This window comes from Sinohyriopsis cumingii, chromosome 2 (genome assembly GCF_028554795.1).
Source record: "Sinohyriopsis cumingii isolate HCF-2022 chromosome 2, ASM2855479v2, whole genome shotgun sequence".
Taxonomy (NCBI): Eukaryota; Metazoa; Mollusca; class Bivalvia; order Unionida; family Unionidae; genus Sinohyriopsis; species Sinohyriopsis cumingii.
Genome location: NC_142962.1, coordinates 152633859 through 152705947, shown reverse-complemented (window position 1 = coordinate 152705947; position 72089 = coordinate 152633859). Strand labels below are relative to the sequence as shown.

The 72089-nt window shown below is 39.5% G+C and overlaps 2 protein-coding genes across 2 annotated transcripts; both read right to left on the bottom strand.

Annotated features, from left to right (window-relative positions):
• Positions 1–35662: 35662 nt before the first annotated feature.
• On the bottom strand, positions 35663–40484 carry LOC149806110 (cytochrome P450 2C3-like). Its single transcript, XM_089935147.1, has 5 exons — positions 40015–40484; positions 39569–39717; positions 39199–39538; positions 38389–38829; positions 35663–36228 (listed from the first exon to the last, which is right to left on the bottom strand). The coding sequence occupies exons 1-5, from the start codon at positions 40367–40369 to the stop codon at positions 36038–36040; spliced, it is 1476 nt and encodes a 491-aa protein (XP_089791273.1). The 5' UTR covers positions 40370–40484; the 3' UTR covers positions 35663–36037.
• Positions 40485–60256: 19772 nt separating this feature from the next.
• On the bottom strand, positions 60257–69492 carry LOC149806109 (cytochrome P450 2H2-like). The gene is made up of 4 exons (XM_089951000.1): positions 69079–69492; positions 63693–64211; positions 62599–63039; positions 60257–61011 (listed from the first exon to the last, which is right to left on the bottom strand). Exons 1-4 carry the CDS (start codon positions 69431–69433, stop codon positions 60797–60799), a joined length of 1530 nt encoding a protein of 509 aa, XP_089807126.1. The 5' UTR covers positions 69434–69492; the 3' UTR covers positions 60257–60796.
• Positions 69493–72089: the final 2597 nt, after the last annotated feature.

Here is a 72089-nt window from a genome sequence, read left to right as displayed (position 1 = left end):
ACACTATCAATAAATTTTGATAGGTTTTCAGTATATGAATTATAGCCTGATATAATAGGTCGTCCTGGATAATTTAAAGGTAAATTATGGTCAGGATTTTTATGAGTTTTGGGTAATATGTAGAATTGAGGTGTACGCATGTTAAGAGGGAAAGTATCAAACTCCTCAATTACGGAATTATTATTTTTAGCAATCTCATTAATGCATGTTGAAATATTTGATTTAATTTCTATTGACGGGTTTTTGTCAATATGTTTGTAGTATTTTTCATCATTTAATTGACGTTCAACGTCTTTAACATGATCATCTTGATTCATAATAATAATAGCGTTTGATTTATCAGCCTTTTTAATAATTATACTGTCGTCATTCATTAGATTATGTAAAGACTTAATTTCGTCCTTAGAAATATTACTATGATATTGCTTTTTATGATTATCAGTTAATATCTCTTTTGTGATCGCGTCAATATAAAAATCTAAATATGAATCACGTCCACTAGCTGGTGTAAAAGATGATTTAATTGTGTTAAAATAACCCATTTTTTTAGAATGAAAAGAAAACGATTTACTCTCTGAATTATTGCATGCTTTATCATAAAAAATTCTTTTAATTTTAAGCGTCTAGAGAAATCAAAAATTTCTTCAGCTAATTTAATTTTATTGTGACATTTTGGTTTAGGACAAAATTTTAGCCCTTTGCCTAACAATATATAGTCATTGTCAGTTAACATTCTACGTGAGAGGTTTAAGACTGTTTCTTTACCTCTCTTAATTTGTTTTCTTCGCTTTGTTTCTTTTTTCCACTCTCTTCTACTGTTGAACCTGTGGAACCTCCTATTATGTTGTCTTGTGATGTCGTCTCTATTAGACCTTGTAAAATCTTTACCAGGTTTGTCAATGTCTTTCTCATGGTTACTGTTTTAGATCCTGTCATATATAATTGTTATAAAATTGTTATAATGATGCATATCATTTATGACGTTACATAATAACGTAATTGTTGTTTTAAAATAAAAGACGTCATCCGTTACTTTCAAAACATTTCGTGCCTGAAGAAGCATACATTAAATGCGAAATTAGTTACACAGAATTTTCGGCGTTTGTGTTGTTTTTTTATCATAATTTATTTGAAACGACAGTTGCAGTTTGAATTATAAATATTAAAATCATATTATCAAATATTACTGACCAATAGAACTGCCTATTAATAATTTAACAATCGTAAGAACAAAATTTTTACACGCAACAATTTAACGGTGCAGCGACTGAGCATGATTAAACAAAATTGTTTTTTGTTCTTTCTCTATAAACATTTTCAATAAAAATAAAAATATTGTGATAACAGAATCTCAGATGGGTCGCAAAAGCTGGAAATTATTCGATGAATTTAATGAATTTATATTAAACCACTACTTTTGTGATCCCTTATATATGATTTTTTCAGATTTTCTGTTATTTCCTTACACGAGAAATTATTTTAAAGGCCTGCGAGTATATCAACGGTCTCTCTAGAATAGATAACTCTTCATGAAGCAAAACAATATTGATAGACACAAGTATAAGGCAAAATAACTATAGTGAAAACAAACCTAAAGCGTAACATATCCGGACAAAACAAAATAACCACATCAACGTTAAGTGAATATGTGTTCCGCCCACGTAGTTACATGGTTGTACATAATACTGGTACCATGCAAAGCAGTTTGAATTTTTAAACCTAAATAGGCACGTCCCTCGACGGCTTGAGTAAATAAAAACAATGTATGTGATATAATAGGATGTTACGATGCTAATAGAAAATTGTACATGCCTAATACTTTAAAGGAAACATCATGTCATAGAAAATGACTCTTAACATCAAGAAAATGAACTCGTAAGGTAAACTACAAAACAAAAATAAATAAATACAGGGATTGAGCTCTTCTTTAAAATGGTCTTCGTGAAGTACCACACACACACACACACATAACGCACCGGAAATGGTTTTTCAACACATTGGCGAGAAGACTGTCAAGGATTCCTTATTGTTCACGTAAGTTATTCTCCGTGGTATTAGTAATTCAACGAGTATATTTTTCTCATCCCTGAATTACTATTTCACAGTTACGTATCTAATAATGAACCAATACACTTCTATCTTCTACATGTAAACTGATCTTAACCCCTGCTCTATTCCAACTCTACAGTCTCCAGTCTTTGTGAACCTGCCTTCTCATTTCAGACCATGAACCCCCATCCCCCATTAGCCTCATAATTAGTTACAGTGTTTTGTCTCTTAAATTTATGAAATTGGGAATATTTTTACCAGTCTCAAAATCCATCACAAAGCTCCGGACAGCTAATGCGTTCAATTTTCTAGGCACATCAAATGAATCCGTGTATTCATTGTTTCCTGTGTCGTCTGGTCCTTCACTGTCAATACTTGAATCTATCCAGAAAATTGTTTACAAATTGTCTTCGTGTACTTTTCAATAATACACAAATAATCATTCAATATCAGTAGTGAATAGGGACACTCTATGGACTAGGGGACTTCCATGTTAAAAAGGGTATATCCACTCTTGGGACTATGTAAAATTTAACATAGGAGAAAAAATATCCACTCTGGGGACTATGTAATTTAACATGGGAGAAAAAAAATATCCATTCTAGGGACAAGGGGAATTGAACATCGGAATAGAGTTTGGGCCTGTCTAGGGACAAGGGGAATGGAACATGGGAATACTGTGTGGGGTTATCTAGGTACAAGGGGAAATGGAACAGGGTCGGGACCCTATTTTAATACGGTCCCGACCTGATGGGTCTATGGAAAGGGAACAGGCAAAAAATTGAAACGGGGAGGGGGTCTCTATTTTCTTTTAAAAATAAAAAAAATAAAAAAAATGGGCTAGGCAATTGAAAGTCAAGATTTTTCCGAGACCTATGAGTGGCCCTGAAAAGGGCCTTTGGGTTTATGTTAATATGCCCTTAACATAAAGGGCATCTGCGACATCTTCTTCGTCTTAGGCTTCGTCTAATGGTAGGTCCATAGACTAAAACTCTTTTGAGGCATCCTTGCCTCTCCACGTAAATCCTACGTATCCATAGGCTGGTGTCGGTCCTATGGACAACTGTCCACTTGGATCGGACATACATCGGTATGTCCGTCCTGAACATCATCGAAGACACAAGCGTAGAAGATTGAACGTCGGTCGACATGTTGAGGCGCCGAGAACAGGTGAATCAATGCAGTGAACTGCGCTTATTTATAGGGAGAGAAAGGATTGAAACGGATTGAGTTCATTGACCAATCCAAACACGCGTTACAAAATTCAGTCATGGGCCGTCCAATCGGAAGAAAGCAGTCTGTGACGTCACGTGGTCTATATAGATTCGCTAGCGCCTGTGTGTAGTCAATCCATGCGACAGTTTTTCAACATGACGGAAACTCAGAAAACGATCAATAGGGGTGCACCAGCAGTGGAGACCGCCCAAGGGAACCCGGACTTACTTTCAGAAGAGGTGAATTGGGATTTTGTGGATTTTCTTACCTCGCAAGAATTTGTTCCGGAACCTTCGTCTCCTTCATTACCGCACGTGGAGAATTTTAGAAAGAGACAGAAAGAAGAATTGGAGAAATTTATACAACAGCAAAAGGAAGCGGAACAAGCTTTTCTTCTACAGCAACAACAGCAAGAAGAAGAGGTAAGAAAAAAAAAACAAGAAGAAGAAGCAGCAGCAAGGAGACAAGGGTGTGAAAATCAAACGGTCACGGTACTGTTAGACATTTTAGCGGAGTTAAGAAGTCTGAAACAAATGTATCAGACTTCTTTATTACGACCGAAGAGAATACGACCTTCCCGAGCTAAACACGCCAACCCTGTGACTAAGCCTACCGTACCACCCTTAGTGATTTCAACCAAACCATCATCATCAACAGTACGCAGTCCAGAAGTAGGCCTTGGCCGTGGCAAAGGCTTAAGACAGTTAAAGTTGATTGCTTAAACTCACCCCTACACCAAAAAGGCCCTTTTCAGGGCCACCCACGTCTCTCGAAAAGAGATAGACTTTCAATTGCCAACATCCAAACTAAAAAAAAAAAACCAACCCATTTTACCCCTATAGTACGTGTTTATGAGTGTGTGAGTGTACGTTCCTATTTTAAAATCAAAAACCCAAAGACACTTACCTTATATAATTAATTTATTCTTTTATCAAGATTTACAATCCAATTCACAATTCACAACATAGCACTTTAAAAAGTTCATAGACTTCTTCTGTTTCTTTGTTTACTCTCTCTGTTGTTTCAATTTCTTCACCGTCACAGTCTTTTCCTCCTCTTCATCCTCACTTTCTTCCCTCCTTCTTTTCTTCTCCTGCTTCTTTTTCTTCACCTGTCTCCTTTCTTCCTCTTCTTCTTCCTCTCCAGAATCCCTCTCTTCTTGCTCCTCTTGTTTCTTAGGGCAATCTGGAGACCAATGTCCTTTTTCCTGACAATAATACAGGTATCTTGACTTTTGTCTTTTCTACCCCATTTTTTTCTTTTTTGACGGTCTGGACACTCTGAAGACCAATGCCCTTTCTTCTGACAGATATAGCAAGTATCTTCACTTTTATCTCGAAAGGAAGGAGAGTAGTCCGTCGGCTGGTCTGAAGAAAATTTTTTAATGACCCCTCGCAACGCTCTGATGAAACGTTCGATCTGGGTAGTCTCTTCCATCGTTGTGCTCGGTTTGAGAGTGAAATGAATAGTGAAAGGACAAGACACATACCCTTTATATACGCTGGTCTGCCATGACTATAAATTAGTCCATGGTGTTTAAATTTTAGTCATTTGACTTTTTGCTATCAAGATGAAACGATCCAATTCATTTGAGAAGAAAGAAGAAGAAAGTAAGAGGAAGAAACGTGATCTATCGCCTACCAGAGCTGAAGTCATGGCACAAATTCATGCCAGTGATTTTGAAGAGGACATGAGTGAACCAGAATCCGAACCCTCTAAACAAAGTTCACCACCCTTAGTTAACCCTGAAGAATACTATTCCATTCGAGAGACAGAAAAGCGCTCCTCTAGAAAATTTAGAACCACGGCTTACAAATACACGGTGAAGTTTAAAGATTTCAAGTCCGATGTACCCTTAGAGAAAGCAGAAGGGTTCATCACCGGGGTGTGGGATTCTTTGCTTACCACACTCAAGCGACAATGTCAACCCAAAGAAGACGATCGCTTGAGACTTTCCATACAACACGACGGTTTGAAATCCCCTGTTTGGATCGAGTTTAGCAGCCCTGCAGAATTGACCGCTTCCAAAGTCATGGACAAGATCCAACACGTACAACAATCCAATGACCAGTTTGACATCACCGATGGAAAAGCCACACTGGACATGACCCACGTCTCTCCTCCTCAAGGGACTGGACGCAAAAAGGTCTTATTAGTGGACGGCCTTCGTAACACCAAAACAAGCCTCGTCCGATTTAACAACCCTCAAGACCAGATGTGTTTAGCCAGGGCTATCGTGGTTGGACGAACTTATGCCAACAAGAACGACACGGTAGAATGGAAAAGAGACTGGGAGAACATTCGAAAATCGAACCGAGCCAAACAACGAAACGAAGCAGAACTTCTGTTACAGCAAACACGCCTGTCCAAAGCCTCACCCTGTGGCATTCCTGAGATGCAAAAATTGCAAGATTCCCTAGCTCCACGCTACACCTTGAAAGTGTACCCTCAAGAAGTGCGCGGACCTCTGTTGTTTCGAGGCCAAGACTTTAAGGACGGAAAATACATTCACCTTTATCATCACGATGACCATTTCGATACCATTACCAGTATCACCGGATTCCTGGGATACAAATATTACTGTGAGAAATGTGACCATGGTTATAATAATCGAGAGCAACACAAACATTGCGGATCGAAATGCTCAGGATGTTTGGCCTCTCAACCCTGTCTGAGCGAAGGGCAAGAACCAATGCATTGTCCTGCTTGTCTGTGCACGTTTGTCAGCCCTGCCTGTTACCAACAACATCTGAAGACGCAAGGTTCACAGCAGAAATGTGCTTGTCAGCTCCTGAGATTGTGCCCTACCTGTGGACAAGGCATATGTACCAATACTGTCAAGGCACATGTATGTCGAGGAAAGAAAAAATGTCACATTTGTCATCACATCGTGGACTTGGAACACCAATGTTACGTGCAAAAATACCAACCCCAACGAGAGAATGAGGACGGTCACGAGAAGAAAGACAATTTCATCTTTTTCGATTTGGAATGCATGCAAGAGACTGGCATTCACATTCCTAATTTCTGCGTGGCTCATCGAGCGTGCCAGAAGTGCATTCAAGAACCTATCTTCAGTCATTGCCCTCACTGCAGCAAGATTCCTGGAGGGCGTGAAAAAATCTTTCGGGGACCGAACACGCTAGCCGATTTCGCCCGATGGGTCTTAGACCCCATCGACAAGACGTGGAGCCAGGAGGACATCGAACGTTACGGAGATTGTCATCGTCATGCCACGGTGATGGCTCACAATTTCTCCGGATACGATGGACAGTTTCTTTTGAGATACTATACGGAACATGGCACCGAGCGTCCTAAAGTGACTTTGAACGGAGCCAAAATCATTTTCATGCAAGTGGGACAAATGCAGTTTAAAGATCCGATGAGTTACTTGGCCATGCCTTTCAGCCGAATGCCTAAAACGTTTGGAATGACAGAAATGGCTAAAGGGTACTTTCCACACTTTTTCAATACGGAAGCCAATCAACATGCCGTTCTACCCCATTTATCTGAGGCTCACTATTACGACCCCGACAACATGCGTACCGAGCAACGAGAAGCTTTCTACGCTTGGTACCAGGCTCACGGCTCGGACCCCTTCGACCTTCAGGAAGAAATGCTAAAGTATTGTCGTTCCGACGTGGACATTTTACGGCGTTCTGTGGAAAATTTCGAGAACTGTTCATGGAACAAGGAGGGGTCGATCCTTTGAAAGCAGCTTGCACCATTGCCAAAGCGTGTTCCTTAGTGTACAGGCAACGATTCATGCCTGTAAACACTGTGGCTGTCATCAGTCCTCAAACGACCAACTATGTCAAACGTCAGTACTCGGTCAAAGCCCTACGCTGGTTACATTACTTGTGCGACAAGGAAGACAAGTGGATTCAGCATGCCCGCAACGGAGAAGGTGAAAAGACCATCGGAACGCATTCGGTGGATGGCTGGGACTTAGAAAACCCCAAGATCGTGTACGAGTTTAACGGTTGCTTATTTCACCGATGCCCCGTTTGTTACCCTGACCGTGGCACTAAAAATCAGTTTTTACAACGAACCATGGAAGACTTGTACCAGACCACTTGTCAGCGACGCCTAAAGTTAGAACAGGAAGGATACCAAGTGGTGGAAATGTGGGAAGACGAATACGATCACCGTTTGAAAACCGATCCCGAATTTAAACGCCTCGTGGAAAGTTACCAGTTCATGGACTCCCTGAACCCGAGGGATAGTTTGTACGGAGGAAGGACCAATGCCACCTGTTTGCTGTACCAAGCCGACGAAGAGAAAGGAGAAGAAATCAAGTACTTGGACGTGTGTTCGCTGTATCCCTACGTGTGCAAATATTGTCGCTTTCCTGCATAGCGCCCACAATTGTTGACGGAACACATCGACCTGAAAAACATTCGACAATACGAAGGCTTGATCAAGTGCAAAGTTTTGACTCCCACCGACTTGTACCATCCCGTCTTACCTCACCATTGCCAAGGCAAACTGATGTTTCCTTTGTGCCGTACTTGTGCAGAAACGTGCAACCAAGATCAACCTTGTCAGCACACCCATGAAGAACTGGCCTTGACGGGAACCTGGGCAGCGCTGAATTGTTCAAAGCTCTGGACATGGGATATCAACTGTTAGAAGTGTACGAAATTTGTCACTTTCCCAAGACACAACAAAACCACAAGGGTGACCCCACTCAGAAAGGCATTTTCGCAGACTACGTGGATGCCTTTTTGAAACTAAAGCAAGAAGCCAGTGGCTATCCTTCCTGGTGTCACACTCCCGAAGACCAAAAGACATTCAAAGAGAAATACTGGGCACAAGAAGGCATCACTTTAGATCACATCGAGAAAAACGAAGGCAGGCGATCGTTTGCGAAAGTGATGTTAAATTGCTTGTGGGGTAAAATGGCACAACGCCCGTGTTTACCCAAGACAGAGTATTTGACAGAACCTTCCCGCTACTTCCAGATGATTCACGACAAAACCAAATTCATGAAAGACGTGGACGTCGTTCGCGAAGATTTGATCTTGGTCAATTACAAAGAAGATCTGGACTTTGTACAAGACGACCCATTGCGAAATGTCATCATTGCGGCTTACGTGACAGCTCATGCTCGCTTAAAATTGTACGAAGCTTTAGAACTGTTAGGGGAACGTGTCCTGTACTTTGACACGGACAGTTGCATTTACATCGATCACCCGAGTCAACAGCACCCTGACATCGAAGGAGACCGTTTAGGAGCCTGGACAGACGAGCATCCCGACGACAAGATTCTAAGTTTCGCCAGTGGCGGTCCTAAAAATTACGGCTACGAATACCAGGACAAACAAGAAGTGCACACAAAGTGTAAAGTGAAAGGATTGACACTGAATTATCGTACCAGTCAAGTGGTGAACTTTGGGGTATTGAAAGAAGCCTTGCAGTCTGGAAAAGATAAACACTTTAAAGTGACCACCTATCAACCCAACAAGATTGTACGTTTACCCACTCACCACATCGTCAGTCGACCCTTGGAAAAAGTCTATCAAATCGTGTACCAGAAGCGAGTCCGACTTCCCAATCATTTCACCTTACCGTATGGACACGTCGGTATTGGTCTGTATATGAAAAGGAACCCTAGGCAAGATCGATAGTTCATTGTGACTACCAAGACTAAGCGAACAAGATGAATACTTTCAGAGAAATACAAAACAAGTTCAGACAGGCACACTTCAAGTGTGGGGCTTCTGAAGTAGAATGCGATTGTGAGCCTTGCGATGGGAACGATGCTGTACGCTGTGACCTTAGCGATGCCGTAAAGCATCATGGGAACTTTGTTCTCACTACCCCTATCATGGAAAGTGATGCTGTGCGTGCCAAACCTGAGGGATGCGAAAGCGATGCCGCTCGTCCTCTTGGACACTTTACTGGGTTTCGTTTTAAAGGTGGATGTTCACCCTCACGTTTACCCCCCTACGGATGTCATCCAGCCCTGAGCAAACTCCTGTCCATGTCACCCAACCCTCATCGAAACGAACCTGTGAAAGACGAATATTCGTTTCCTGTGCATTTGTCGGAATACTGCGACTTTGAAAATCGTCTTCAATCGTTCAAAGGAAAATGGCCTAAGTATCTGGGAGGACCGACCCCCGAAGAATTAGCCGGAGCCGGATTTTTCTACTTGGGCGAAGGGGATAAAGTCAAGTGCTTCAGTTGCAGTGTGTCACTTCACCACTGTGAACCGCAAGATTCGGCCTACATAGAACATGCTCGATGGTCACCGAATTGTCATTACTTACCCTTAGTGGGACCGAGACATTGAAGTAACTTACCATGTCGTTGAAGAAGAAGAAACCAGATTGGTTAGGAGTCAAATGTTGGACATCAGCGAGACCAGTATTTAAACTCCATTTCAAAAGCGATATTGAATCATTACCTAAAGAACTGCAAGAGAAGATTTACAAGGAAGTTTGGCAGGGGCTTGCCAGAGTGAAATCTCAATGGGTGACTGTAGAACTTTTGTGCCGAGAAATTCACAAGAGGAAAGTGAAAAAAGTCAACCAGTGTGTTAGATTTCCCTGGGTCAAGTGTGCATTCATCGTATTATATTACTCTAGACCGTTTACATCAAAAGAGTTCAGTGAGATTCTTGGACGTTACCCTGAGTGGCAGTGGTCAGAAATTACTCACTATGTGGATTACGTTTGCTCCAGGAGAAGATTGTGAATTGTAAGGACTGACCTAGTCATGGATGCTTTGCGAGAGAACATTCGTGCTTTGCCTGTGGAGTTGAGAGAACGCATTTACCGAGAGCTGGTCAAAATACAAGTCAAACGTAAAGAACAGTTGCATCCGTTACGTCACCATATGTTTAACCACTGGTACCTGAATGGTATAAGAGAACTGATTAGTCAGAAATTGTTTCAATGGTCAGACCTTGTTCAGTACTTCCAAGCCACCGATGATCCACGTGTTGATAATTTTGGTTACTTCGAGATTCACCTAGTGCAACTCATTGAGGAAGACGAGTTAAAGGATTGCCAACATATTTTACGTGGAATCTACTTAGAGGAAGAGGAAACTTCCAATCGAAGTTTGAAGTTTAGGTTACAGTTCGGAGCATTTAGATTCCCCACTGGAGAACGAAGATCTCTGGGTAGAAAGTACGTGTATTGTTTCCGAAACAAAGAGACTATAAAAACAGGCTGCCATGCCACGACTTTTATCACATGTGACTGAATAGATTCCGTGGAAGGAACTCAATGACCATATTCAAACTGTGGATCATTACCATCAATTACACTGGACAACAAACTTTTACAAAAGTCATGTTACTGAAATAAAATTAGTCAATTCTTATCAATTTTTATGTGCTGAACACGAATATGACAGTCAAATTGCAAAATTGGCTCTAGTTTTTTTGTAATCTGCAAGAAATTAATGTTTACATAACGAAATGCATTCCAATAGTAAAAGGTCAACTGTAATAGCCTACCTATAAAAAATCAAGTCATTGACTACATCTTAGATTTCTTCGCCTGTCTCTTGTACAGCTGTTCGGGAGCATCTCTGAGGAGTGTCCAGCAGTAGTCAGCCAGCATTGTAGTGGACCATTTTCCCTGGTATCTTTGTTCCATTGTTGCGATATCTTGATGAAAACGTTCGCCGTGTTCATCACTAACAATACCACAGTTGCTAGGAAAGAAATCCAAATGGGAATGAAGGAAGTGAATCTTTAGAGACATATTGCAGCCAAGTTTCTTATACTTCATCAACATGTCTTCTACTAGTTCCTTATAGTTTTCTGCCCTAACATTTCCGAGGAAGTTTGTAGAAACTAGGCGAAAAGCATTCCATGCTTGTTTCGCGTCACCTTCCAGCAAGTTGTTGAACCGGTCATCTTTGAAAAGCTCTCGAATCTGAGGACCCACAAAAACTCCCTCTTTAATCTTTGCTTCGCTGAGTCGAGGGAATTTTTCATGCAGGTATCGGAATGCTGGCAAAGTCCGGTCAATGGCTTTCACGAAGTTCTTCATCAAACCTAGTTTGATGTGAAGGGGTGGTAGCAAGATTTTCTGAGCCTCAACCAGAGCTGGGTGTTGGATATTCTTCTCTCCAATGGCTACATTCTGCCTGTGAGTCCATTCCTTCCTCATGTAGTGCATTTCCCTTGCTCGGCTATCCCACTCGCATAAGAAACACATGTATTTTGTATATCCTTGCTGCAGTCCCATTAAAAGGGCAACTACCTTCAAATCACCACAGAGGTGCCAGCTGTACTTGTTATACTCAATGGAATTCAGTAGCTGCCTTAAGTTATCGTATGTCTCTTTCATGTGGACAGCATACGCTACTGGAATAGATGGAAGAATGTTTCCATTGTGCAAAAGCACAGCCTTGAGACTCAGTTTCGAAGAGTCCACAAATAGTCTCCATTCTTGTGGGTCATGAGTGATTTTTAAAGCATTCATGAGGCCCTCAATATCGGAACAGAATATCAGATTACTTTCCTTTCTGAAGAAAGGCTCCAATTGCTGGTGGCGCTTTCGATATGCAGTAATTGTGACATCTTCTTCTAGAAGATTCCATTGTTGGAGTCTTGATCCTAGCAATTCTGCCTTGTTCTTTGATAAGTCCAAATCACGAATCAGGTCATTTAGTTCTTCCTGTGTTATTCTGTGTGGGGTTGATGATGCACCACAGTGAAAATCTGGATCACTGCATGCTGATGGACCAGGAGAAGAACAGGTCGACTCACCTTTGTCTTCGTCAGATGAATCAAGAGAATATTCTGCTGGAGGTTCTGGAATAGGAAGTCCCTCACCATGTGGAACTGGTCTCAATGCAGACGGAATGTTTGGGTAGACTATTCTCGACTTCTTTCGCTTCGTTATTCCGCCGGAAAGAGGAGGAACCAAGCAGAAGTAACAGTCATTTAGGTGGTTGCTTGGCTCTCTCCACACCATTGGGACTGCAAACGGCATTGATGACCTTTTGCAATTCAACCACTGTGAAAGCTGTGTTGTACATGTAGCACAGCATATATGCGGAGCCCAAGGCTTGTCTTGGTCACCAACCTTGCATCCGAAGTAAAGATGATATGCCTTCTTCACTTGAGAATTGATACTTTTCTTCTGGTTGGCAAATGTCACTTCCCCACAAATATAGCAAAAATTGTCCGCGGTATTAACACACTTTCGAGGCATTACTGTTCTTTATTGTACGTAAATGGATAAAATAATAAGTTTTATGTAACAGTAGCTTGAACTGTCTCGCACAACGTCTAAAATATTTTAAATGCTGAACCTATCTGATTGGGCTTTATATAGTACACTGCTTACGTCAGCTTCAGCAGCCGCCTGGCATTAGTATAATAGGCCTACACATGTATAGTACACTGCTGACGTCAACTTACTTCAGCAGCCGCATGGCATTAGTATTGCATTGCATCAGAAAATGATGCAATCAACTGTGGATGATGTGAGCATGATGGTATTATGCAATGTTACATCATTATTCCGGATGTTGCTGCAGTCCTACTGGAGAAATTTACACAGTGAAACATAGAAAATGAGGTATATGAATATCTTCAAAACGAGAGCCAATACAAATTTTTCACGGTTATATTCGTGTTCGGCACACCAAAATACTACAGATTAGGGCCTTTTCAAGTCAGTAATGATTTCACTGTTGACCAGTGTTATTACAAGAATTGTATCCAATCAATTTGGGTCGACAAGTGGTGTGTGTCTTAGTGACTTGTTTTCTGGGATTTCCTTGTGGACTCTTTACGAACAGTACTTACCACCCAAATATCGTTAAATGGTCACGAAAGACTCCTTTTGGTCAAAGCCTTGCGTTTTCATCTGGATACTTCTCGACCTCAACGGGAAAAAAAGATTCGTCAACTTTTAGCTACCCAAGACGTGTATGACGATGTGTGTATAGCATGTGACTTATACCCCCATTGGACAGATGTCCGTGACTGGAAAAAAGAGGTTTTGAGGCTTGGACCCAAGAAGTGGCCCATTATGCACGAGAGTTGTTCAAGGAAAAAAGTTACTTTTCAACCTGTGTTAGTGACAGTGCCAGAAGAGGAAGAAGAAGAAGAAGAACCCGTCACCCAGGGCAGGACTGTCGTGGACATGCCTGTAAGACCCTTTCGGGAGGACACTTGTGTGACCTTACTCCCTATAGAACTGGTCAGAACATTACCCAAACCATGTTGTGCAGACACTTTTTCTATTCCACGTTGATAATTTCGATGTGCCTTTTATCGTTGTACTTAAGCCTTTGGCTTTTATGTATTTTTGTCTTCCGTATTCCTGTTAAAAACATTCAATAAACGTGTCCTGAAAAAGTATATAAACTCTTGTCTTGTTTGTTTTCGTGTCACAAGTGACATTCCTCACACTATGGCTACTTCTGCTCCCTCTTCCTCTACTGTCAAAATCTTAGATCGTGCCAGTTGGGAGGCTTTGTGTCTTCGCCATCCCTTTAACATGCTCATTGCTGGACCTAGCGGTTCAGGCAAAACCGAATTCCTCAAACGATTGATCGAACATAAACATCATTTGATCGATCGTCCACCTCAACGTGTCGTGTGGTGTTACAAAGAGTGGCAATCGGCGTACAGTCTCTTGCGAGAAAGTCAAGGCGAATCCATCGTGTTTGTGGAAGGCCGATGGCATCGTCTCTGACTCCCGTCAAACCCATTTTCTCATTTTCGACGACATGTTAGGAGAAGACGAAGAAGAAATTAAACTGTGGTTCACGCGCAAAGGGCATCATCGTAATGCCAGTGTCGTTTACATCACCCAAAATTTGTTTCAACAAAGTAAACCCCATCGTACCATCAGTCTTGTTTAAAAGCCCTCGAGATAAATCGCAAGTGCAAGTCTTAGCCAAATAGTTAGGAACGCGTTGGCAGACTCAGGCGTACGACGATGCCACCCAAACACCACACGCCTATTTACTCGTCGATTTGAAACCTACGACCCCCGATGATTTGCGATTTCGTACCCACTTGTTTTACCACTGGTGCCAAGACGGAGGGCATGTCCTGTACACGTCTCCGTCCTCGACTTAATTTCACTCCAAAAAAAATCTATAAAAATCTCAGACCCTTTTCATCTGTCTCACTCAGTTTGAATATGACGTCCCTTCAGTCACATCTTCCCTTCAAATTGATTCGTGCCTTGTATGGCATCAGTCGAGAAAAAAATCCACAAATAAGAGCTCGTGTCTTAGAAGCTAGTCTCAAAGAAGTCTTACGATGGTTCACGGTGACAGCACGTCAATTACTCCAAGGGATCGTTCAGATTCCTCATCAAACCAAACGCTTTTTTGATCAAAACAAAGTCGCTTTGACCCAACTGGCCGATCCCCGCATCGACACTCAAACCAAAAAACATATCATTTTGAAACCTGGAGGGAGCGGTACTCTAGGAGGGGTCATCATTCGCTCTCTCTTAAGATGGGATCCTAATGCTCCCAAAGTTCTTCCCAAGAAAAAAGAAGTCAAACAAAGCTCGAAGAAGAAAAAGAGCCACGGTGGCAAGACCAGGTCCCCAAGAAGAAACGTGTCTCCAAGAACTTCTCCAGTGGCGGGACCCTCCTCTTACCAGACACCACCCCGCAAAAAGAAAAGCCTCCAGAAAAAGAAACAGAGAATAAGTCCCCAGAAAAAGAAACGCCCACAGAAGAAAACTAGTCGCAAGAGAGGCACTTCAACCAGGACGCAACCTTACACTCGCAAATCACGACCTGTCACGACGGTGACCGCGTCTCCGGTAGCCTCAGGTTCAGTCACTTCTCCGTTGATGACACCAAGAACTGAAAAGTACTTGGAGACGTTGATCACACCAAGAACGTCTCCGTTGATGACCCCAAGATCTTCCCCAGTGGCAGGACCCTCCAATTTGGCGGCAGTGGCCGCTGCTCACAAAGTACCGTCTCCCAAAATCAAAGTCCAAGAGAGATCGGGCATGTTACAAAGTTTACTGGATTTGTCCAAGCAAGAACTGGCTCGATTTAGTCCGTTGCGTACCCCTGCACGACGTGTCATGCCTGTCCTCAAGTTGATACGACGTAAAGACAATCAGTGGCGACGCGTTCCAGTATAAAAAAGGTCTGTGACTAAGTAGGGGTATCAGTGTTTTTGGTGCTGAAGACTCAAAGCTGTCACCCTCCAGAAAACATCCCTCTTCTAAAACCCAAGGAAGGAGAAGGAAAGGACTGCCTCCTCGTTTAGTCAAACATGGGGACATGTTATCTGTCCTGTCCAAAGCTTCTCCACCCCTACGAAAAAAACTCATTCAATCAGCCTCCAAAGAGGTCATCGATACCGTGTGCGAATGTTGTTTGAACGTGTTGAAAGGCACGATCCCTTTGTCCAAACACCGGAAACAATGCTTAGGAAAACATCGTCACGTTCTTCGCCAAATGGTTCAAAAGAAAATTCCCATTCGTCAAAAAAAGAAGATGTTGGTCCAACGTGGAGGAATTTTACCCCTCTTGCTAGGCCCATTGCTGAAAGGAGTCTTGGGAATCATGTTGGGAGGACTGGTGGGAGCAAGATAAAAAGGCCCTCTGAAGTCCCAAGATCTCAGAATCTTCCCCTGACATCCCATGGAAGGACGAAAACTAGCTTTAGTGCCTTACAAACGATGGATGGAATACCATCGTTGGCTAGAACAACGCACCCCACATTTACCTCCCAATCCCAATTTGAGCGAAATGTCCCAGTTACAACACGAATTGCAGTCCTTGATGGATCGCCAAGATTTGTCCGAAACAGAAAAACTCTTGCAACGACTGCAACTCTTTCACCAGAACCTTTAGACGAAACAGCTCTACCCACTCTGAAAGATTTTAAGACCTTGACGAAAAGTACAGCACCATCACCAGTACCACTACCACCACTACCAGTGACCAAGACAGAAAAAGGAGAAGAAGAGGAAGGGTTTCAAACTCCACCAGAAAAAGTACGCAAGTTAACAGCACCACCTACCTCCAGAATTGGATGGATTAAAAAGATGATGACCACCCCTTCTTCATCAGAAGAGAAAAAGAAGGTGAAGACAGAAGTGAAACAAGAAAAAATATCCCCTGTTCAGACACCCTCCTCATCCTCCTCGACACCTATTGCCGGCCGCACACGAAAAGCATTGCAATCCAAGAAACTACCCCAAGAGAAAAAGAGTAGCATCTTCCAAGAGTGGGTGCCTTATTAACACACAAACCAACAAATGGAAAAAGTCTTAGCCAGCATTTACTACGATCCCTCCCATCCTGTAGGTTACGCAGGAGTTCAAAAATTGTATCGTGCTGCCAAAACTTGACTGAAAAGTCTCCGTTTACCTCAAGTGCAACGATTGTTACAAGAACAAGCTACCTACACTTTACACAAACCCATTCGACGCAAGTTTTCCAGAAGTCGCACCCAAGTGGAAGGCATCGATCATCAATGGCAAGCCGATTTAGCCGATTTCTCTCATTTGGCCAGCTACAATCGCGGCTACAAATATTTGTTTTGTGTCATCGACGTCTTTTCCAAATTTGCCTGGGTCGTGCCCTTGACTTCCAAATCGAGCAGCGAGTTAGTGCGAGCCCTGCAACGGGTGTTGAAACAAAACGGTCGTGACCCTCTTCGATGGCAAACGGACAAAGGCACCGAATTTCTGAACCAAGCTTTCCAAAAAGAATTAAAGAAACGTGACATTCATTTTTTTACCACCGAGAATCGTGAAACCAAAGCCAGCATCGTGGAACATTTTCAACGCAATTTGAAAGAACGCATGTGGAAATATTTTACGCATCACCACACTCTGAAGTACATCGACATCTTACCACACCTGGTACAAGCGTACAACCAATCTTACCATCGAAGCATTGGACGTGCCCCGCAAGAAGTGACTCCCGAAAACGAAGTGCTGGTGTTTGAGCGCCTGTTTGGTGCGTCTCCAACGAGGGCTGTCCACAAAAAAAGTGGAGTGTTGGACGTAGGAGATTGGGTACGCATTGGCAAAACCAAACGCACTTTCGACAAAGGTTACTTACCTAACTGGACCACCGAATTGTTTCATGTCACTGGACGAGTACATGGTCGTCATCCTGCCGTCTATAAATTGGAAGACATGAACGAAGAAGTGCTCAAAGGAACGTTTTATTTGCCCGAGTTACAACATGTCACCAAAAAAGAAGACGACGTGTACGACATCGAAAGCATTCTCGAACGCAGAACCCGTAAAGTGGGCAAACGACGTGTCAAAGAAGTCAAAGTACGTTGGAAAGGATATCCGCCCAGTTTTGATTCCTGGATCGACGCTTCACAAGTCATCGACTATAACAAGAAGTGACCATCATGCCCTTTCACACAGACGCAGATACGTCGACCACTTCTTCGCCCAGTTCTTCTCTGCAAGATTTACAGAAACAACCCTTGTGGGTGTGGTGTGGAGAACGTGTGCCTAAAACGCAAATCGTCTTTTTCTGCCAAATCTTCGTGGTGTATTGTGTCATCGGGGCAGCCATTGCCAATTTGAGTTTGCAACAAGGAGACAAACAATTGTGGACCATTTTATTGAGCAGTTGCATCGGTTACCTGCTTCCTAATCCCTCCCTGAAATTCACCTCGAACGGGAACCACGGGAACCTTGTGTCCAGTGCCAGTGCCAGTCACCACTCGAATAACAACAATAACCCCATTTTGGGCGGAGACACACCTCTGACGTCCAGTAACCCCTCGGAGAGCCACAGAACTCTGGAATTATGAGTCACCAAAACCAATTTTACTTAACCTTACCCAGTGACAGTTCCATGGAGGTGTTTCCCAACAACACGTTGTGCTGTTACACGGCCAAATTACCTCAGGCCATCCCATTAGATCACGAAGCCCATTGGGAAGTGGCTTTAATGGAAATCATTTACCCGACCCAAGTCCTCAATGTCCTTCCTAATCAAATTTTTTTACGGTGGAAGTTCATGACGAGCCAATGCAAAAATACTTGAACACCCATGTCAAATATGATCACAAAACCTATGATGACAAAACTCAAAAGTGGTCCTACCACTTGTTCATTCCCCCAGGCTATTATTTTAGTGGTCAACATTTGGTCAGCACCATTACCTCCAGATTTAATATCGTGTTTCTGAAAGCTTTGGAAAGTGTCAAAAAAAGTGTCACCATGGAGTACCACAAAGTAGCTCGTCGCTTCCTGATGAAATTTGACGGGGGTAAAATCGTGTCCATTTTATTTTGTCCTGAATTGTTTGACATGTTGGGCGGAGACATGGACATGAGAATGACCATGATCAAGAAAAACGAATTACCAATCATTTACGACAACGAGTCTATTAGCAAGTTATTTAGTTCCCCGGTAGAACTGAACCAAGGACTGAATTTGATGTTTGTGTACTCCGATGTGGTGGAGTACAACGTGGTGGGACACACCTCCGTACCGTTACTGCGTGTCATTCTTTTCAAAGTGGATTCTGCCACGACCGCTGACGAGGAAGGTGGAAACACTTATTACGTCCACCGCGAATTTGTACGTCCTCACTATTTGCCTGTCAGCAAGACGTATTTGGACACGGTCAACATTACTATAGAAGGAGATCTGGGACAAAATATTCCATTCACCAAAGGAAAAGTCACGGTGAAACTCCATTTTCGAAAACGGTTCTCTCACGACTCGTAAGTCATGTATCCATTGTACCGAGGGGTTGCTCGACAGCGAGGACACGGTTTAGGAGATATGTTAAAATCGGCCTTTCGTTCGGTGGCCCCGGTGTTGAAACCGATGGTGACACGCGGATTGCACGCCTTGAAAGATGCGGCACTGACACAAGGCAAAGAATTTCTCCAAAATGTCATCATCGACAAACAAAATCCTAAAGAAGCCTTCATGAGGGCAGGCAAAAATGTCTTGCTGCAAACGGGTAAAGACCTTTTGGGTCGACGAGAAACACCTATAAATGCCCTGCACGTTACCGAGTCAGGCATTCAGCAAGGACAAGGCAGAAAGAGACGACGAAGAAAACACCCTTTCACCAGACTTCACACTTCCAAAGCTAGAAAGACAAAGAAAAGAAGAACCGTTCGAGACTTAGACGTTTTCGATTATTAAAATATTGAGAAACAGAGAAAAAATGATGCACCGAGAGTCTTGCGCTTGTTCCAAGTCGGAACTGGATCTGTTTGCCATGCCACCCACCATGATGACGATGCAAGAATCCCAGTGGGTGGAATTTCATCCCGTCTCCTCTTTGACGGATTCTGCTCCCATCGAGTTTGACATCAAAGGTCAGCCCGAAGATTACATCGATCTGAATAGCAGTTACCTGTATTTGAAAGTCAAAGTGATCAAAACGGACAACACCAATCCTGGAGCCAATGATAGGGTAGCGCCCGTCAACAATTTGTTCAGCGAAGTGGACTTGTACTTGAATAACAAACTGGTCAGCAGCAGCATGGATACTTACCCGTATCGTGCCTACCTGGAAAATCTCTTGACGTACGGAAAAGAAGCCAAGAATACTCATCTGGATGCTTGCGTGGTATGGAAACCTGACACAGCGGGTGATATCACGTTTAACGATACAGCCCTCACAGCAGATGACGATCCTCACATTGTGGGGTTTAACACACGTAGAAATAAAATTCTGCAAGGACGTAGTTTAGAACTGATGGATCGTTTGCATTTGGACATGTGGTTACAAGAAAAGTATTTACTGAACGGAGTGGATATTCGCCTGAGACTGAATCTTAGCAGTACCGCTTTCCATTTGTTGGCCCATGCTAACGAATACAAAACCATTATTCAAGAAGCCAGGCTCTACGTGCGACGAGTGGAAGTGTTACCCAAAGTGGGAAACGACATCAGTCAAACGTTGAGCAGAACGACCGCCAAGTATCCCATAAGACGCGTGGAAGTAAAAACTTTCACCATTCCTGCTGGACAGCGATCCACGATCGAAGATCATCTGTTCCAAGGTCAGTTACCCAAGCGTTTGATCCTTGGTATCGTCAAGAATTCAGCCTTCAACGGAGTCCACAGCGAAAATCCTTTCCTGTTTCATCATTACAACGTAGCCAAGATCGGAGTCAGTCGCGATGGCAAGACACTGTGTACCCGACCGTTTGAGCCTAAGTTTGGTGACAGGAATTACTTGAGGTCGTCCTTGTCCCTGTACGAAGCCACCGGACAGTTAGGAACCAACACCAGTCAGGGCATATCGTACGAGGATTATACAGGAGGCTACGGTTTGTGGGCGTTTGATTTCACTCCAGACCAAGGCAGCGACGAGGGACATTTCCACCCAATAAAATCGGGCCAGATTCGTGTGGAACTTCAGTTTACTAATCCTCTACCTGACACAGTGAACGTCCTCCTGTATGCAGAATTTGACAATACCATATAAATCAACAGTTTAAGAGAAGTCATTCTAGATTATTAGAAGCCATGGAAGACTGTTATCCCTCTTTACCTAGTGGAGAAACTTTGGATATGAAATGTGAGGAGACCGTAGAAGAAGAATCCCAAGACCAAGACGAAGAAGTTATCATGATGAAGTCAAGATGGCCAGAACAAGAAGCCCATTTAGTCTCCTGTTTTGCCAAACACTTGGTCGAAAAAATTACGGAACTGATCAAGAAAGATTGCTATGGATGTCAAAACGATCATCCCAGTCAAATTCAACACGATAAATGCCTGATGTTGAGTCAAGAAGAAAAATTGGACGAGTATCTGGAGGAAGCTTGGAGTCTCATCTCGGACGAAGTCGTGTTCCACCAGTGGTATAAAGACTTGCGTGAACATTCTTGTCCACCATTAGCCACTCAAGAGATCCATCGTATCGAAGTTCTCCTGAATCAGAGTGGGGAGACGAAGCGAAGAAACGGTTATTTGTCAGACATTTTCAAGCAAAAAGTCAGGATCCAATTGATGACTTATTATTACCTGTAAAGAAAAAAAAAAACAAAAAGAAAACATGGATACCTGGGAACTTTATTACCTTTTGAACCACAGTTCGTACACTGCTTCTTGGAATCCTGTCGTCTGTGCTAAAGATGAACTCCCTCATCGCAAACCTCAAGACCATCAAGCTTATGTGATCAACACGGACGACAGTCATCTCCCAGGAACCCACTGGGCATCCGTCCACTTTCCTCAAGAAGGATGTGTGGAATATTTCGATTCGTATGGATTGTCTCCTTTGGAAGACGATATCATTGACTTTATGAGAAGAAATGCTCAGACCACCCGACTCAATAATGTGAAATTACAAGGCACAGATTCCTTGGTGTGTGGACAATATTGCGTGTATTTTCTGCATCATCGCAGCCTGGGCTATTCCTTAGAACATTTAGTAACTCATTTTGATCCTCGTTCTTCTTCCAGAAACGATGTAAAAGTAGATCGATGCTTGTGTGACCAGTGTGCTTATCTTTTGTCTCCAGCTAGGAAACGTAGTGTCCATCAATGGCCTAATGACTACCAACAGTGGAAATCACAATTTCATTCACAATGTTGTCAGCCCTGTCCAAAATAATGTGTGAGTTAAAAAAAAATGTTTGGTATTTGAAAAAATGTTTGATGTTATATTGTTGGATTATTGTTAAAAATGTTAGAGTTGTTTGTTAGTGTTAAGTGATTTTGAATAAAAAAATGTTGTGTTTTGAAAAAAAATGCCTTTGTGGTTTGCTTGGCTATAAGAATTTTGATTCATGCGCTTTGACTTCTCTCTATCTCTCTCATGACACTCATTGAACGTTCCGGCTCGAAAACCGTGGTGGGATGTTTTCTTTCACGTCCGCGCTTTGACTTTAAAACAGGGGTTAGTTTCCAGTCTAACCATCCATTGTCGACTCATCCTCCTACGAAGATGTGCTCCAAACTAGCTAAGCTAAACGAAGCCTACGTGAATTTGCATAGGGTCAGACACAGTCTGATACCGAAGCCAGAAGAGATAGAGAATGTGAGAATGTTAAAAGTCACTGAAGACCTGATAGAAGAGCTCTTCAGAGAAGAAATGAACAGGGAGAAAGAAGAATGGACAGAAAAGTGCAGACTTCAGAAACAGCAGAGATTGCAGCAACAGCAACAACAACAGCAACAGCAACAGCAACCTGACAGAGGCTTTGTTGATTGTCGTATCGATACCAAAGAGTTCTTCTTCTCTTTCCGAAGAAGCAGACCTATCGTCAGAAAGTCTATCGTTAGAGGACGTCGCATTCTTAGAAACTAAAAGATCGCCCTAGCTTCAACTTCACGCAATCAAAAAAAAAACAACCCTTTTCAGGGCTACCCAAATCTCTGGAAAAGAAATAACAATCGATTTGCCAATGTGTGTATGTAGAGTAGTGTGAATATAAACACTGACTCTTTTCTGGTGTGATTGTATGTGTTTGTGTTTGTAAGCATTCACGTACGTTTGTGTGCATAGTAGATAATGCTTTTTGATGTTTGACGTGTGGGAATAGTAGATTTGGGGTTTGTTTATTGCTGCTCCGCGTATGTGGATAGTATATTATTTTTAATGAAAATTTTTAAAATAGTAATGGGTAGTAAAAAAATTGAGTTAGTGTTTCTTTTAGGTCCGCGCGTTGTTTGGTCATGATCTAGGTAATATAAATTTTGTTTTATGGGATGTTTTCCTTGACGTCCGCGCTTTTAGTATAAATTGAAAATCGCTCGGCAGTCTAGCTACCCTTGTCGATGATCAAGAGAATGAACACCAGACTAGCAAAACTGCTTGAACTTCATGTACACCTGGAATATGCCAGGTGTATAGTGAATGAGCTGGCTGCAGAGGCCATCGTAGAAGAGGCAAGGATAAAGAAAGAAGAGGAGGAGAGAAGACAGAGGGAAGAGGAGGAAAAGAAAATAGGAGAGAGGATGTTGTATAAAATTCCAGAGACAGAGGATTGGGGTGCTGAAGCCAATCATCCCGCCTCTACACTCCCAAGAAAAAAAGTAAAAGGAGACTGGGGAAGAAGATGTGTGTGTGGTGCCAGGCCTGGAAGGTGCCATCATTAACCAGGTGTCACTGGAGTTCAAAAACAAGCAGCCCTTTTCAGGGCTACCCAATGCTCTAGAAAAGAAATAGTAATCGATTTGCCAGTGTGTGTATGTAGAGTAGTGTGAATATAAACACTTACTCTTTTTTTAAATTGTGTGTGTGTGTGTGTGTGTTTGTAAGCGCTCACGTACGTTTGTGTGGATAGTAGATTATTGGGTTATGTAAGAGCTTAAGTTGGTTTGTGTGGATAGTAGATTAGGGTTTCATTTTAATGCTTTGCGTGTGTGGACAGTAGATTTGGTTTTTTTTTTTTTATTGCTGCTTCACGTATGTGGATAGTAGATAATATGAAATGAGAAAAGTAGGGGATATTTTCCTTCACGTCCGCGCGTTTTAAGTAATGATCTAGGTAATATAAATTTTATGTCGGGGGATGTTTTCCTTCACGTCCGCGCTTTAACTATAAGAACCCACAAGGTTTGATGTTCGAACCATTCTACGGAATAAAGACAAGGAAGATGGTAGCTGTAACAGAATTGTTTAACCAGTTGAAGGACATTTGGTATTGGATGGTGGATGGAGTTTATGTAGTGGAAAGGATTGAACGAGAATGGAAGCGTGAAGTTACCCGGGATTTTGTCAGAAGGCAAGTGACCAACCTGAAATTAGCTATGGATCTGGTGAAAGAGATGATAGAAGAAGAAGTAAAAAGACTAAGAGGCCTTATAGATCCAGAGTATGTAAAGATTGGTCACTTAAAGGAAACCATGGATAATGTGATAGAAGTAAGGTGCCTTTTGGAAGACGTAATGGAATGGACAGAGTGGTCCTTTGTCAAAAACGGCCTGGACCAGCTTAAGAAATCGGAAGAACTTATGAGAAAAGTAATGGAGGAAGAAGTAAAGAAGATCAAAGACAAGTGGAATAAAGAACGAAAGGATAAGGAAAACTTAAAGAAAAAAGAGGCCTTTGACAAACTCAACAACAATTGGATCATAATACAGGAGAAATTCCGAGCAATAGGTCATCCAGACTGGATGCCAGAGAAGGAGAAGAAGAAAAAGAAGAAGAAAGGAATACTGGCAAAAGTGAGAACTTGGTGGAAGCAGTGGAGGAAATAAAAGAAGAAGATGATGATGAAACCAAAGGCCCTTTTAAGGGCCACTCATAGGTCTCGAAAAGATCTTGACTTTCAATTGCCTAGCCCATTTTTTTATTTTTTTTATTTTAAAAAAAAATAGAGACCCCCCCTCCTTGTTTCAATTATTTGCCTGTTCCCTTTCCATAGACCCATCAGGTCGGGACCGTATTAAAATAGGGTCCCGACCCTGTTCCATTTCCCCTTGTCCCTAGATAGGCCCACACAGTATTCCCATGTTCCATTCCCCTTGTCCCTAGACAGGCCCAAACTCTATTCCGATGTTCAATTCCCCTTGTCCCTAGAATGGATATTTTTTTTCTCCCATGTTAAATTACATAGTCCCCAGAGTGGATATTTTTTTCTCCTATGTTAAATTTTACATAGTCCCAAGAGTGGATATACCCTTTTTAACATGGAAGTCCCCTAGTCCCTAGAGTGTCCCTATTCACTACTAATATCGTCAGAATCAGGTTTCCATATTTTACGTCAAAGCGGAAATTGGATTCCACGGAAGACTTGGCAGATATTGAGGAAACGAGACTGAATCTAAGGTCAAAAGTAGCAGATGGTACTTTAAGTTGACTTATATTTTATTAACTGCTTTGCGATTATTTTCACAAGGACAATAATATAAAAGCATTGAAATGTGCCAAAGTTTGAATATTTTATTCCCTAATTAGAATTGATGTGTTGTTATGATTAATATTTGAATATGGGATGGGATGGAAATTCGGCAATGTAATGCATATACTACTTTAACTCTTCATAACTAACCTCCAATATGGAGGATTGCATGGCTGGTTGAGGCTGCACAACAACACAGGTAAATCGCAAATATCCATCCTTCTTTCTGTGCAAATACTATGACTGTGAATTTCCTGAAATAAATGAGTCCGGGCTTTTGAATAACCGCATATGAGAATAACTAAATTCAGATGTTAGCATTTTATAAAACTTAAACAAATTTACAAAGATGCCTAACAATTCTGATTTTCTTTTTAAAAGGAAGTACTGAATTATAACTGTAAAGGGGTTCTGGCTGAAAAGAAAATCTCTCTCTCCTGTGTGACAAAGTTGTACAACACGAATGACATAGCATGTATGTTTCAATTGCACTGTTATATAGTTTATTGTTACGAGCTGCACAAACTATAGTTTTTTGTTAGCAATTAAAAAATATAAAACGCAAAGAAATTATTTTACCAAATAAACATAATGAAACAATATGAAACAGCATGAATTTTGTATATGTCATGGCAATACATAACTGTGTGAACGTTGATGGTGTTACCGTGACACATAGCCATATAAGGTGATGGATGGGACAATGTTATGAACTGTGTTAAATCCATGGTAGGTGTTAAGGATACGTTTCGACTGCTTGTACAGTATGATTACTTTATTAACAAATGAATTAACTTGAAGGATTTGTAACGTCAATTTATCAATTTAAGGCCAATGTATCTCAATATAACTTCAAGTAAAACAGATGTACACACATTAAATAACGTTTGCGAAATAAGTTAAATAAAACGAAGATGGAGACTGAAGTGTTATACAATGTTCGATCTGCAAATATCTATTAATCCAGCCTAATCTCCTAATCATAAAAAGTCAGGTTTAAGCTCTTCGTACGGTGTGTACAGCGCTCTTTAACATGCCGCTTTTAATAATATGTAATTAATAGCCATAATCGTCATTTAGGTATCAATATTCAACAACATTAAAGACAATATGTAATTAATAGCTTACGATTCCAAACCTCTGCTGTCTTGTGGCTATACCCACCCATGGGAAAGGCTAAGGGAGTAAACCCCGACAGAAAATCCGGAGACGGAGTCCCTAAGGCGGTCTGACATTGACTTCAACGTCATTTTGGCAACTCCTGCGACGCCGTTGGTGCCAAGCTGTATCGGGATTCGTCGTTACCTTGGGTCCACTAGCTGCGTAGGGAGTGGGGATCTGCTGCATGGACAACAGCTGATTCTCCATACCACCCTGTTCAGGCTTCATAGCTCCACTGGAGAGGACACTCCAGCGTCGTCGTAAGCCGTCGGCACAACACGAGAAGTAGCAGTTTACCGGTTCTAAGTCAAAGCTCGATTGGCATAGAGCTTGGCGACAGGGGTCACTTCTGACGGCGAGAGAGATCACCAGGTCTCACTGGACATCTACGCCAGCCTCAAGCCGGGCAGCCCCCAGTCAGTGAGGTGCTGCCCGCCATGGCCTGCCTGCTTCACTGGGTGCGTGGAGCTTAGAAAATCATCTCGACAAGTGGGCCACAAAACTCCGCACCAGGAAAGACTAAAAGAAGAAATAAGAAGACTCCAACTCTTCGTTTTGCAACCTGGAACATAAGGACCATGTGTCCTGGATTGACCGCTAACCTACAACAGGTCGACGATGCACGGAAAACTGCCGTCATTGACAGAGAACTCTCCCGACTGAACATCGAAGTTGCTTGCCTCCAGGAGACCCGACTGGCTGACAGCGGCACCATCAGGGAAGCCAATTACACGTTCTTTTGGCAGTGGAAGCCCTCGGATGAACATAGGCAGCATGGTGTAGGCTTTACCGTAAAGAACACGCTAATCGCCTTCATTGGACCTCCGCCATCAGGTACTGAGAGAATCCTTGCCCTCCGGCTGTCAACATCCTTAGACCCGGTCAACATCTTCAGCGTGTACACCCCTACCCTCTGCTCCACCCACGAGACATGTTTTATGAGGCTCTGGATCAGGCAATATGTAGTATCCCCAACACTGAAGGCCTTTACTTACTAGGTGACTTCAGTGTTAGAGTGGGAGCTGACCATGAGGCCTGGTCCACCTGTCTCGGCTTTTACTAAATGGGCAAGATCAACGAGAATGGTCAGCGACTGCTGGAGATGTGCTGCTCCCACAGCATATGTGTGACCAACACTTTCTTCAAATGCAAGGAGATCCACCAGGTGTCATGGCGACACCCACGTTCACGCCACTGGCATCATCTAGACCTCGTCATCACCAGGCGTGCAGAACTGGCCAGTGTCCTCCTCACCCGCAGCTATCACAGTGCCGACTGCGACACGGACCATTACCTCGTGGCCAGCAATGTGCGAATATTACCCAAAGGCGCTGCACCACGCCAAGAAGGGTCACCCACACATCAATACCTTCTGTGCAAGCAACCCAGAGGAAACACAGCAGTTAATCAGAAAACTACAGGAAGCCCTCACCAAAGTGACACCTGATGACACCATTGACTCCAAGTGGTCCCATATCCGTGACTCTCTGTACAATTCAGCTATCACAGCTTACGGGAAGTCGGAGCGAAACAATGTCGACTGGTATGAGGAAAACTGGGAGGAGATGGAGCCCGTGACTGAGGCAGAGAGGAAAGCCCTCCGGATATACAAGGCCGCACTTAGCCCTAGAACACTACAAACCCTCAGGATTGCAAGGAACAACGTTCAGAAGACCGACCGAAGCTGTGCCAACACCTACTGGCTGAACCTTTGCAACAGTATACAGACAGCTGCCGACACCGGGGATGCAAGAGGAATGTATGAGGGTATCAAGAAGGCGACAGCCCGCCCTCCAGCTACAAGACCGCCCCCTTCAAGCCCAAGAGGGGCGAAGTCATTACAGACCAGGGGAAAAAAACTGCAGCGATGGGTTGAGCACTATCTCGAGCTATATGCAACCCAAAACAATGTCACCGGAACTGCCCTGGACGCCATTCCAGACCTGCCTGTCATGGAGCAGCTAGACACACAGCCCACCCTGGAAGAGCTCGGAAAAGCCATCGATTGCCTTGCCTGTTGGAAGGCTCCTGGAAGCGACGATATTCAAGAGCGCAAAACCAGCGCTGCTCCAGCCCCAACACATACTCATATGCCTCTGCTGTGAACAGGGATACATCCCACAGCACATGCGTGAAGCCAACATCGTCACTTTGTACAAAAACAAAGGAGACCGTAGCGACTGCAACAACTACCGGGGCATATCCCTCCTCAGCATCGTCGGAAAGGCTTTCACCCGTGTTGCTTTGGCGCGCTTGCAGATCCTAGCCTTCCGCGACTACCCAGAGTCCCAGTGTGGATTTCGAGCCAGGAGGTCAACTGTAGACATGATCTTCTCACTACGTCAGCTGCAGGAGAAGTCCCTCTACATTGCCCTTATAGACACCACGAAGGCGTTTGCCATAGTTAGTCAGAGTGGACTCTTCAGACTCCGGCAGAAGATCGGCTGCCCCCCCCCCCCCACGTCTGCTTGCTGTCATCATGTCGTTCCACGAGAACATGCACATGACAGTGTGCTTCAATGCCGCAACATCGGAAGCATTCTCAGTCATCAGTGGAGTCAAATAAGGCTGTATCCTTGCGCCCACGCTCTTTGCCATCTTCTTCTTAATGCTTCTCCAGTACGCATTCAAGGACTGCATGAGGGAGTGTACATCCATACCAGGGCTGACGGCAAGCTGTTCAACATCGCCCGTCTCCGTGATAAGACTAAAGTCACAGAGGTACTCATCCGTGAATTGCTCTTCGCTGACGATGCAGCCTTGACACCACACACGGAAGATGGACTTCAGCACCTGGTATGCCGCCTCTCCCACGTTTGTAAGGAATTTGGACTGACCATCAGTTTGAAGATGGGTACAACTTGGAAGTTGTCAAGAACTTCACATACCTCGGGTCCAACATCTCCAGCTCACTCTCCATTGATTCTGAGGTGAACGGCAGGATTGCCAAGGCAGCGGCAGTGATGGTCAGACGTAACCAGAGGGTCTGGAACAACCCCAATCTGATCGAGAAGACCAAACTGCGTGTCTACCAAGACTGCATGCTGAACTCACTTCTCTACAGCAGCGAAACATGGACAACCTATGCAAGACACGAGAGGAAACTCAACAGCTTCCACCTGAGATGTCTGCGGTGCATTCTGCACATCCAGTGGCAGGACAAAGTACCCAACACAAAGGTTGTAGAACGCGGCTTGGCCATGTCAAGAGAATGGACACAGGCCGCATTCCCAAGGACCAGTTATATGGTGAGTTAACAGAAGGTGCGCTACCAAATGGACGACCATATCTGCACTACAAAGATGTTTGCAAGAAGGATATGAAGACGGCAAACATCAATGTCAACGACTGGGAGAGCTGTGCAAACAACCGTTCCAGCTGGTGTCTAGCTGTCAGGCAGGGAGATCAAAACGCAGAGGAAGACATGAAAATAAAACAAGCCGAAAAGAGAGCTAGAAAGAAGGATAAATAAAAGCTTACTTTGGAGCTACGCCATCGTCTCCCGTAGACGGACGGATGCCAAAGATTTTTATACTTAGAATTTATATTGCTATTACGTAAAAAAGCATGGATGGTGGGCAGCCTTGCGTCACTGATCTTTTAATGTCAAATTGTCCTGTGCTTGTTCCGTTTACCTGTACTCTTAAAGTTATTTTATTATACAGGATTTTAGTCCACTTTTGGAAATTGTTTCCAAACCCTAATTTCTCTAGAACTTTCTGTATATAGCTGTGTTCTATTCTAACAAAGGCTTTTTCCTGGTCAAACAGTACTATAGCATAATTTTGATCAGAATCGTTGATATAGTCTTATATTGTTTTAATACTTAGAATATTGTTCTGTATGTCCCTCCCTTTTGACCCACATGTTTGATTTATATGGATAATTTTGTCCCTTCCAGGCCTAATTCTTTCTGCTAAAATCTTGCTAATCTATGTTTAGGAGGGAGATGGGCCTCCAGATTTTTAATTATCCCTGTCTCCATTCCCTTTATATATTAGTGTAATTAAACCTTCCCTCACACTGTTGGACATTGTACTATTCCTTAGTAATATATTGTTATATAACTATTCAAGTATTGGCGACAACTCACCGCAGAACTTTTTATAGAATTCCGCGGTGTGTCCATCCATCTCTACCTGGCGATTTCCTTTTGGATAGGTTTTTAATTATATCTGTAATTTCATTTATCGAGATTAAATTATCACATAAGTTCTTATGTACTGATGAGATCATCTTGCATTTTATTTCTTGAAAGTATTCGCCAGTTGTCGTGTCATCTATCTAATGTGATTTGTATAGCTCAGTATAGTATTCCTGAATGTTGTCTTCTCATTTTTATCTAGTTTTAATTAAGCTCTCTATGCATTTCTCTCCCCCTTTTCTTAGTTCTTCTCTTTTGTATAACCCCTCAGCTATTCTATATATTTCCGTAAACTTCCCTGCTCTGATTTCTTTACCTTTTTCCTCATATTTTTTTTCAGTCTACGTTTTAGATTATTTTCAAAATCAGGTGTAATGTTCTTTTTTAATAGGTTTTCTATCGCTTCTTTTTCTAATTTAATATTTTCGCTACTTATTTTAGGGATCGTGTATAAAGGATAAAAAAAACTTGAATAATCAGGGAGCTGCGCAGTAATTTACAACAATTCCTATTAGACAGTAGTTCTCATACGTTGTAACAATCAGTAGTGTACTGGATGGGTTGGGGTGAACATGGAGTACGGATGCCTTGGGCGTCAGAAGTCTTGGGGCGCCAGAATCACAGCCGTTACGTGAAATAAAATTTTATGAAGGTGCTGAGATGGACTGCTAAGATGTATGTTTTTAATATGGAATAACATTATAATTTTTATATTATAAAATACTATTAACAGTTGTTCTGCCAAAGAAATTGGATCTCAGGTTCAAAAGACTCCTTGTATCCGTTTAATAAACATTATCTGTTTCTGGTTTGAAAATGTGACCACAGGGTGCTTTACATTCGTGTGCTTAGATTTTAACGCTATAATGGGTACTGAATGAACTTTGCATGCCTATCAAGCAATTTGACGCTTGTTATACAAAATTTCAAAGCCACGTAAATATGTCTGTTTCTTGCGTTATCAATCATTCCAGCACTCAAAACATGAATCAGGCCTGCTCGTTCATTAGGTAGGACGTGTATATTGTGAGACACTTTCAAGGCGTACCCTTAGAGGACACACATACACATACTATACTGATTGTTGCATGGTTGAGCCAAATGAATTGTAGTAAAACAAAACAACATATGTGAGCAGAAAGGTACAATAGCCAAGTCCATATGGTTGTTCATGATACTGGAATCCCAGAAAGCTGTTGTTGTTGTAGGGTTTAACGCCATTTTCAGCACACGATAATCTATACATGACGGCCAGTATTATAGGTGGAGGAAGAACCCGTTAAAACCCCCGGAAAGAACTACCGACCCACGAGAAGCTATGGCAAGCTTTCTTACATACCCACATTGCCACATTGGCTGAATCCGAGACTCGAACCCATGCAGACAGATCCCAGAAAGTACCGTGAACTTTAAAAACTAGATAATAAGAAAAGTCTCTCTGAAAAGCCACGTAATAAGAAAGAATAGTCACTCGACTGACTGAGTAGATAAAGACAATGTAGATCATAAAGTAGGACGCATCTACGCTACTGGGGAAAATTCTCACATGGCTAACATATAATGGGGGCAATGAATCATGGAATATGGGCTTCTTAACATATAGAAAATGAAAACAATCCAGACAAATATAAATAAATAAACACAAGATTGGTATTTTAGGAAAGTCCCAAGAGAGGACGCAAGCGTAATGACATGTAACAAAGTTGTAACTGAGTTTAATATGCACGAAATGCATGAAATGTGTGAAAAGGAAGGGATTTGGTTGTTTGTTACATATCGTTTTTGATGTACCTTGTTTACCCGAGAATAACGGAAGGGACGGAAGGCCATTCACCGCATGTCGACTGTTTCTGCCAGACCAAAATATGCATAGAATGTAAACAAAAATGAGTAGTCCGCATTCTATTCGGACTACCGAATGAATGGGTAATAGGCCGATTTACTCTTGCAACATTATTTGCATACATTCGAAACACTCTGTACCATCGTCGTTAAGTAAGCGGATGCCAAAACCAAAGGGTATGAGTGTGAATAGACACACCATACCCTCACACATAACGACTAGAGAATGAAACATGACTTCCGCAAAACATAAAAAATATGACACACAAGTCGGCAATCATTTTGGATAGCATATCTTTTCTAGAGATCTGGCTGTCCCTGAAAAAAGGCTGTTTGTTTTTTATAACCCACGATGGATAACTATTGGCATCGCTTCACTGTTCGTCTTCTCAAACTTCGTATCACAGAAGTTCCTTAGACTAAGACCAGTTTCAGACATCCTTTCCTATCCATCCACATAAATCCTTTCTTCCTTTTTTCTCTATCTCTGGGCTCTTGACAATGAAAAACGATGCCTTCATGGACGTGGGGGTCGTCGTGCTCGAGCATCATGCGGATGGTGGTATACATATTGACTTAGTTTTGAGACTATTTGACACCATGCGAGCATGTGTTTATATATATATATATATATATATATATATATATATATATATATATATATATATATATATATATATATATATATATTCTATGACCGGATAGATACAGATTTAAATATTCCAACAATCAGAAAGTGTGTTACGAAATAAAAAAATCAGTCACAGCAAGTGACCACTCTTTAAATCAGAAGACAACGAATACGTGACGTCAGTTTAATATAGGCATGATGATGACTTCTGTTAGCTTTGACTGATTTCCTGTCGCCTCCATAAGAATGTTTGCCTGCGGCAGTACTATCTTCACCTCCTTGACCATCACTAACATAGACTGATGATTCAGAAAAATACATTGGAGGTTTGGAGAGATTTTTGCAGGGTCAGAAAGAAGAAAGAGAAACGTCTGTTCAAAAGCTGCAATAATAGGAAGGAAAAAAAGAAAGCGAGACGAAGGAGAGAAGATGAAAACATTTAACAGTGAATAGAAGGCTGGGAGTGAAAACGAAACAAGGAACAGAGTGAAACGAAATGTTTTCTGTTGAAAGACATTTTGGCAGACTAAATGTATTTGAGAGAAATGTATCCTAATTATTTACCACAGGTCAATAACGAATTATACATTACCGGTTGAAATGTTACTCGTCACAAGACTCATGTTTCAATTCCAAGAGGCAAACGATTACGCATAGTGTTATTGGTGGATGAATTTCTCAGTACCAAACAAAGTATCATCCAGATTAATAACTTACACAATCAGGTGTGTTTAGCCACTGTCATTGTCCATGGCAGAACTTGTGTCGAGAAAAACAAAACGATACAGTGGAATGGATACAATAATGGCATAGGATGAAACGATCGGAGTCAGTTACTAAAGTGAGAAGGTGAACTCATTTGACAGCAAACATGTATTTGTAAAGAGAAGTTCCTGGCATTTCTGAAATGCGAAATCTTCAAGGCTCCTCATTTTACGTTGAAAGTATATCCTTAAGTCGTTCGCGGAGCTGTCGTGTTTCGTAAGGTTAATATAATGATAACGATAAATGCTGATGACAATTAATGAAACAGTGTTCGGATGATGAGAGGAAGTAATTAAATAACGATATGAAAGAAGCAAAAATCGAGGCCGTGGTTCGTAAACCCCAACATGAACTCCCATGGTAAGGAAACACTGGGATAAATTTGATCGAATTTACACCTGTATAGCTTTTGCGCTTGTCCTAATTGTGTACATGCTTGGATATAAGACATACAATTATTCAGATCTGCTTTTCTAAATGCATTGTCTACCTTGGTCAGTAGGTTCGTTTTGAGGGACAGAGCCGAAGATCCCATGTTCTCAAAAGGAATGTCTTACATACATACATACATACATACATACATACATACATACATGCATACTATTTATTCAAATTTATTAAACAGTTGAAACGATGTAAAGCACAAGCAAAGTCAATAGGTATTGTATTCCGTATAGAATCACTTTTATATTGTTTGACAGCTCTATGTAAATAGGATTATATACATACCCACATTTATCCTTCAGCTCAGTGTTAATTTTAAATTGGTTATGAAGAAGGGGTCACTGGGAGTATGGTATGTTTAAAATTGAGGATCAGTAAGGGTCAGCCTGGGGAGTGTCATATGTTTTAATGGCCATAATAAACTAAACTAATAAAGAAACGTTAAATAGTGATATTATGAGGGACCTTTCTGCGCCCCTTATGTGTTGCTGCTGGAGTAGATGGTGTTGAAACACTTGTTTGGGACACAGTCTATGAAATACATGTGATGCATCATATGGATTATATCATGATAAATATATGTCGAGGGAGGTTTATAAGCCGTGGTGTGTTTGTGTGTTGATGTGTGTGTGTGTGTATGTGTTACGAGTTGACACTCTTTTCTGATCAGGGTCCCGACATTGCATATGGTATAGAACATGTTTATGGTTCTCCAATTGTGAATACTTTTTTCAAACGAATAATTAAAAGGCATAGGAAAGAAAAAGATGCCGTTTTAGTGACCAAATTGCGGACTTCGAGCGTCAGTATTATATTAAAAAATATTATAACGAGCTCGAAGTACAAAAGGATGAACAAGAACAAATCTAAAGAGCAGATCTTATTCGTTATGATTTCGAAAGTTCACAAGAAACTGGAATATACGTTCTTAATTGTTGCGCAGCTCATCGTGCTTGTCACAAGTGTATACAAGAATCTATATATTTTCATTGTCCAAATTACAGCATGAAACAAAGAACAAGAACAAGAAAAAAATCTTTTGCAAAAAGCCCTTACACCCAATCGACGACACTTGGTCGGGAACAGAATGCATGGCGTTACGGAACCTGTCATCGATATGCTACAGTCAGGCTCCCAATTTCTCTGAATACGACGGGCAATGTACCAGAGTCACAATTAACGGAGAGTAATTTATATGAAAAAAAGTGAGTCAAGTACAATTTAGGCTGGACCAATGCAACACGCTAGCTGCTTCAAACAATGAATAAAGCATTTTATTTAACATTACTTTGCGACAGTTATATGGATATGTTTCAAACAACAGTTTGTGTTGTTTCCAGGTCGAATGGCCTAAGTCCATATAATTGGATCAAAAAGCAGCGAAATTAATGTTTTGGAAGTAGAAAACTGATTCGGTATTTAAATGCATGGATAAATAATAGCAAGTATCGCCAACAATCGAGAAAACCATCGCTTAAAACAAGTGTCACTTTTTACATTCCAGAAAAATACCGTCAAAGGTATAAACATCTCTAAAAGAAAAGATTGTGAAAATGACGATTGCCGTTTCTGATATAGATAGTAATAAGTTCCGTAAAACAGAAGGCAACTTCATTTTTTTAAGTAAATTTATTTATCGTTTTGAGCTATATGATAAAAGAGTTACAAAATTTTCGCCAAAAAGGCTATTGACAAATTATTGACAAAATTATGTTCTTTGAGGGAAGCGTAGAAGCAATTTGTTTTTCAAGACTTGATCAATGTAAGCATCTTGAATTATGTAGTTTATGAAGTGTATCATTCAGTCTTAATAAGAATATATACAGAGAAATAACCTGGAGTTTTTGTATTAACATTCTCAAAATGTATTTTTAAAAACATCGTTAAACAACATGAACAAATACACTCAAATCAACAGGAGAGACCTATGCATAGAAAAATAACAAAACTTGTATTGATTGTTCAGTTTCGGTGTCTAATTGCACTTTCAAAAAACTGACCACGAATTTATTTTCTCCGGTTATTCTTTTCTCGGTATAGCTCGAATTTCGAAAGGTTTTGGCTTGTGTGTCACACCAAATACACCGTCTATCTCGTTTATGTCCAGCGTTGTGCCATCAGGTGGCACAAACTCTAACCTCTGGACGAGAGCTGTGATGAAGAGGTAAAGCTCCATTCTAGCCAAGGACTCGCCAACACAGTTCCTCCTACCTGTAAAATGGTTAAGGCAATATATTATTTACGTTGCAGGACCTGGCACGTGACGATATGCTTAAATTCTCACTACTTTCGTAAGATCGCTGCCTGCAAGAACGCAACATGAAATGAAAATCAATCATAAACGACGATATTCTACGCATATATTTTTGTTTATATTTATCTGTCAACTCATTGGTAAGTTTCACTGTCAACTCAACGAAATCAATCCAAAGGTGAAAACGAGAATAAAATACATTCCCAATATTTAGCGACGTAATTTATAAAATATAGGAGAATTATGGCTGATCAAATGTAAGAAATTTGTCAAGCAATGTTTGAAGATTCATGCAAATAATAACAGCTAGAAATGAAACGTCTATAAATACACGAAATTATAAATGTATCTCCATCTATTACTAATATAGTATAAACAAAAATGCTGCAATATTTCAGTCAGTAAATATAATTTTTATCAAACGTTGTGCAAGACATTAATAGATATTAGCTGCTGAAACAGAAAATATTTTCAACCACTTAATTATAGGTAATTGGTAACTGGATAGACCCCAATCAAGAGACCCCAAAGTAATAAACTAATCAGAGCGAAATCAAAATGGAATTTCTCGATCAGAAATTGGAATTGTCTTCAGAAAAGCGAAATTTCCTGAACATTTAAAAGCACGGACTATTGCCAAATACCTAAACAAACCAGCCCCCATTAGGTGTGTGGTGTATGGGGTTTTGTTGTTATTTTAGTTGGTTTTCACGACACTCTCAATGTGAATTATTCTCTTTATCCTGCTGAGGAAATGGGAGGTAAGTGCCTTTCCCAAGGATACACATAGATAGCCAGCCTAAGGTGGCCTGGACGGTTATCGAATCTGCGACCACTGGATTACGAGCCGGACGCTCTATCAACTGAGTTACCAGCGGCTCACATGAGAGGGAACAGGATGGGGGTGGGGTAGGTAGTAATAGAAGTGTGAGTGTACTACATGATCAATCTTTCTAGATCTGCATGAAATATCGTCTATCAGTATTTTGTCAAGGAGAGAAGCCAGTTACAATAAGAGTTGTATTATTTGGTTATAACATTCTGGGTGGTTTAGACATTTCTCTTCACCCCACCCCCCAATAATCCACACTAATGTTTATTGTTTCAAAGATATCGTTGGAGCATAAACTCCACAAGGTCACTCCTCTCTAAATCATGAATTATTTCACCCTTAAGGGCTAGATTCTGATTTTAAGGTACCCCATACCTTTGATGGCCTCAGTCTCTTTTAATTCATCCCATGCCTTTGATAGCCTCAGTCTCTTTTAAATTATCTCATGCCTTTGATAGCATTAATCTGTTTTGATTGATTCCATGCCTTTGATAGCCTCAGTCTCTTTTAATGTATCCCATGCGTTTGATAGCTTCAGTCTCTTTTAATTTATCCCATGCCTTTGATAGCCTCAATATATTTTAATGTATCTCATGCCTTTGATAACCTCAGTCTCTTTTAATGTATCACATGCCTTTGATAGCCTCAGTCTCGTTTACTTTATTCCATGCCTTTGATAGCCTTAATCTGTTTTGATTGATTCCATGCCTTTGATAGCCTCAGTCTCTTTTAATGTATCCCATGCATTTGATAGCCTAAATCTCTTTAAATTAATCTCATACCTTTGATAGCCTCAATATATTTTAATGTATCTCATGCCTTTGATAACCTCAGTCACTTTTAATTTATTCCAAGTCTTTGATAGTCTCAATATCTTTTAATTTATCCCATGCCTTTGATAGCCTCAATCTCTTTTAATTTGTCTAATGCCTTTGATAGCCTCAATCTCTTTTAATTTATCCCATGTCTTTGATAGCCTCAATCTCTTTTAATTTCTCCCAAGCCTTTGATAACCTCAATCTCTTTTAATTTATCCATTGCCTTTGATAGCCTCAAACTCTTTTAATATATCACATGCCTCTGATAGCCTCAGTCTCTTTTAATTTATCCCATACCTTTGATAGCCTCAATCTCTTTTAATTGCTCCCATGCCTTTGATCGCCAAAGTCTCTTTTAATTTATACCATGCCTTTGTTGGCCTCAATCTCTTTTCATTTATATCATGATAAGACCTTCAGTGCAAGGAAAAAGTTTATAGAAGATGGTGTCGAAAATATAATTTTACCTGTGAAGAAGGGAATGAACTCTTCCGGTTTCAACAAGGTCCCATCCTCGCTAATGAATCTATCAGGTCGGAACTCCTCCGGGTCGCTCCAGATTTTAGGATCGAAAAGCACTGAGTCGATGTCTGGAAGAAGAGTTGTACCTTTAGGAATGTCAAAGTACCAGATTTTTGTGTCCACTGTGCATGTGTGAGGAAGGCTTATGGTAGCAATGTTACAAACTCTAAGAATTTCCATGATGAAGGCCTCGGTGTAAACCAAATTCCGTTTGTCTTGTAAGGACGGCAGGCGGTCTGTTCCAACAATCTCGTTTATCTCACGAAAAATGCGTGCCTGGATATCTTGTTTTGCAGCAAGGTACAACACTGCCCAAGTAATAGTTGTAGTTGTTGTTTCTGTGCCGGCTACAAACAGATCTGATACTGTTTTTGTCAGCTGCTTTTCTAGAAATAAATAAAAAGAGTAAAAATGTATTTCAATGACCTTTAAATTGTGACCAGGAAGACATAGTAATAGAAAATAGAAATCAATATAACATACTTATAGACTATTAACTTTTTTGAAACGCACTATACCAGTCAATTTTATTTTCTCTTGTATATGAATCGTAAATATCAATCAATAATAAAACTCAAAACGTTCACAAGTGAGCAATTTAACAGAAGATTAAAGTAAAGGAAGGATATTTGGAAATTAATCACGTTCAGGTGATAGCTTTCAACGATTATCCGAATAACTGCACGATTTTGTATGAAAATGAACAATATTTACAGTTCTAAAGTGTGAATCATAATATTCTTTGCTTTACTCACTTGTAAATGTAGAATCTTTCTGGTGTCGATTATTCTTCATTTCCAGCAGGAAAGCGTCAACGAAGTCTTCTATTTTGTTCTCGTCGAAGTTCTCAATGTGCTTGTCAATAAGCTCTCCTATAAATCCTTGTACACATTTGACATTTCTAAGCGTCTTTTTAACACGAAACAGGTCCCCAGGCAGGTACCGCAGGAAAGGAAAGAAAGCAACTACAGTTTTTGGTCCATTGTTTTCGAAGTTTTCGTCCAGCATTTTCATCATTTTCGCAAACCTTGGATCGTCATGATTAAAATGTCCTCCAAATGACATAGCATTGATGACATTGGACACGCTAGTTTGTACAAGATGCTAAATACGGAATGGCTTCTCGTGTTCTTTGGCGATCTCGGATAAGAGTAGGGAAACTTCCGTATGGATTTTCCCTTCCAGGCTCGTTTTTCCAAATCCAAAATTTCTCAGTGTTGTAAGAGTAAATTTTCGGTGTTCCTTCCAAAGCTCTCCAGAAGATGACACTATACCTTTAATCGAAACATAAAGTGCTAAGTTAACCGTGTATCCATACATATAATATTATTGCATCTCAGTTATTTATGGTTTTCTGCAAGCCTTACATTCTTTGTTTTCTACAGAGGTTTTGTTTGAAAATTTATTATTTTCTCTCGAAAATTCTTGCAACGTGAACATTTTAATTATTTGATGGTTTTTTAGAGTATGTATAAGTTAGTTGAACTGTGGATGTTGTCATCCTAAAAATACAATAAAGAACGGGAATGGGTAACCCCAAAGAAAAACCACTGGGCCCAAAGAAACCATACCTTGCTTTTCACCAATGAGATTAGTAACCAAGGAGTCGGGTCTGTCAGAGAACTCTCCTCCACGTTTTACAAAGACTTCTTTAATGGCCTCGTGCCCACTGATCACCACGGCAAGTTTGGGTCCCATATACAGCCGGTAGATGTCGCCATATTGCTTATGCAGCCGTCTCAGAGATATCCGCAAATCTGGATCTGTCGTCAGCTCCCACGCGTTCCCTATGAAGGGGATGTGCCAGGGCCCTGGTGGAAGTTTTTTCCGACCCTGGCGCTTGTAAAACGATAGTGTCACTATCGCTAAAAATAGTAGTCCGATGGAAATCGGATTTAGATAGAAGTCATGTTCAGAAAGCTCCATTTATCTCTATCAGAAAATTGATCTACTTCTGTTTTCAATCTTACGAAAGCGAGGTTTACTGTCGTGTAGATATGTATTGACGATCGAATGTGGACTAAACTTTGCACCCCTATCAGTCGAGAGACCGCTTTTTATACGCGATTTCAAAGCCATGCAACTAGGTCTGTTTCTTGCTTGATCCACGCTGACATTTACAGCATGACTAACGTCTGTTAGGTCATTAGGTAGGACGCGGCTACGTGATCGGTCATAAGAGAATAGAGAGTTAGAGGTAACGCAAGACTCAAGCCTAAGCAAAAATGAGTAATTACAAACGAACAGAAACATATACAGATCACAAACAAATATAATAACATCTGCAAATAGAAACAAAAATAATAACACCAGTACAAAATCACAACCGCCCTACACCCCACGTTGTTACACACGTGCACATGATACTGGTAATCTACAAAGCTCTATAAATTTTAAAAGCCAGATAACTGGAAAATGTCCAGCCAATGTAGATCATAAATTAGGACGCGGCAATTATACTGGGAAAATAGTAAATGATTAAAGTTTCAACGGAAAGAATTTTCATGGCAAATGTACCTCTACGGGTAATAGGGACGTTTTAGGCACTGTGTTTTCTAATGAGTACAATTTGTACATAATTGAAACAATGAGAAGAATGAAAAAGTTTTGTTACGAAACTGCAAGAAATCTAACTTTTAATTCCTTGAGAACTCAACGAAAGCATTTAAGTACACACTTAAATCTTTAAGCATTTAATTCAAAATGATTTCTTGCAGAACTATTATGGTATAGGATAAGATTTTATTACATAAATAACGTCATAGCAATATTTTAGGATACTAATTTAACGTAACAATTTTTGCTTTCATCTCTCATAATTAGGAAAAAGAAAAAACGTCATGGAAAGGAGATTATGGACCGTAAGACGATGAACGAAGCAATAACAGGAAGGTAATATTTAAGACTTAAGGTACAAATGAACCGTGTTTCACAAAGGAATTAGGAGAAGAAAAAAAAACAATTATTGTATTACAGAATTTTAACATGTCAACTCTAATTCTTAAAAGGATTTATCACTGTTAGGTAGAACTTCTTTATCTCTCCACGTGATCATGTATTACAGACTTTATTTCAGCTGATTTTTTTCTCCTCACTTTTGCCTGCGGGGTTGCTTGTGAAGTAGTTGATTGTTCTCACTTTGGATGATTACTTATATGAAATCAGAAAGGAATATTCTGTAAATTGCGATTATTTCATGTATTACATGTTAATGGCTAATTTACAACTTTTGTATGCTTACTTTTCAAAAACTTGGAAAGATATGAGATAGATAGATAGTTATATAGATAGATAGATATAATGATACGTCAGTACATGTGTCATTCTCGCATAGAACACTTTTTTGGGGCCAGGTGCGTAATGTAATGAATTGGAGACTGATTCTAAATATATGCCCGTCGATTTGGCTATTGCCTCTACTTCACTTTTAATATCAGAAGGCATATATACTAAAATAGTTTATTTTGGGTGGGAGTATTAAACAATATGTTAATTCTCTTAGAACATTTGCACTTTGACCCGTTGTATAAATCGCTGGCATACCCGTTTAGTGAAAATGTACTAAGATATATTCGGAACTTTCTAACTTTGAGCCCTAAATGTTAATTAATGGGACAAGAAGTTTACTGAATCCATAGAAATATCTATATCTAGACTTTGCCGTATATTGGTACACAATCGTTTCTATTGGGTTTCACTTAGTTTTATTCTGTCACCATAATTTAAGTGAATTGTTAACTATTTAAGGAAACGTACAATTTTCTGAAAATATTATTGTCTTGAACTATTAAAATAAAAAAATAAGTAATAAATTGGTTATTGCTAGTAAATAAGACACTAAAGAGTGTTTATAGCTTAGTTCCGCGATTTTTTCTTCCCATTCTGAGCATGAATTCATGGCTTCTCGCCAAGTTTGTATGGTCACCCTGAGTAACCTTTTCAAAGGCTGTATATAGGAACATCATTCACTGACAAGAACTGAAAAAGGCAAGCTTTTTAGTATTATTATGAGCTTATTATGAGTTTTAATGTCATAACAAATATTGTATACATTAAATAAATAAATAAATAAATATGCTTTAGAATATAATCGTGTTCATCAGATTTATTCTTTTATACATATTGTTTGTAAAATTTCCACCAACGTTATAACTGACAATGGATTTTAGAAAAAAATGCACATGATACTCCAGCAAACATTACAGCTCAGTATTTATTTCGAAAAGACGAGTGACCGAATGTTTCTTGCCTTTCAAATTGATTACATCATCATGTATGTAAAACAAGCAACGGTCGTTCAACAGCAATGAGTCCTGTGCATTGTTTTAATGAAATTTGTATTCGAACTCTATCGGAAGTGACGACACACGTGACTATATTAAGGAAAATTCACATGGATACTTTCGTTTTAATCTATACTGTCAATGTTTATAAATGTAAGATAATCATAAATTTATTTAATGTTAATCGTGATATATATTGTCAGTTAATTCTACAAGATAACACATTACCAGTAAACATGTATGGGCCATATAATTGCCAGAAACTCTGTTTTCAAGACGATGACGAATTTAATAGCAACACAAATTCACCATGTTAGACACAGCAGAAAAAAGGAACAAGCGGCTGAAAATATATTAAAATAAACTGATAGTTAGCATTTTTTTACATAGACTCAGACAATGTCTTTTAACATTATAAACATCTGGGCAAAAGAGGAATTTTTTCCTCAACTTTAGGGAGATGAAAACGTAAACTTCTTTGTTCTTTGTGTTTCTTTTAGCTGACTGATCCGTGTGTGTATGTGTTTATAGCTGTAAGCCAGGTTCATTTGATTTAACTTCCCCCAGCCAAAACAAAATTTCTGGAGACTCTAATATCTAAATTCGTGATCATTTGTCGGTTGTGAATTGAATCCCTATCATGAAAACTGAGCATTTTCAGAAACTACTGGGACTGTGAAAGTGTGTTCACACATTGTCTAGAAATGTAGTTGAACAATTTACGAAATGATTTTCATTCATCAGCATTGCAAATCCTGATAAAGCACGTAAATGTCCCTGTGCAATTTTGACATAGTATACTTTTCAAACAGAGTTCCAATATGAAATAGATATGAAAATACGCAGATATCACTGCTTTCTAAAGATGCTGCTCTTTGGAATGAAGGAGGTTGTTGCCTGTTTATTACAAATTTCAACAAAGGTTTCGTTCAACATAGGTCTTGATCTCGGACGTGTTAGTCGCGGTTGATGGTCCATGTGTTAGGATACCTTGCATGTTATCACAAGCATTTGTCACACTTTTTTATCCATTTGCCTTTCTTTTAAGAGTCAGTACATCGTCAATGTTTTCGTCACTTTCTCTAAATAGAGAACGTATCTATGGAGGTATTCTGCCTTTTTATTTGATGTTTTTAACCATTTATTCAAACCATCTTCCTTGACATGATGTTTTAATTTGTCATTTCCTTTTCCAAAGAATGAAATATTCACCAGTCAAACGCTACATTGATTACTGGTACTGTATAATTAACCTTTCTAAGGTTGGGTAGTATTGCGTTTCAGTGGCATTTTGCTATGAAATATATTATAATTCAACAGTCAAATATCTCCAACGCTAGTACTCATCTAGACTTTATCAATTGTCGGTACTCAACCACGATTTTTGCAATCTAAAAGAATCTAAAATTAAATGGTGAAGTGAACAAAATAAAAGAAAATTGCATGCGCATATGAGATAGACTTTACAATGTATCATTCAGATAGGCATGTATCAACAGCAATATTAGATAAAGGTTGATTAGTTCATCTGTCTCTGTCTCTAACTATCTGTCTATCTGTCTCTCTCTCTGCCACTCTCTAAAACAACAAGATCATTCCCTAGTTGTTGTTTTTTTTTTTTACAGTTATATGACTAAAATTGTCCCTTGAAATGTTTAAAATACAGGATGTTGGTGGCTAGGGAGGTGGCAGGGATTCCATCCCACAGACCACTTACCTAGCTGTTTAAGCAGCCTCACTCCTACCAGAATAACATTCCTGAATTAACCCTGTTAACTGAGAAATACTGCAAATCGATCTGTGAAGTCTTTATCTCCTGCTACCTTGTTCAATAAATACCGTGTGCGCATGCATGCACGCACACACACACACACACACACACACACACATCAATATATGCCTTAAGAAAAGTACGTTTGATATAGCCTTCTAACTTAAATTAAAATGCGACATGGTGATGCCAGCTGAAATAATCGTATTCGTTGTTCTTTTCTGAGCCAGCTGAAAACAGACCCAGTTCTGTTTTTGTCAGCTGCTTTTCTGAAAGATAAACGCAAAACTTGTAAAAATTTATTGAAATGGCCCTTTAATTGTTAGCAGGTGGATATAATAATAGACACCAGAAATGAATATATCAGTGCGATAGGTCATGAACATTGAACAAACGCACTGTATCATTCAATTTTACTTGCTTTAAGTACCTCACCCAAAATACAAGTCGATCACAAAACTCTAAACTTCTTTAAGAAAAGGAAGGTGATATTGAAAAAATCAATTTCAGTTGATAGCTTGTAACTATGATATAAATATCCTTGCGATTTTTTATATATAAAATTGAACAATATGTATAGTTTCCAAATGTGAAGCTTATATATTTAGTTTCACGCACTTAAAAATGTAGAATCTTTCTGATCTCGATTACTTTCATTTCCAGCAGGAAAGCATTAATGAAGTCTTCCTCAGTGTTGTAATAGTAAATTTTCGGTGATCTTTCCAATTCTCTCCAGAAGTTGAAACGATACCTATAAACAAAATACGGAGTCTTTATTTAGACGTTAAGCCGCACATTTAATATTATGTCAGAAGAGTTACGTTTGACTTTATAAGTCTTACCATTTTTTTAAACATTATATTTGATTGCAAAAACGTATTATTTTACCTTGAAAGTACTTGTAACCTGAATATTTAGGATGTTTTAATGGGTTTTTTTTTTCATTATGCGTACAAGGTGCTTAAACTGACTATCGATGAAGTATGTAGCCATCCTCAAAGTTTAAACAAGAAGGGGTAACGGTAACCCAGAAGTAAAAAAAAACTTGGGGTAACGGTAACCCAGAAGAAGAAGAAAAAACTTGGGGTAACGGTAACGCAGAAGAATATAAAGCAACTCTGGGCAAAAGAAACTTTGACTTAAAATAGTTTTTTAAATATCGCGGATATTGTGATAACCTTCGTTTTTCTGAATGCCTCTCCACCTTTTTGTTGCTGTATCTCCTTCCAAACCACTGAATTCATGAAACATTGCAATTACTCTGCTTGGCAACTATCTGTAACCCCATTACACCATGGTTGCCTCCTTCCCTCTTCGGTACTGGGGATACGATACGGCAGCTGCCGTAACTATTTGTATCTATTTTTTAAAGTATATATTAGAACTGACTTGTAAAATCATGACACTTTTAGGTACAGGAGAAAAATCACGATTCCATAGCCATATAAGTTTTTGGTCTCTTTTACAGTTATCCAATAATGTGCACTCACTGGAGAAGCTAGACCGGAAACATGTAAGAACTGGACAAAGATTATCACACAATCCTAACTTCAGGTCAAATTAACGCGAATTAAACACTATTATGTTAGATCACATTTGAAAGAGAAACAATACAGAGTTACATGTGAATACGGAATAAAATATATGCTAAATGTATGTAGACAATAAAACAAATCATATGCATTTTATATCCGAATTATATGTAAATGATGATGAATTCCGATAATGCAGTTAATATGAGGCAGTTAAATCTGTGCAACCTACCTTGGGAACTACCGTTTTTCACTACGACAAAACACCTCCGAGAACTACCGTTTTTCACTACGGCAAAACAACTCCGAGAACTAACGCTTGTCACTACAGCAAGACTACCGCTTGTCACTACAGCAAGACTACTACTTTTACTAATTCGTTTCGTGAAATAACATTTTATGAAGGTGCTGAGATCGACTGCTAAGATGTGTTTTTAATATGGAATAACGTTATAATTTTGTTAAATTATAAAATAATATTAACAGTTGTTCTGCCAAAGTAATTGGATTTACTTACAACTCAGGCTCAAAAGACTCCTTGTATCGGTATAATAAAATTATTTGCTTCTGATTTAAAATCTAACCACAGCGTGCTTTACATTCATTTGGTGCTGAATGAATTTTATATGCCTGTCAGGCGAGTTAACGCTTGTAATATGCGATTTCAACGCCACGTAAATAGGCCTGTTTTCTTGCGTTATCAACAACTTCAGCACTTAAAACACGAATCACGCTTGTTGGATCATTAGGTGGGACGTGTTTATTGTGTGACAAGTTCAAGGCACACCCTTTGAGGGAATATACACACATGATTCAACAGGAAATTCGTATATATTCATATTTTATTCCTCAAACTCTTTCGCATCATCGTTATGGATGATCATTAGGTAGGTACATTATACTGTCCATTATACTTTAAAACTCATGTGAAAGTGTGATTATTACATACATACATACATACATACATACATACATACATACATACATACATACATACATGCAATCATGCTGTTCGTCCATCGGTGTCGATGAGGACCATTCAATGTCATAGATTCACTGGGGATGGGTCTGGAGATGGCTGATCAGTCCGATCCGGGCCAGGAGGAGTCTGTTGCAGTGGAGGAATGGATGTACAGGTTGCTAACTGGGAGTTGCGGAACTGTTGTTCCTGGATTTGCGCCGATCACATTTCTCAGCTGCGTCCACCAGTCTTTTCTGCTCAAAGGCTGCCGCAACGGCATTGACTTGACTGCGCCAAATAGATCGAGCAGCAGCGACACTCTCCCAGCTGTCAGGGTCAGTGCTTTACTTCTTCAGCCAGGTCTTGAGAGTATCCTTGTACCTTTGTTCACTACCGTGAGATATCATGTCTTGCTGTAGCTCTCCATAGAAGACCTTCTTAGGTAGGCGTTCTACCGGCATGAAAACCACATGGCCAGCACATTGAAATTGTGCCTTGCACAGAATGGTTTGGATGCTTGTTATGTCGGCCTTAGTGAGCACCTCTGTATTTGGTACCTTGTCCTGTCATCTGATTTTCAGTAGTTATCTCATGGAGCTCATGTGGAAGTGGTTCAGGTTTTTAACATTGCGCATATACACAGTTCAGGTCTCGCAAGCATAAAAGAGGGTTGAGAGAACAACCGCTGGGTACATTTTTAGTTTGGTGGCAAGCTTGATTCCTCTCCTATCCCAGACATTTGAGCAGAGTCCGCCAAAGGCTACGCTGGCTTCGGCAATCTAGATGTTGACCTCATCGTCTCTGTGGACTGATTGTGAGATGGTGCTGCCGAGGCATGTGGACCTGTCTTCATTTTTAGCTTTTGGCCATTGACAGTGATGGGTCGTTCCAGGTAATCTTCTCCAGGAGCTGGCTAATGTAGAAACTCGGTCTTGCTGGTAGAGGTGGTGAGTTCGAAGTTGGTGCACACTGTGAAAAATGCTCACTGCTCTGTTGTATGCCTTTCTCCGTGCTGAGGTTGAGGGCACAGCCATCTGCAAACAGGAGGTCGCGAATGTTTTCAACTTGGACTTTGGTTTTAGTTTGAAGCCTCCTCATATTGAACAACTTCCCATCCAGACGGTATTGTAGACCTACTCCCACATCAATATCCTTGAAAGCATCCATCATGATTGCGGACAACATCAGGCTGAAGAGAATGTTGGCTAAGACGCATCCTTGTTTCACATTATTCGTAAATGCAAAGGGTTCGGAATACTTACACTGGTCCTGGACTCTGACAAACATGCGATCATGAAAATGCCTCACCATTTCAATGAAGACTTCTGGACATCCAATGTTGGCCACGTTCTTCCAAATGCTTTCCCGGCTGACAGTGTCGAATGTCTTAATCGTGTCCACGAATGTGGTGTATAGTTGGACATTTTGTGCAAGACACTTTTCTTGCATCTGCCTGGCAGCAAAGATCCTGTCGATGGTGCCTCTCTTCTTTCTGAAGACTTGATCAAGATACTCTGTGAGTCTTTTCAGCAGTATTCTAGCTAGGACCTTGCATGCGATGCAGAGTAGAGATATTACCCGATGGTTGTCGCAGGATTGGCGATTGCCTTCGCGTTTGTAAATGTGGATCATGGATACATCTTTGAATTTCTGGGGTATGCGTTTCTGATTCTACATCACACAGAACATATGTATTAGTCTTTCAACCAGCTGAAGCCCACCAGACTTGCATATCTCAGCTGGAATGGAGTCTGCTCCTGGAGCTTTCCCACTAGACATGAGCAAAATGGCCTTATGAGTTACCAGCACTGTTGCAGGGTCAGCAAATATTTCGTTGATCTTCAACTGGGATAGATGAATGATTGCTTCATCGTTGATGGAATAAGGTCTGTTGAGGACACCGCCAAAGTGCTCCTCTCAGTGATCCAATATCTTCTCCTTCACAGTTATGAAAGTGCTGCCATCGGAGCTCAAGAGTGGGGTTGTGATCTTACTGGGCCATAAACACCACGAAGAGCACTTTGGAAATTCTCCCCATGTAGTGTTGGTCGGTGAACGACTGAATATCATCAGTCTTTCGGCTCAGCCATGTGTCCTGCATGTTTTCGATATTGATGTTGTACGCACGACGGAGGCGATGCTTCTCCTCTAGCAGGGACTTTATTTCTTCACAGTTCTCATCAAGCCAGTCTTGGTGCTTTCGCGCAGTGACGCCAAGTGTTCAGATGCAGTAGAGTACAATCTTTGAAGGCCGCCCAGCATTTCTCTATATCGTTGGTATCAGACTCTGGTTTCCAACTGGCTTTTCAGAGCTTCAGACAGAGCTTTCTCAGTATTGAATACTTTCAGCCTGGAGACGTTGAGTCGCTTTTGGAACTTTAATTCCCTGTGGACGTCTGTGAGGTTGAATTCTAAGATTCGTCTTGGAAACCAGTAGCCTGTGGTATGTTCAGCAGTCAGCACCACACATGGCACACGGACATGCTTCCTGTCATTCCTACGGACTAAGATGTAGTCGATCAGATGCCAATACTTAGACCGTGGATGAATCCGTGCTTTGTTGCGGTTATGCAGACGGAATACGGTGTTTGTGATCAGGAGATCATATGATAAGCACATCCTCAAGAGCGGATGTCCATTGCTGTTGCAAAATTGGGGACAACTTTCCTGTAAAACCCAATCAAACCTAGGAAAGATCTCACTTGTTTCTTAGTTTCTGGTCTAGGTACATCTCTGATTGTTCCTATTTCATCTGGGTGAGAGTTCAACTGGCCTAGTATACTTACAAGATGTGCCAAACATTCTAGGTTAAAATATCCTATACTACATTTGGAATGCCTAGCTGTAAGATTGGCAGTGTGAAATCTATCGAACAGATCCCTTAATGCCTTAACATGTTCATCCCAGGTGTGTGTATAAATAAAGATATCATCTGCAAAACTGTTCGACATTTTCTGTTCGACATTTTCCATACCGCTTAACAGTTTGCGCATGAGACGAACGCACTTTGCACCAGCGTTGACTAAACCGAAAGGCATGACTTTAAATTGATAAAGACCTTTGGGAGTCTCAAATTTCGTTAACTAACAGACATTATCAGCGATTAGTATCTGCCAATATCCACTGGTGAGGTATAACTTGGAAATGTATTATTGACCTGCCAACTTTGAAAATAATCTTTCTATGTCTGGCATTGGTTCTGCATCAGTTGCCGAAAGTCAATGCAGAAATGGTATGTTTCTTCTTTCTTTTTGACAAACACAACGGAGGACGATTACGGGAAACTGGAAGGTTCAATCACTTACTGCTCTAACATTTTTCCCAACTCTCCTTTGTCGCCCGCTCATTAAAGGGTATTGGATATCCTTTAATCCTGATCGGCTCTGATGTATTCAACTTGATCTCGTGTTGTATCAATCCAGTACTGCCAGGTTTGTCCGTAAAAACGTCTGGGTATTGGGACAGAGCCTCCAAGATCTGTGTACGCTGACCCTCTGATAAATCCGAGCATGCGTTGACCTGGTCAATAAATTCTTTCCCTTCATCAATGGGATATTCAAGGGGCATTGCTGTACTTGAGAAGAATTCCAATTCGTCACACGACCTATCATCAATCACCGCTACACACACTACAGTCAAATCCCCTTTATCAATTGTTTGACTAGGTCTTTCTACATCAAGTTTCAAGATATTAGCGTAAAATATCTTGGACTTACATTCCATGTCAATGATATAGTCCATATCACCTTTCATCTGTGTGACTTCCTATGGCCCTTTCCAATGGACTAGCACCTTGTTTTTATTCGTTGGGAGAAGCACCAACACTTGATCGCCTACATCAAAGTTGTAGTACTTCGCGTACTTACGACTAGATTTCGCTTGTTCTTCTAGCGCCATTCGATATGTACTCATTAACCTTTCACGTAAATCTACCACGTATTGGTAAGTGGTCTTAACTTCTTCGTTCGCGACTTCGTCTGACCACAGTTCGCGTAGAATACGCATAGGACCACGAACTGTCCTACCGTACAATAGTTCAAACGGGAAGAAGCCCAGTCTTTCATGAGGAACCACACGATATACGAACAGAATTGCGTTCAGGTATCTATCTCAATATTTAGGTCTTTCCACACACATCCGTCGCAACATTTTCTTCAATGTCCCGTTGAATTTCTCTACCAACCTATTGCACATAGGGTGGTAGGGTGTTTGGTGCAACTGTTTAAGGAACAAAAACCTACTAATTTCTGCCATGAGATCTGAGGTGAATTGCGCTCCACAATCAGTCAGAACCTCTTCGGCCACACCGACCCTGCTGAACAAGTCTACCATCGCTTCGGCTACACGTTCGGTTTCGATTGATGCACAAGCTATGGCTTCGGGGTATCTAGTGAATCAATCTACCAGCGTCAGGATGTATCGGTTTTTCCGATCTCTATGTGGAAATATAGGTCTTAAATTGTCAACGGCCACTCCTTTAAACGGAGTAATTATCAGTGACTTCTGACCTAACTGTACTCTATTTTTATTATTATTATTATTATTATTATTATTATTATTATTATCATTATTATTATTATTAACTGTATTATTATTATTGTTATTATTATAACATACGGCAAGCTTTCCAGAGACGGATGAAATCATCTCTAAACGTGTTTCACAGAAAAATCGTTAACTATACTAATTACATTCCTCTTAGCTGAAAACATTAAGCCAATGTCGGAGTGTACGGCAGCAATTCTTTACGAAACCATGGGGACGTAGAATATATATAGTGATTTCTATTCTGCGAGACGTCGGCTTTACCAAAATATGGCATGCATTACTATCTTTAGCTTCACTTTACCCTTCGATCACTGATGACCCTCGTGCCACAATGATACCTGGCTTGGTCAGAACCGCTCTATCTATATTCAGACACTGACTAGATTTTCTTTACTCCAATGTCTAGGAATTCGTAAATCATCTAATATGAATTTATATTACAATTCCAAAAATCATAATTTTAATACAATTATTTGAATTCAAATTACCTCTCCAAAAATCATATATAATTCCACTCAGATGTTGACTAGCTTGCATCGTTGTCTGTGAATTCGTAAATCATAGCTTGTAATGGATATATTTTATTATATACATCTGTTGTCTTATAACTGAGCTGGCGTAGAGTCACAATATCTAATGAATAATAACATCTACGTGTTGTACAATGCTTAGCTGTAGTACTGATGGCTTTGTTGTAAAATCAGTGAATAAAGAATCTATTATGGATCTGAAAAATTGTTAAAGCTACGTTTAAAATCCAAGTCTCTCTGTCTCTCTCTCTCTCTCTCTCTCTCTCTCTCTGTCTCTCTCTCTCTCGTGGATATTTTATTCATACGAATAATTCAATTGCACAGGAAAGAAAAAGATGCCGTTTTCGTGACCAAGTAGTGAATTTCGAGCGTGTGCATTATAATGTTTAAAAAATAACGAACTCAAAGTATGTAAGAAAGATCAGAAAAAGAACAACACCAAAGTGCAGATTTTATTCGTTTTGATTTCGAAAGTTGACAAGAAACTGAAAAATACGTCATTAATTGTTATGCAGCTCATCGTGCTTGTCACAAGTGTATGCAAGAACTCCAAACTCTTACCGATTTTGCCGAAAGGATTTACGACTCTACCGACGACACTTGGAGCGAAGAAAATGCTTCGCGTTACAGGACCATTCTTTTACGTGTACTGAGAGGTGTAATCAAGACCAACCTTGTCACCATGAGAACCAAGAGCGTGCTTTGACAGGAATGTGGAAGAGTGATGAATCGTTTCATGCTCTGGATTGCGGATATCGCTTGTTAAAAGCAAATAAATTGACACTTTCCTACCGAAAAACAATACCGAATGGACGACAAGTCGAGTACATCAATGTTTCAGGCACGTCAAAGAATTCCTAAAATTGAACGAAGAAGTTACTAGCTATCCTTCTTGATGTCAGACTCATGAAGACAAAGGCAAATTCAAAGAACGGTACCAACTTCAAGAAAAGGCATCACGTTGGAACATAAGGAGTTGATATTTTTCTATAGTGATGCTGAATTGTTTGTGGGAAAAACTAGCGCAACATCCAATATTACCCAAAACGGAATTCTTGGCAGAACCAAGTCGCTACTTTGAACTCATGGACGAATAAACGAATACTCGTGAAACACGTGGAAAACATCAGTACGCGTTTGATTTTCGTGCATTAGCGAAGAAGTGGTAGAGTTGCACCCCGACGAGTTTGGAAATGTCATCATTACAGCATATTTGAAAGTCAATGCCCATTAAAATTGAATGATACATCGGAATATTAGGAGACTGAGTTCCATGTGGATCGATTGCCCTGGCAGCAATCACCCAGGCATCAAAGTCGACCGTTATGAGCATTCCGAAGACGCTATTGCTAGAGGTGACCCCAAAGATTATAGTTAGCGATACAGTGACTGATATAAGGAAGTGCACACCAGATGCAAAATCAAAGGTGTTTATGTGTATGTATGTTCGTGTGTGAGCATAATTTAGATTTCTAGCGTTGCTTTAAAATATTTTGTTATATCGCTTCGATGTCTGTTATCTGGTAGTTTATAGTGATGTGAAGCACTTGGGTATCATGCCGCAGACATGTAGCATCATGTCCCACCTAGTCACATTATTCCGACATCAGGCCGACCAGTCCTACGACAAACCTCTTAATTCTGAGCGGAAAGCGAGTCATCTGTTAGTACCATTCCTATAAGTCTTTGGTATTACTAGGCCGGGTTGGAACTCACAACCTTTCGCATCCGAGGCGGAACTCTAACCAACTGGGCCACCGGAGCTGCCAAAATCAAAGAGGTGACACTAATCTATCAATCACGTAAAGTAGTCAGCTTTACAGTCAGTACGTGATCGAGATTTTCGCCAGATCAGTTAATTATGGTCTTCTACCGGCATTTGTTTTCTGCAGATGATTTGGTTTTAAAGTTATTATTTTCTCTGGAACATTCTTGCAACGTAAACATTTGTAATTTTGGATGGTTTGTTAGGGTACGTATAAGCTGCTTGAACTGTGTATGATTGAAGAATGTTGCCATCCTAAAATTATAATAAAGAACAGGCAAGGATAACCCAAATAAAAACCACTGGGTCAAAAGAAACCTTACCTTGTTTTTCACCAATGAGAGTAGTAATCGTGGTGTCTGGTCTGTCAGAGAAATCTCCTCCACGATTAATAAAGATTTCTTTAATGGCCTCGTGCTCATTGATCGCCATGGCAAGTTTGGGTCGTATATCCGGTGGATGTCACAATACTGTTTATGCAAATGTCTGAGAGAGTTATGCTAATCTGGATCTGCAGTCAGCTCCCAGGTATTCCCTCTGAAAGGGATATGCCAGGGACCAGCTGGAAGTTTCGCCCGACCATGGTGCTTGTAAATCCATAGTGTCACTATTGCTAACAATGGTGGTCTGATAGAAATCTTAAAGTATTTAATTCAAAATAATGTCTTGCATGAATATTTATTATCATATAGGTTAAGATTATATTATTTAGTTAACCAAGTAGCAATATTTAGGTTACCATTTTATTGGAAAACTTGTGTTTGTTCTACGTGTTTGGAGATAATAAAGTAATAGATGTGCTGTTCAAGCTTGCTTTCGCCATTCATTATTAGGAAAGAGACAAAGCCACACGGAAGAAGATTATGGACAGTGAGATTATGAACGAAGAGAAATTATGATCGTTGACATCGCGCCCGAAATATGATAAAACTTCAGGTAGGGAATGAAGTATGGATTAAGATCATATTTCTTCAGGCATTGTTAAATCTAAGGCATCTACACCTCGTTCATAAATGGTAGTAACTGACGAGGGAATGATATGACTGTTTTAAACCCTGATATTTTTATTGACTCACATGAAAGCAAAGCAGTGCCAACTAGACAAAACAGATATTTCACACATTCGGGAAGATTGTCAAAACCACCCGAGAGAGACTGAACTTATAAATATGAAGCTGATGTAGCTGGTTTAGAAATGCGGTCATCAGATCACTTTTCGTTTTAATGTAAACTTCTCAGACAGGGAACTGTATTGTAAGCCTTAATCTAATTAGCTTTGTAATATTACTTGACAGAAAAGTAATCAGATATTCCACACTAGATTAGAACTGATACATACCAACAGCTGGTTTATGTTATACATTCACTAGGGTTTATGTTCCAGGGGGAAATTACTCGCAGCGCAGTCTTTACTCCCCTTCATACCTGTATTGATGTCTTGTATTTAATAAATAGTACAGAACGCCTTCTGAAGTTATTCTTCAATAACAAATACCATTATATGATGGCAGCGGTAAAACACAGGATTGAAATTATCGGAGTTCAAAATGGTTTCATTTCAATTTACAAATCCGGACAAATTTGACTTTTCGAGACCTGAAACTTGGACAAAGTGGCTTCAGCGCTTTGAAAGCTTTCCTCAAATAGGAATGTAATTTTCTCAAAGAGCACAATTTAATCAAAGAAAACAGGAAAAGAGGGAAACAATGGACAGTTCTGTTACAGCTATATATGTGGAAGCAGATCATTGTAATTTTGGGCCACTACATGATGAAATGATAAAAGATCGACTTGTAGTTGGAGTGGGAAAATTCAAAACTGTCGAAACAAATTGCAGTTAGATGCAAATCTAACTCAAGAGTCTGCCGTTAGTCAAGCTCGACTAAACGAGGCTGTGAAAAAGCAATAATCAACTTTACAAGCAACTGGAGAACGAATGACTGCACTGATGCAGTAAAATCGTTTTCACTGAAATGTGGGAAACAAAAACATGAAATCCCAAAAGTTCAACAGAATAATGTCAGATATAAAAGGATGCATGAGATGTGGAAAGAAAGTTAATCATTCTCGAGACCAAAGTCCAGCAAGAGAAGCAGAATGCTGGAAGTGTAAGAAAAGGGAACACTATACAAAGTTCTGTCTGTCAAAATCAGCATGTTCGCACAATATAATTGAGAGCGGTACCTTGATTTCTAGAGAATATTAGCACAAAGAAGGGTCAGCCGTGGACAATGCGTGTGAGATTGAACATCGCTTCACTTTTGCTCAAGATTGATACTGGAACTGATGTGACTGTGATTCCTGAGAGTGATTTACGAAAAAGCGGAGACCAAAAACTATTAAAGTCTGATCGAAGACTGTATGGATCTGGAAACTTGAAGTATTTGGAAAATTTACATGTGGACTGTAATCGAACAATGCGTTCAGTGTACAAGATATTTTTGTTGCAAAGGGACTGAATACGGCACTCCTGGACAGGCCCGCGATTCAGGCTCGAAAGATTATTGAACATTTAAGCATGTCCTCAGTAAATGCCTTTGACAAAAACTCGCAAAATGCAAGCAAAATTCACGATAGATCAATCAATTTAGATAGGGATTATCGCGAGAAATTTCCAAATTTGTTCAAAGGACTAGGGGGAAAAAATGGTTCTACAACATAACTCTGGACAAAAATGCAAAACCTTATGCCTTATCTATCCCAAGAAAAGTTCCTATACCTTTATTGAATAAAGTTCTAAAGAAATTGGATAGAATGGGAAAAAAATACGGGTGTTATTTCCAAAAGTAGATGAGGCCAATGAGTGGTGCGCGGCAGTGGCTGTTGTTCCGAAACCAAAAGGTAGAGTAAGAATTTGCGTTGATCTGTTAAAAGAGAGAACCACCACTACCATCAGTTGAAGAATCATTTGCAAAACTAGCAAAGTTGTTCACCAAATGTTATGCAAACTCAGGCTTTTGGCAGATAAACCTGTCAGAAGATTCACGCCGCCTTACAACTTTCATTACTCTTTTTGGTAGGTTTTATTTTAATCGCCTTCCATTCGGAATCAATTCCGCGCCTGAAATTTTTCAGAAAAGGATGTCAGAAACTCTTAAGGGGGAGCATTCTTTCACATGGACGATGTTCTTGTGTTGGGGGAAAAGCAGAAACAGCATGACGAAAGACTAGAAATGGTCATGAAATCAATTAAAAAAGCCGGCGTCACTTTGTACACTGAAAAGTGTGAATTTTCGAGACCATCCATTATGTTTCTTGGGCATGTTGTTGACGAAAATGGTTGTCGACCTGATCCAGAAAAAGTCAAAGCTATAACTGAAATGGAAACGCCAAAATGTGTAGCAGGGATACAACCAGTTCTCGGTATGGCAAATCAGCTTGGCAAATTTAGTCCAAATTTGGCAGAACATATAAAACCATTACGCGAGCTTCTGAAAGGTAAAACCTCGTGGACGTGGAGTCCAGATCAAGAATAAGCTTCTAGTGATATCAAGCAAGAAATGATATCTTCACGAGCTCTTTTATGATCCAAATAGAGAAACAGTTGTATCTGCAGATGCATCTTCATCTGCATTAGGTGCTGTGGTTTGTTTACATAATCGCCGACAAAGTGTTCGTCGCGTGGTTTCGAACACGAAAGAATTTACTCTTGGCTACCAGCGAGTCGCTGAGCAAACACACCACCACGCTAGCCTCTTGGCCACGAGCTAGTTGTATAAATATTTACATTTAAGAAAACAAATATATAAAGATACCTGTGTGTTATTTACCATTTGTACTGCCCACAACCGGTTATTGATTTTTCACCAGGTAAATCCAAACAGACATACTGGAACACATCATTTACACTGATGGATTTTACATGAATGTAGGTCATAAATAATGCTATAAAATCTTCTTGTGTGTATTTCCTTGCTTGGTGGTCAGCAGTGTTACAATTAGTGTTCTGTACGCGGCTAATAATGTGTGCTATTGACCAGATATACCATCACTGGGAAATTTCCTGTTGTATAAATCAGCGCGCGAATGGTTCCGGCGGGTTATAGTAGGTAAAAAGAAATACAGTACATTACTGTATACACTGACTTTCTAACTTTCTCAATGGCGCTTGCCAGTGGGACAAATTTGGCAGTCTCGCTATTATGTAAACCAGCCAGGGACAATTTCATTTCATGTTGGACTAATTTGATAACTCTAAATTCCGCCGCTAATATATATATATATATATATATATATATATATATATATATATATATATATATATATATATATATATATATATATATATATATATATACCTTGTTCCCGTCGCTGCTGTATCCTTTCAAAATCGTCGTTAATTTTTTCAACATCAAATTGAACAGCGAGACCATCTTGTTGTAATTGATCAACCTGAGAGATAGTTGTGTTAATATTTTCTTGGTTCATTATACAGTAAATATATTTCTTGAATAAAAGGAAACCATCCAGAGATTGTATCGAGATAATTGCGATATTTTTTCGCTGGATCATGTATAATGATTGCAATAAATCCAATCGAGTTTTCTGAGCATGCGCAAAGAAGTTAAAACCCTATTTATGTCCATGTCGCTGAGACTCAAAGTCTGATAAATATTTCGCAGTGTATGTGTATCAACACCTATAAAGATAGATAAAAAATACAATTATATCTGATCACTTTGGGGATACTAATAATAATAATAATAATGAGGACTTTGTATAGTGCCTAATCTTTAGAAGCTATAAGCACTTTACAACATTAGACAACATCTGTAAGATAAAAAAACAGATAATGATGTGATTACAAAAACAAACACCATGAAATTAAAAAACATGCTGAGAATATTTAAGGTAAGAAACATTATAAGGTCTTTACGTTTGTTCTTGCAGTCGAAATAAGTGAGTTTTGAGAGCACTCTTGAATGTGGTCACTGTGTCTTTGTGTCTAAGTTCAGTGGGCAATTCATTCCACGTTGCTGGACCCTGGTATGCAAAAGAACGCTGTCCATATGATTTTGTTTTCATACTTGGAATAATGAGTATACGATTGTCAGAAGAGGAGTGAAAGTATCTTGCTGGTGTGTACACATGGGTGAGGTCAGATAGGTATGTTGGACTTAGAGTCCGACAGTGAAACGTAGCACAGAGAACAAATTTTGTGTTTGATTCTGGATCGAATGGATAGCCAGTGTAAGGTACAGAACAGCGGTGAGGTGTGCTCTGATCGTGGTACTCTAAGTATGATCCGAGCAGATGTGTTTTGAACTTTTTGAAGTTTCTGGAGTAGATATTGAGATGAACCAGGCATATCTGAGTTACAATAGTCCAGTCTTGAAAGTACTAATGAACACACAAATGCTTTAGTCGCATCAACTGAAAGATACTTGCGAATTGAGCTGATGCGTCTCAGCTCAAGATATGCATCCTTGCATATGTTCATGACATGTTGGTGCAATGTGAGAGTACTGTCCACAGTAACACCTAGGTATGAACATCTCGTTGTGTAACGTAAACGACATCTGTGTCTCGTGAAAATAGTCTGGCAGGATTTGTTTGTTTGGCAAGCTTTATTGATATCGTCATCAAGAGTGTCACGTTTGCTAAGCCGCAGCTGTAAAGTCATGTATGAGTTATAATCTACCTGTCTGTTTCGGGAATATCCCCCTCGGTGTTGTGTTAGATCTTTACACACTGACTCGGGGTTAGTGTTGAACTCATACGCAAGATTACTATGACCAGTCAGAGACCGGAAACTTGAGTTGGAGAGGCGTACTATTGCATTACTTAACAAAGTCTTGCCATTATTGCACCTATATGTTAAAAGTTTGTTCAGCGATCAAAAGAAAGTCGACGAGGTGAATCATGCGTGGTTTTATCCATCCCGTCATTGATAGACAGCGACAGGAACAGTGTCCGCTTAGTATTTTTTAATCGGTCCACAGCGATAACCAATCAAACATTGCGATAGATAGCGTGATTATAATTCAGATCCGAATGATACTATTCAACTTGTAAGAGAAAATTTAGTATTCGCCTCCTAGATAGATTGCTGATCAATAGGGTTTACTCCGAGAAGAATCCACTCGTAATTTAGCGGCAAAACTTAATGGTAGAGTCTAAGGAAAGACAAAAAATCGAAAAGGTCATTAAGTTATTTGCTCGATTTTGCAGAATATTTCGGCATCATAATTGTAATTATTTCTAGTATGTGCACTTAATGACTCGGCTCGTTTAGTAAATAAAATTACCTTTGTAGTGTTTCTTTTATATGAGTATTGGAGAAATGGTCTTGAACCTTACGTATAGAATTATTATATGCGACGCGGAATTATATAGGTTGTTAGCTTGTGATCAGACCTAATGTTGAAATTCTCTATTAGGTTACTTCGTAGTAAACCAGTGCATTGATTAATGCGCTTCAAAGCAAGTGTCAGTTTTTTTTATTCATGAAAAGTACCGCCACTAGTATACACAGGTCTAAACAGAAAGATTATGAAAATAACGATTACTGTTTTATATATATATATATATATATATATATATATATATATATATATATATAGCATGATGTTCCGTAAAACAGATGGCAACTTCATATTTAAAGCGAATGTATCAATCTTTTTGAGCTATATAATAACAGAGTTGTAAAATATTTTTCACCACAAATGATGTTGACAAAATATTGACAGAAGAGAAGTATATTCAATTTGTTTTCAAGACCTTGTCACCGTAAGCATTTTCAGTTCTGTAGTTTATTAGTGTACCATTCAGTCGTACTAGGAATACGTACAAAGAAATAATCTGTTGTTTAGGTATTTACACTCTCAAACAATATTTTAAAATCCTTTCAAGTACGAATTAAAAATATTAACGAAAATAAGACGAAAAATACACAAATCATCACCGGTTCTATGTATCTGAATTGCTGTTGAATTTTTCTAGACTAACTGACAATAGAACAACTTAGCATGACTTCGTTTCCTCTGCTTCTTTTTTTCTCAATATAGCTCGAATTTCGAAAGGTTTTGGCTTGTGTGTTATACCAAACACCCCGTCTAGTTCCTTTATGTCCAGCGTTGTGCCCTCCGGTGGCACAAACTCTAACCTCTGGACTAGAGCAGGGATGAAAAGGTCAAGCTCCATTCTAGCCAGGGACTCGCCAACACAATTTCTTCTACCTGTTGAGAAGAAAAAATGTTCAAACTATATAGTATTCGGTATTTCCGTTGTAGGAAAATTGATACACTTTCCCGTGTGATAAAATCTAGCATCAAGCGCCAATGAACAACCTTATAAACTGAAAGCTTATCGTGGATTAGTTGATGTGGGGGCATCGTCGAAAGCCACGAGCGAATATTTGCAATGGTCCTTTTTCATCCATGGTTCCTGCGATAAGATGTTCTCGTTTCCTATGAATATGCACACCCGCTTAACCAGTCTTTCCGAACCTGAATAAAATCGTCTCAGAATGTTAGCCAAGCATGATTTTTCGTGCTGTTGGAACGAGCCGGTCAGTTTTTATTTCCAACACAGTCACTCATCGATTCGTAAAAGGTCGCCGTCTTTGTTTCGTTGTCTTGTTGAAGACATGTTTCTGTTTGTGCATGTTCAAGAAGAACAAGGAAATCTTGTCGCAGTCATTCACTGGTGAAATGTGATTAGCGGATTTTCGTCCGTGGCATGCGACGATAGTGAAGGGATAGACAGACTTGCATCAATTCTAAATATTTTTGTACTGTCGCTTCTAACAAGAAACGAAAAATGAAAAGAAAAGTACGCCCTTACTATTATAATACTGTTTATATTTCTGTCTCAACAATCCATTGTCATGTATCAGGATAATACATATTTCTACCTAAGCAAAACAATTCAAGGTTAAAACGAAGAATAAAAATGTATTTCAAATATTTATTATAAACGATGTAATGCATTAAAGATGGAGAATTGCTCCAGAACTATTGCAAGAAATTTGTCAAGCAACTTTTGCAGATTCGTGAAAATATCAGGCAGAAAACAGTCTTTTGTAAATACACGAAATTCAAAAGTTATTTCCATCCATTATTAATACAGGCAATACTATTATGCAATAATATTTCACTCGGTTAATATTAATTATATCAAAGTTTGTGCAATACATTGGTAGATATGACGTATTATATTAAATGAGGGCACAGAATATATTTTCATCCACAAGGAAATCGTTGTCTTCTTGGCATATTCTTCTTTACAAGTCGACTGCATTGACATGAGAGAAATCAACTAACTAATGAACTAATCAGAGCGCAATGCTTTTGGAAGAGAACACAAAATGCTGATCATTCAAAATCACGGCTTATTATCGAAAACCTAAACAAATCAGTTAGCAGTAGTAGGGGAGGGGGGCAACGTAGTTAAAAAGAAATCGAGTTAGAGCTTTGTAATCTATCATTATAAAATGAAATAATTACGTAAAGTCATGTGAGATATGTCTGTCTATCATTATTTTGTCAAACTGAGAAGTCAGTCACAAGAATGCATCTGTATTTTCTGTGTGGTTTAGAACATGTTTATTATCATCAGCTAAAATCTTTAATGCTTCAAATGTGGATCCTTCGAAATTTAACTGCATAAAAGTCGCTGCGTTTGACCTAACAAACTGGTTCACCCTTAAAGACTAGATTCTAGCTGACGCGGAGAAAATTCACATAATCTTGATATCATCGATCTATTTTATTTATCGCACAAGGAGAAATGTTATGAAATATTGAGTTGAAAATATATTTTACCTGTGAAGAAGGGAATAAATTCGTCCGGTTTTAGTAAGGTCCCTTCCTCGCCAATGAATCTTTCAGGTCGGAACTCCTCCGGGTCACCCCAGATTTTAGGATCGAAAAGCACGGAGTCGATGTCTGGAAGAAGAGTTGTTCCTTTAGGGATGTCAAAGCCCCGGAGTTTTGTACCTACAGAACATGTGTGAGGAAGGCTCAGCGTAGCAATGTTACAAAGTCTAAGAATTTCCATGATGAAGGCCTCGGTGTAAACCAAATTCCGTTTGTCCTGTAAGGACGGCAGTCGGTCTGTTCCAACGATCTCGTTTATCTCACGAAAAACGCGTGCTTGTAAATCTTGTTTGGCAGCAAAGTACAAAAGTGCCCAAGTAATCGCAGTCGTTGTTGTTTCTGTGCCAGCTGAAAACAGATCCAGTACTGTTTTTGTCAGCTGCTTTTCTACAAGATAAAAAGAGTTGTTAAAATGTATTGAACTGGCCCTTAAATTGTGAGTAGGATGTGATTTGTGATGTGATTTTGATTCTTAACGTAGCTTTAACAATTTTTCAGTCATATCGCTACGATGTCTGCAATGTGGCAGTTTATAGTGATGTCTAGCACTGGGGCATCATGCCGCAGACATGTAGCATGATGTCCCACCCAGTCACATTATCCTGACACCAGGCCAACCAGTCCTAACACTAACCTCTTAATGCTGAACGCCAAGCGAGGCAGCTGTTAGTACCAATTTTTAAGTCTCTGGTATGACTCGGCCGGGAATCGAACCCATGACCTCCCGCATCCGAGGTTGACGCTCTAACCACTAGGCCACCGGAGCGGTCTGTGAGTAGGAGGACAAAATAATGATATATAGAAATCAGTATAACAGAGCTATAGATCATGAACATTTTTTCAAACGCACTGTACCAATCAATTTTAATCTACTTAATATATCATCCATAATACCAGTCGAACATAAAACTCGAAACTTCTTTAAGAAAAGGAAGGTGATATTAAATTAATCACTTTCAGGTGATAACTTGTAACTATGACGTGGATAACCTCACGATTTATATATATATATATAACCTAAAAGATTTAGTTTCACGAACTTGTAAATGTAGAATCCTTCTGATCTCGATTATTCTTCATTTCCAGCAGGAAAGCATCAATGAAGTCTTCCATTTTGTTATCGTCGAAGTTCTCCATATGCTTGTCAATAAGGTCGCCTATAAATCCTTCCACATATTTGACATTTCTCAGCGTCTTTTTAACATGAAACATGTCCCCAGGCAGGTACCGCGGGAAAGGAAAGAAAGCAACTACATTATTGGGTCCATTGTTTTCGAAGTGTTCGTCTAGTATTGTCATTACTTTTGCAAACCTTGGATCGTCATGACTAAAATGTCCTCCAAATATCATAGCATTGATAACATTGGATACGCTAGCTTGTACCAGATGTTGAATACGGAATGGCTTCTCTTTTTGTTTCGCGATCTCGGATAAAAGTATGGATATTTCTGTGTGGATCTTTCCTTCTAGGCTGGTTTTTCCAAATCCGAAATTCCTCAGTGTTGTAAGAGTAAATTTTCGGTGTTCCTTCCAAAGCTCTCCAGAAGTTGCAACTATACCTATAAACAAAATATGAAGTCCTTATTAGACGTTAAGTCGCACAAATAATATTATGTCAGTTAAATTTGGCTTTACAAGCCTTACCATCTTTTAAAACATTAGATTTGGTTGTAAAAAAAATGTAATCTTGAAAATACTTGTAACAGGATCATTTTGAATGTTTGGATGGTTTTTGTAAAGATTCGTGCAAGGTGCTTGAAATATCATTGAAGACTGTAGCCATCCTCGAATTTTAAAACAAAGGGTAACGGTATCCCAAAAGCCACTCGGGGCCCCCGTTTGGTTAATGTAACGAGTTATTAGCAAGACGTCTACATTCCGAGTACACTTGCAATTAAGAAAATATTGTTCCTAATTCGTGTTTTCATGTTCTTTGATAAACGACAATAATGATCAGTTTATTAGGCCAAAGGTATTGGCGTCATGTTATTATTTCAAATTTTTTTATAAAAAACGTTGTTCACAAACAGGAATTTTTTAAATGAATAATGAGAAAACTAAATTCGTGTGACAAATCGCGAAAGTTGATCAGATCTTTACATAATCAGTGTTTGCAGTAGCATACCAATCGAGATACCGATGCTCTGGCCTCGCGCGGTCATGGTCGGCCCTAGGCAGCGAGTACTCCTAACGCCGCCTCTGCCCAAAAGAAAGAAAAATACACTGGACAAAAGAAAAGGATAATTAGACACATTTTTAGCGTCGAGGATATTGTAAAAACCATCGTTTCTCTGTCTGCCTGTCCTTTTTTGTTACGAAAGCTCCTCCTGTACCATAGTCTGGTTCCCGACTTCGTATGATCCCTGCGTTGAACTCCGCTATATGAAGTCACGCCATATTTTCACGTGATCAAAATAAATGACCTCATGTTGAGAGACACATATTACAAATTTTATCATGTTAAGGTAAGTAATGTGCCTTGCCTAATGACGCACAGTGAATATAATTTATACCTTTTGCATCAAAATTGATTTAAGGCGACACGTGGCAGCTTTCGTTTGCCTAAGATTAAGACCAAAATAATATCTCTTCTACGAAGGCGGGCGGTTGGGGGCCATCCATTTAGTACGCGCTTGTGACGCTCACACACACATACACCCCAAATTCTATCCGTTGTTTTCACGTGACGTCAAAAAACTTGTGTACGTCCATATCCGCCATTTTGAGTCCCTAGCCCTGCAAACCGGCACCTAATAGCATTGTTTTTCCTGCAAAAATATGAAGACATGTCTCATTTTGTGCATAAGATTATAACAATACATCACATTCTGTTGTGCATGTCAACCACTTGAGACTGAATGCGTGACTCATCTACTTGTTTTCTTCAAGTAAAACATTTAAATTTCAACCATCCTTGTTATTCTTTCATAAACAAAATAGATCGATCAATAAACCAACGCATAAACAAATGGAGACACAAACAAGTAGAAACATGTAATGATTTTTAATTGTTATGGGCTGAAATCAATCAATTGGTTATCGTTCAAGTTAAAAGGTTAATTGTTAAGATATAATTTCATATTTCTAAAAGCATTTCAGGAATACTTCTTTTTGACATTCGACACAAAGTCATCTTCCGTTTGGCACGTGTTTCGTTTGAATACACTGAAGATCAAACTTCTTTGAACGGTTATTGCTTTCATTCAGTATCATCCTATGTCCAACATCTCCGTCACAAATACAATATTTGACTATACTAATTAAATTGATTTGTCAACTGTCTTTGGCACAATCACTGTTGTCGCGATAAGTATTTGTACATAAAAGTTCTGACCTAAAACATGTTACGAAATGTTAATTCGTAACTGATATTGTATCCCGAAAATCATTGTCCGGAACCATTATTGTAAGATGACAAGCTTAGGGATATGATGCGAAACACTTTTTAGAAATGTCAATATTGTCTAGTTGTAAAAAAAATAAAAAAATAACTGCATTTCTATTTGATAGCAATATGCACGATTACGGTTCAACTACACTATTCTGTCTTTTGATGTAAGCAAGGGAACCTTCAGCTTTATTTTTATTTTCGTGCTATATGGCACTTAATTTCAAGTATAATCTTTGTATCCTTTCGATGAATTAAATGTCCTTATCGACAGTTAAATCAGATTATTATCTTGAATATACATGGTGACTAATGTTGACAAAGGTTTGTTTGGGACTCAAAATGGCGGCGCAAGGTGCACGCACGTTGCATTGTGGGTTTGTGTGTACTCAATCGTGACGTCTGTGAAAACAACCCATAGAATGGCCTATATTTAATCCACGCAGAAACGATCAAGGATTAATAATGGCGTGTTTAATAGAACAGATAGTCCACCGAGTTGAATATCTGGCTGCATCAAACAAATAAGCTGCGTAAATTTAAAAAGTATGTCTAATGTCCGCTAAAATTCAAACCCCCACTGAACCCAGTCGAACATGTTACGTATTACACAAATTGTTTTCGAGGAGTCACCCCCATTTCCTGTGCGTACGTATATTATCAGTATATTGCCCATACGCAAGCGTATGCATTAGGGATACCCCCTCCCTCTCCATGCGTACGTACTAAATGGGAGGTCCCTTGGGGGAAGGAGCTTGGAGTGGTTTGTCTGGACATAACAATAATGATTAAATAAAACTACACGTACATGCCAAAATTTGGGATCAATTCTGCATGATATTAAGTTAAATAAATTAAAAATTCACTTGTATAAATGAGAACTTCAATATTAATGTAAGTTTAATTAATTAATTTAATTTAGTCAATTTAAAATAAATTTTAAAAAACACAGCAGCACATTATAATTTGTATCATGCTGAGGCAAGTAATGTGCCTTGCCTAATGACACACAACAAATACAATTTATGTAAATTATATATCAGTATCAATGTAAATTTGTTCAAGTAGTGGCATAGCCAAAAATTCTAACATTACTCCACCCACACTAAAGTCTGGAGCCCCCTCCCCCAAAAGGTAGTTTGATGGTAATTTTAGCTCCAACCCCAAGTTGTGAGGTTTGGTTGGGCGGCTGCTAAACCACTTTTTTAAAGAATCAATTGCAAATGGAATTATTAGGTGACAGTCAGAAATGACCAATATTGTACAGAATATTAGCCTCACCCCCTCATAGAAGATGGTTGGGATGTGTGTGTGTGTGTGTGTGTGTGTGTGTGTGTGTGATTTGGATTTTTAACGTAGCGTTAACAATTGTTCAGTCATATCGCTACAATATCTGCAGTGTATCAGTTTATAGTGATGTCTAGTTTTGGGGCATCAAGCCGCAGACATGTAGCATGATGTCCTACCCAGTCACATTATCCTGACACCAAGCCGACCAGTCCTAAACACTAACCTCTTAATGCTGAGCGCCTAGTGAGGCAGTTCTTAGTACCAATTTTATAAGACTTTGATATGAAGATGATTGGTGTTTTGGTCTTACTGTTTGTCAGAATCAGTATTGTCATGAACGATATATCTGTATCAATGTACACTTGATCAAGGAATCAATTACAGATCTAAATTTCAGACGATGTAATCTCAGAAACACTTATTTCACAAAATATCGTCACACCCGCCCCTCTTGCGTATAAAAGATATGAAATTTCGGTCTTATATCTTTGGCAAATGAAGGATGTCATCTGTCGCCTTACGTCAATTCCGACGTGAAAGATATCAAGGGATTGATAGCAAATGAGTTTTGTTACATGATGCAGTCGGAATGTACAATATTGGACCAAACATTATCAAATTAACCCACTCGTGGACTAGGGGTCGTCCATTAATTATGTCAACAAAATGGGGGGAGGGGTTTTGAAGAAGTTTGACAATTGTTGACATGGGGAAGGGGGAAGTTCAAGATATATTGAAGTCAACAATGTTTTTTTTACAAAAAATCAGCCACTATGACCATTATAACAATTGAGGAACATTCGGCTTCCTATAGGAAGATGATAGAGCTAGAATATAAACTCTCGATTTTTTCATGAATTCAGAGTGTTATAGTCAATTTGAAATCTGTTAAACAAGTAAAAACAATGTATTAAAATTGATTTGTAGACCTTTTAATTTTCATAATTCTATTTTAGCATATTTTTAGCATAAAAGCCAGCCGTATAAAATATTGTTAGTTTGTAGGGAGGGGTAAAATTTTATTAGGGGCGGTCACTGAAAGTTTGACAGTTGTTCATATGGGGGGGGGGGTAAAAAATTGCCTAAAAATTGTTGACATAATTAATGGACGTCCCCTAGGGTTGCTGTTTGAATCATAATATCTGGCTAAGTCTGAGGTGTAATGTACAAAGAGATATTTATATCGATGTAAAATTAATCAAGGAATTTATTGCAACTAGAATATTTTAGATGACCTGGTGTGAAGTGTGCAATATTTGCAAAACAATCGTTACTCTCACCCCCTCGTAAAAGAGAGGTGATATTATCGCTTTATCTTTGGCTATATTTAGGATGTCGTACATCACCTCAAATCAATTTGGACGTACAATTTATCAAGGAATCAATTGGAGAAGGAATCTATGAGATGACGCAGCGTAAAATGTGCATTATTATCGAAATATCATTTGTGTGTACCCTTTTCCTTCAACTTCGTCTACTAGTAAAAAGATAGTTGTAAAAATAATTATATGACGAATTGGTGGTAAAGCTTCAACACAAGAAAACGACTGCTATAATTCAAATAAAAATATTAGTAAAGTTCACATTGTCTCCTATAAGGAATTGAAGAAAGGTTATCACAGTAGAGCAATACTAACCTCGGGTCAGCTTTGATTTTGGTTTGGCTGTCTTATGTGTTCATATCGTGCAAAGAAAAAGAAAAAACAACAATGCCAGACCCTTTCCTCTTCAACCACTTCTAAACTAACCTTGATTTTCAGCAATAAGACGTGAAAACAAGGAGTCGGGTCTGTCGGAGAACTCTCCTCCACGTTTTACGAAGACTTCTTTAATGGTCTCGTACCCACTGAAGACAACAACAAGTTTAGGTCCCATATACAGCCGGTAGATGTCGCCATATTGCTTATGCAACCGTCTCAGAGATTTGCGCAAATCTGGATCTGCAGTCAGCTCCCAGGCGTTTCCTATGAAGGGGATGTGCCAGGGCCCTGGTGGAAGCTTTGCCCGGGCCTGGCGCTTGTAAATCCATATTGTCAATATCGCTAACAATAGCACTCCAATAGAAATTGGATTTAGATACAAGTCATGTTCAATGGGCCCCATGTATCTGTACTAGACGATAGAGTGTGGACTGAACTTTACATTCATATCAGGCAAGCTACTGCTTTTTTATATCCGATTTCAAAGCCACGTGACTAACTTCATACATTCTCAAGCACTCTATTGCATAAGGCAAGATGAATCATGCATTTTTGGTTCATTAGGTAGGACGCAATTATAATATTCAATCACTTCTCTTAACACACACACACAGATATATATATATATATATATATATATATATATATATATATATATATATATATATATAACGTAGGAAGTAAACTTTGCAGTTTAAAATTCTTTTACTAATGTTTCACTTTTTGTGAACCTGATTAGTCCAAATAAGTCAATTAAATTCTTGAACACCATTCACTTTCAGATTGTCTGCAATCGTGTGAAGTCCCCTTTCGTCGCCTTCTGGAACCTTTTCTTTTTGCTTTTACTATGAACATTTTCGCGGACATTTTTTTAATCGATTAACTACGGGACAATGCGAAAAAAGGTTACGTCTGTCGTAACATGGCCAATTTACCACACACGGGCTATTAGAAACACAACTAAGGGTATCGGTCAATGGATAAAAAGCTTGCGGGGGTATACATCTGCAACAAGCACTCCACCTTATGACAACCATGATTTGTTAACCTATAGGATTTAATAAACTCGCCTCTGTTGAGAGACAAATGAGGGCAAAATCCAATCTCCCAAAGGACAAAAAGTTCTCCAACCACAGCCTTCTACCAAATCAAATAATGCAAAAATCCGGTCACAGATACATTAATCCTAGAAATAATATATTCGGCAACATATGTTGTATTGATTTGATAAAACTCTGCATCGAGTAATCATGCCCTCATATGAATATCCAACAAATGGAATACATTTTTTTCTTCCGCCATTCATAATATTTTATCCATAGTAGTGGAACTGATATACTTTGAGTTCAAACATTGTAAATATCTTTTTCTCATTCATTTATTACTATTACACAGTTACGTATCTAATAATGAACCAATCCACTTCTATCTTCTACATGTAAACTGATCTTAACCCCTGCTCTATTCTAAGTCTACAGTCTCCAGTCTTCGTGAACCTGCCTTCTCATTTTAGATCATGAACCCCCATCCCCCATTAGCCTCATAATCAGTTAGTGTTTTGTCTCTAAAATTTATAAAATTGGGAATATTTTTACCATCACAAAACTCCGGACAGCTAATACGTTTTGATATCTAGGCATATCAAATGAATTCGTATGTTCATTGTTTCTGGTGTCGTCTGGTCCTCCACTATCAATACACGAATCTGACCCCGAAAATTGTTCAAAGATTGTCGTCGGGCAGTCTTTTCTTTTGTTTGGAGTATTTTCAATATTGCACAAATAAAAGTTTTCATATCGTTAGAATCAGGTTTCCATATTTTACTACTTGCCTAACGTCAAAGCTTCCACTGGATTCCACGGAAGACCTGGCAGATATTGAGGAAACGAGGTTGACCTCAAAGTCAAAAGTAGCAGATGATACTTTTAGTTGACTTATATTTTATTAACTGCTTTGCGATTATTTTCACGAGGAGCATAATATAAACACATTGAAATGTGCCAAAGTTTGAATATTTTTTCCCTAATTAGAATTGATGTGTTGTTATGATTAATATTTGAATATGTTATGGGATGGAAATTCGGCAATGTAATGCATATACTACTTTAACTCTTCATAACTAACCTCCAATATGGAGGATTACATGGCTGGTTGAGGCTGCACAACAACACAAGTAAATCGCAAATATCCATCCTTCTTTCTGTGCAAATACTATGACTGTGAATTTCCTGAAATAAATGAGTCCGGGCTTTTGAATAACCGCATATGAGAATAACTAAATTCAGATGTTAGCATTTTATAAAACTTAAACAAATTTACAAAGATGCCTAACAATTCTGATTTTCTTTTTAAAAGGAAGTACTGAATTATAACTGTAAAGGGGTTCTGGCTGAAAAGAAAATTTCTCTCTCCTGTGTGACAAAGTTGTACAACACGAATGACATAGCATGTATGTTTCAATTACACTGTTATATAGTTTATTGTTACGAGCTGCACAAACTATAGTTTTTGTTAGTAATTAAAAAATATAAAACGCAAAGAAATTATGTTACCAAATAAACATAATGAAACAATATGAAACAGCATGAATTTTGTATATGTCATGGCAATACATAACTGTGTGAACGTTGATGGTGTTACCGTGACACATAGCCATATAAGGTGATGGATGGGACAATGTTATGAACTGTGTTAAATCCATGGTAGGTGTTAAGGATACGTTTCGACTGCTTGTATAGTATGATTACTTTATTAACAAATGAATTAACTTGAAGGATTTGTAACGTCAATTTATCAATTTAAGACTAATGTATCTCAATACACATTTAAATAAAACAGATGTACACACATTAAATAACGTTTGCGAAATAAGTTAAATAAAACGAAGATGGAGGCTGAAGTGTTATACAATGTTCGATCTGCAAATATCTATTAATCCAGCCTGATCTCCTAATCATAAAAAGTCAGGTTTAAACTCTTCGTACGGTGTGTACAGCGCTCTTTAACATGCCGCTTTTAACAATATGTAATTAATAGCCATAATCGTCATTTAGGTATCA

What these genes read in the sequence shown, in the direction of transcription:
- LOC149806110 (XM_089935147.1), bottom strand. Translation starts at nt 40,369, where the DNA reads ATGGAGCTTTCTGAACATGACTTCTATCTAAATCCGATTTCCATCGGA. An exon ending in TCTCATTGGTGAAAAGCAAG is followed by an intron (nt 39,718 to 40,014) that starts GTATGGTTTCTT and finishes TTTCGATTAAAG; the next exon opens with GTATAGTGTCATCTTCTGGA. An exon ending in GAAAGATTCTACATTTACAA is followed by an intron (nt 38,830 to 39,198) that starts GTGAGTAAAGCA and finishes ATTTATTTCTAG; the next exon opens with AAAAGCAGCTGACAAAAACA.
- LOC149806109 (XM_089951000.1), bottom strand. Translation starts at nt 69,433, where the DNA reads ATGGGGCCCATTGAACATGACTTGTATCTAAATCCAATTTCTATTGGA. An exon ending in GAAGGATTCTACATTTACAA is followed by an intron (nt 63,040 to 63,692) that starts GTTCGTGAAACT and finishes TTTATCTTGTAG; the next exon opens with AAAAGCAGCTGACAAAAACA. An exon ending in ATTTATTCCCTTCTTCACAG is followed by an intron (nt 61,012 to 62,598) that starts GTAAAATATATT and finishes TCTTCTCAACAG; the next exon opens with GTAGAAGAAATTGTGTTGGC.